Genomic DNA, 72,089 nt, shown 5'->3' with positions numbered 1-72,089 from the left:
CAAACTCAGTCAGTCAGTCAGTCTAACACAGGTTACTGATTACTAATTGTCCTTATGCTGTCCTGTTTGTCCGAATACAATAAGGACACAGTAGAAATAATCAGGGCATCGGGACAATCTGTTATAATTAAACGGACAATATATCCACGTCAACGTAGCGTCAGTGACCGCCATCTTTGTTGGTGGTCAGCTCTATGACAAGTGAAATTTATAAAAGAATCAGTTTCTTTTACCAATTGGTTTTGTCCTTATATGATACAAAGTGTCCGAAAAGATCGAACATGATGTACTAGTGAGATTAGTGCTAACACCTGATATAACAAGAATAAGCACAACCATATATTCAGACCAAGCGACTAGGAAAACATTTTGGCAGACGTCAAGACCATTGACAACTTGGGGCCAACGCAGCGTAAATATGCCCTGTTTCCTGGTACTGTCCTGTGTGTCCTTAAATAATTGACCGCATCTGAAGTGTTGTGGTAAGAGCGTCCGCCCGGAGAGCGGAAGGTCGCGGGTTCGATCCCCGACCGCGTCATACCAAAAGACGTTAAAATATGGTACTTGTTGGTCCCTGCCTGGCGCTCGGCATTAATGGATACAACAAGGACTGGTCGGCTCGGAGTCAGTAAAATGTGTCTGAGTTGGGTATTTATGCTTCACTGCGGCATGGTATCTCAGTGGGCTAGCACTATAAAACCAGCCTCAGTCTGGGCTAGTACAAGCAGCTGCACATACACATACACACGCATGCACGTCGTCATATGAGCGAAATATTCTCAAGCACGACGTTAAACCCAAATTCACCTCACCAATCAGCCAACCGGATGCCGGTTTAGAGAGCGTTAATTACTGTACAAACAGTCAACTGGGCGGTTCTTTGTTGTGCCGAAATACGGAATATACTGACGCCGGATTAGAGGGCGGGTAAATGATCATAGATTACTAGTAACTAGCTTCTACCGGGACCAAATTCTAGTGCCGATATTGAGAGCATGCCGGATCAGAGGGCTGCTTAGTGTTAAAATTATGGGTGGGCATTTGCAGACAGATCGTGATATAACGAAAATAGGTGACACTTAGGATTGACAAAGTTTACATGATGTTTTGAATACTTTTACTACATTTATGGAGATTCTATGACAATATTCAGAAACTTTTTTTTCCGAAATCTGGAAATTCCTCCACCATTATATATCTCCCATTTTTCTATTACAGTAACTCAAGCTTTAGTAATGTGTTGAGCGTCTTCGTCGTCCTCGGAGTCATTCATCCAAATCTCTCGGGTGTTTCCAGCTGATATGCAAGTATTTTAAGGCCAGCATATCCTGCAGCTAATAAATTCTTCTTGAGGTGTGACATTTGTCAGGTGGCTGGTTTGACATGGGCAAGAAGGTGAGCAGTTACGTGAAGGGACACATCTTCGTGTCCTGACACCGCCTCAAGGTGTGCACCGCTTCAACCCAGGAATGAATCTTGCAAATCTGTGTGTGAATCTCAGCCGTGAGGGCACGTCACAGATCAACCGGCTTACACAAGAGAATCCCGCCATTGTCATTTGTCGTCTGCTCCATTCAGTCAGCAAACTCTTATCTTGTCCAGAGTGAAGCGTACTCATTGGAGCGATATGGGACACCTCGGCAGAATGAAATCTGGTAAAATCTGTCATAATTTACAACACCATCGGTGTTGTTCATTGTCATGTTATAATAGACACAGGAATACACTGGCGCCTGCCCGCCGGCGGTGGAATGTTTGCAATTTTAATGTCTAAGGAACCCCATTATAAAGTTCTACAGTGCCATCTCAATCTTATACTCCCCGCTGAAACTCATTGAAACGGATTTGTGGTAGCCTCGGGCCAGTCTAAAGCACTCCCCAGGTCCTGTCCTCTCCAACAAGTGTCCATTCAGAATATTCCGTGACTGTCTCCATTGACAAGCGGTATAGCGAGGTGGTTGCAGCTACGCAACATGTACAGGTAGATATTGGAGAGCGCCGGTATTCGTATGTTACCTGTTGGCCAGGTGTTTGTCACCCACCTAGTCATTAAGAGGACAATAGCCCACCTGGCTGTCTCGCTCTCACGCTGGGAACAGTATCTCATAACCGATAGGGATGGCATCTATAAAGAGACCGTTCACGGTTGTCTCCCTTTGTCAAAAGTCCATCTTTGTTCTGGGCAAGGTTGTGAAACTATTTCTTAAATAAACATGAGATTTGAAAAGTATGGCACATCTATTTTCTTTGTATCTGAACTCAATTTGTGTGGAGGGCTAATATATACTGATATCGCGGTATATGATTACCGTGGACAATGTCCTATCCCCACACGTTTAGGGCAGCCAGTACACCGAGACAAACCTACCAAAGGCCTCTAGACGGTGAAGCCTGCAACGGGTATATGAAAGACTCCTGTTTGTTTGTTTACTGTTTGACGTGGCGCTCAGCAATATTCCAGCCAGCTTTAAGTCGACCGACGGTAAATTATCAAGTTTGGACCATACAAACCAGTGATTGATATTATCAACAACAGCCCTTGGGGTACTGTGACATTATCAAACGTCACGTCGCCACACGATCCAGTACATTGCTTCATATGACAAGCATGTTGCTCGGTACCGCGGGGGTGCAAGGTGTGATGGTGTGATAGGGGAGGGGTGTGATAGGGGAGGGGTGGGAAGGGAAGGGTGAAAGCTAAGCATTATGTGCTTCTATGAAAGTTTTATTCGAGAGGTCCTGTGGTTGCAGTGTTCTCTTGTCATTCAGATGATCTGGGTTCTATTCGTTACCATTACCAGAAGATAGTAAGTACGTATACCCACTCTCGCGTGGAGACTATTCATAGTACCCTCGCTAAGGTGAAGATTATTCATAGTACCCTCACTCAGGTGAAGACTATTCATAGTACCCTCACTTAGGTGAAGATTATTCATAGTACCCTCACTCAGGTGAAGATTATTCATAGTACCCTCACTCAGGTGAAGACTATTCATAGTACTCCCACTCAGCTGAAGACTATTCATAATACCCTCACTCAGGTGAAGACTATTCATAGTACCCTCACTCAGGTGAAGACTATTCATAGTACCCTCACTCAGGTGAAGACTATTCATAGTACTCCCACTCAGCTGAAGATTATTCATAGTACCCTCACTCAGGTGAAGACTATTCATAGTACCCTCACTCAGGAGACGATTATTCATAGTACCCTCACTCAGGTGAAGACCTAGCATAGTACCCTCACTCAGGTGAAGACTATTCATAGTACCCACACTCAGGAGAAGATTATTCATAGTACCCTCACTCAGGTGAAGACTATGCATAGTACTCCCACTCAGCTGAAGATTATTCATAGTACCCTCACTCAGGTGAAGACTATTCATAGTACCCTCACTCAGGTGAAGACTATTCATAGTACCCTCACTCAGGAGACGATTATTCATAGTACCCTCACTCAGGTGAAGACTATTCATAGTACCCTCACTCAGGAGACGATTATTCATAGTACCCTCACTCAGGTGAAGACCAAGCATAGTACCCTCACTCGGGTGAAGACTATTCATAGTACCCTCACTCGGGTGAATACTATACATACTACCCTCATTCAAGTGAAGACTATCCGCAATACCCTCACTCAGGTGAAGACTATTCATAGTACCCTCACTCGGGTGAAGACTATTCATAGTACCCTCACTCAGGTGAAGACTATTCATAGTACCCTCACTCATATGAAGACTATTCATAGTATCCCCTCTCGTGTGAAGACTATACATAGTACCCTCACTCATATGAACACTGTTCACAGTATCCCCTCTCCCCTCCCTCACCCCACCCTCCGCACCTCATGTTTGCTGTGTCTGCAATAGCATTCGTGCCCACTCGTGTCATCTCGGGACAAGCGGAATCTTGCAGATTACGGAAAGCCACGAGGTCTGACGAATGCAATAATGTGTAAGCCCTTAAACCCCAGACACCTCACGCACACACCTTCGACGCACTTGAATTGAAAGCCTGTTTCATACAGTCCTGGGTGAGATATGAAGCGATAACTTATTCACGCCTCAGACATAAAACTAACAAGCTGGCTTCTCTGCACACCTTTATCACCGGGATTTACTGGGATCTCTTCTTCAATTGTCACCAGGTCGGATCTGTTTGTTTAATTGCACCGACACTTACCGTGCACCCCGGTAGCCGTTATTGAAAGGTGAATGACGTTCTCGCCTGAAGAGTCCGGAGCAATAGCGTTGGAGGACCTCATGACGATAGCACTGTATCGCCTAACAAAACCAACAGAAGGGAGTGGGTGTCAGGGTGGAACGGGTGGACATGGGAGAGGCTAGTGGGGAATGGTGGAGTAGGAGTTCAGACATAGCATGCATAGAAGGGCTGGCGTGAGTCTTTTGCAGTGAGTTCGGAAAAAAAATGTTCCCGAAATAGTTGTTTCTGCAAGTATGAATAAATTAGTAGTTTTTGTAATATGGTTACAGTGGACAATGTAATCATATAATAAATCGATAGTTTTTATGAGGTTTAGATTTTCTTATTTTCAGGGACATGAATAGATTGGGAAAGAGAATGGGGTGCTTAACAAATAGTAATGTAAGTGAGCATAGAGATGAGGGGCAGGGTTGGGTGTACGGTGCTTGAACCGTCTGGGTTATATTTTTACCACGAGAGAGAGAGAGAGAGAGAGAGAGAGAGAGAGAGAGAGAGAGAGAGAGAGAGAGAGAGAGAGAGAGAGAGAGAGAGAGAGAGAGAGAGAGAGAGAGAGAGAGAGAGAGAGAGAGAGAGAGAAAATGGACGGACATACACAGAGAGAGAGAGAGAGAGAGAGAGAGAGAGAGAGAGAGAGAGAGAGAGAGAGAGAGAGAGAGAGAGAGAGAGAGAGAGAGAGAGAGAGAGCGAGCATGGACGGACATACAGACAGAGAGGTGAAGATAAATGGACAACAGGTAGTGACAGACACAGGGAGATACAGTACATGAGAGAAGGGTATAACAAGTGACAGACAAAGACAGACAGAATTATTTAATAACAGACAGATACAGAAATATCACAGTGACAGGGAGAGACGCGACAGTCATGATCAGATTATGACAGACAGGTCTAAAGGAAGCGACAGAGTCTGAAGGATACAGTATGTGACAAGAAATTACAGAAATACAGTACGTGACAACTGCAGCAAGAAGCAAGGGGTGCAGTACGTGACAGAGTGAGTGAGTGAGTTGAATTTGCATGTGACAGGGAGGGATACATTCAGTCAGAGTGGGTGAGTTAAAATAGTGTGACAGACATACCTTGAGGCATACCTTCAGACAGAGTAAGACGCACAGAGAAAATATTGTTGTGGGGAACCAAAGGCTTGAGAAACCTGAAGGATTGGAACCCTATCATCATCACCTTAAGGATCTCAGGACCAGTTGGGGGGGTACATGATCTGAGGACATGGACAGGGTTGACAGCTGAAGCCTTGATGTCGGATGGACCAGCAGGACACTGTAAGCGATGGGTGGTTTCAGAGAACTGGAGACGAAAAGAAACGATCAGTTGCGTCGTGGGGGTCTGACCAAACATTTAGCTGACAATGCTATGACAAGGAACAACCTCGTGCCTGCAGGGCAGCAGGGAGTGATTGGGTGTTAACTAGCCCTCGCCCCCTCCTACTTGTCGTGGACATCTGTACGCGAGCCACATTCATTTTACATGGCATACTTCCCGTCTCACACCAGGGCAGTGTCCATATGTACCTGACATAGCTCAGCTGTTACCTGTGACTAGACTTGCACAAGTCTGTAAGGTAATAAATAAGAGTTTTAATGATAATTTCTAAAACATATAAATATCCCTCTAACAGACTGGCGTCCTTAGTACTGCATTGTCCATCTATATAGACTTGCCTCTTTAAAGGATAGAATTAATATACATCCATGGGTTTATCATTCAGTACAGCCTTGGAGCAAGGCTAACCTATGGTTTGCTGGAATAATTGTTGAGTTCATATGTACTTGACATAGCTCAGCACTGGTGCCCGTGGAGCAAGCATGTTGATTATGAGGAAGGTAATAATCCATCCCCTATTGACCATTTACCGTGACGAACTTACACTGAGAAATGTGCTGATCAGGTACAGGGACAACCGAGTCGTCTAACACGTTGCACAGTTGCGTCCCTTGGGTCCACCAGAACCCTATGAGCCCCGGTTCGCCTCGATCTTTTGGGGTTTGTCAGCACCGTATCCGTGGCTTCTTACTAGTATATTTAGAGTGAGTGAGTGAGTTTGGTTTTACGCCGCTTTTAGCAATATTCCAGCAACATCACGGCGGGGGACACCAGAAATGGGCTTCACACATTGTATCCATGTGGGGATTCGAACCCGGGTCTTTGGCGTGACGAGCCAACGCTTTAACCACTAGGCTACCCCCACCGCCCCTAGTATATTTAGAAGCTCAATTTACGAAACAATAAGATTTTAGACATTTCAGAGACTGAATGCTAGTCCACATGTTGCATTCTCCAGTTGTCGGAATGAGCTCAGATCTATACATGGATTATGATGTTAAAGGGGTGGTGAACTTACTTGAGTACATTCAAAGCAGTCTGTCTGCTAGTCCTTACGCTGGCCATATTATTCGGTGACATTTCAGGATAAACCACCCTCATATCAAAATTCTAAACATTTCAATACCCGTGAGGATCCGGGTTAAAATTGGTCTTCAGTAACCCATGCTTGTCGTAAGAGGCGGCTAACGGGATCGGATGGTCAGGCTCGCTGACATGGTTGACACATGTCATCGTATCCAAATGCATAGATCAATGCTCATCCTATTGATCACTGGGTTGTCAGGTCCAGACTCGATTATGTACAGACCGCCACCATATAGCTGGAATATTGTTGAGTGCGGCGTAAAACTAAACTCACTCGCTAAAGATTTCAAATTGCATCTGAGCTAAGTAATTTTAGGACCATTTAACACTAAATAATTTTTGTTTTAAAATTTAATTCGTTTTATATATATTTTTCACAATGTATGAACTATGTTTGTAAAACATTATCCCATGTGATAGCATGTAGCTCTTTTGTTCAACAGTGAGCAGAGGATCTGACCGATTTTTTATTACACACCTCACCAGCTGGAGCAAGCAACGAATGCCACGTGTGACCTGGGAGGGCAGAGGGTGGTCAATGAGGCTACTGTGGGGGGTCAGGGTGATTGATCTTATCAGTACGACAATAGATATCATATTACACAACTAGTGTTGAACCAACTATTTACTAATTGTTGAACATCTAATACTAATATTACCATTACTACAACAAATACATCATCAAAGGCAGCTATAGCTATTCCAACTCGAAGACGATATCTGAAATCGGTATCGTTCTATTACCATCGATTATCCAGACTGCCATTTCTTCTTTTGGGAGATATATTCTTTAACGTAGATACGATATGTTGGATAATCGAGGCCGCGTTTCTTCTTTAGCAAGACGGCTGAAACAATCAGTCACAGGATGTCAGACCAGAAAGCCTTGGCTAAAACAACTCCTGCGTTAATGCATTCCATGGCCATTAGATGCCAAAAGAAACGAAGCATAAAGGGAGAAAAATTGTGAAATCCTGGTCGTGAAATCTAGATTGGATCCAGCAATATACACTGCTCCCATCTCATACATCACGCCCTGGCTGCATTATATGGTACTGGGCGAACTCCGTGCTGGGAAGTCGGCAGGTTTTAACGATTCGTCTTGGTTATCAGCTTAGGGGTTCGCTATTGGCCATGTGGGCCATCTTTTACTGACATTACACGTTAGGAGCTGAGTGGGTTGAGGTGCTCAAGAGAAGGTTTAGTGCTGGTTTAACACAAGGCAGGTTGTAAGGCTGATGCAAAATCAATACTGGTGTCCCCCAGCGATCAACACGTGCAATGAACGCCAGCAGACGCCAAGCTATGTGCATCATCAATCAAGCGGCGCTTTTTAGCAGCATCTCGCGTTGAGATGAAGCCACATTGATCCTGCGCCCAAGTTTTGACACAAATGTCGATACCCGCTTTTTGCTTCCATTGATTTCTGGGCGTGCTTTTCAAAGGACATTTGTATGAAAAACCAGTTGGATAGAACGCAAAGTGAGCAAATTACTAAAATTTTAACCTCAAATGGGCTAACTCCAGATTGATAATACGACGGGCAAACAGCAGTGGTTAATCCTGCTTGTTTGATGCCATTCAGACCTAACGTGCTTGAATCTACTGTGCCGTGAAACATTATCAAAATGTTATTTTCTGATTAATTCAAAACTATTAAGGAAGGGTGATTTTAATGGAGGGTTAAAATACAAATTATGTTTAGAGGATTTGGTTTATGACTAAACATTGTATCTGGAAAGAGCCCTTAGAATAAAAAAACTCCCACGATTAGCTAATTGTGTGAGAGGAATAAGGATTATGTGTTGTAAATATGTTGTCTTAACTATTGTAGCTGGCAGAATTTGTACTTTCTCAGCTAGTGATCTCTCCCCTTATTGTTATAGTAAATATATATTATTGTGCCATGATAATTAATGGATATAAATAATATATAAGTGGAAACCTGTGATTATACTGAATGACCGGAAGTTACGTCGTATGCACCGCCATGTTTTGTTCACCACAATCCAATGGTTTCGAATTGTGTAGAAAGTAAAATTAAAAAATCATAGATTTATATTCTGCATTTATGATACTTTTATGCTCGCCCAAGGAAGCTCCTAGATTTATGCTGCACGGCTCAAGCAAAGATAAAACAAAGATACGTAGAAAATGGCCAAAATCGATAAGCGACTCTGTATTTATTCGCATGCACATCATCCTCCAATCTGACAAAACCGGCACGGGTATTTATTTGGTATGTTGAAAGTCTATCTTTGGACGACAACCTTGTTCCGTCGCACGACTGGAAGAAATAATATTAATTCAAGAGCGTACTGCGAGGTGCCTATCTTCCCCCACCACGTGGAATTTCGACGATACGACACAAATGAGTCGGAACCCTTCCACACTGTAACGTGTTTATATATAGGTTACATCATCAATTATACTGTCACTCCAGTTATCGCTCATCTCCAGGGTTGCACTGGCTGCCCCAGTCTCCCGATACGCGCCCCCAAGTGGCGATAGAATAACACCAGGCGTTCACTCCACCCCTTGCATCTGGAGAAACACACGGGAATAACATTCCAGCTCAATTTCACGTCAACAAATTTCTTTCTAACTTTATCCGTTTTTGCCGCCGTTTTATCAAATATCTCCCTGCAGTGAGCTAAGACTGGAGCAGTGTTCTCCGCAATCTTACTCCATGCAGTAAATTCCTTAACGTCCCGGATGCCGTTTTTATGACGTATGATAGTGTAAAACAGATGGCTGCGATTGGTTCGAATTAGCGAAAAAGTAAAGTCAATGTGATATAGAAGGCAGTGTGGCAGAGGCCGCCAGGGGTCGTTGGTGTCTTGTCGAAGGGCGCGGGAACAAGGTGGTGGCACAGCGGCCCAGGTCAGAGGTCATAGTGCCAGATGGAACATAATGGCTGCAACTCAGTAGAATTCCGGAGGGCGATGTAAGCTAAGAATTAATGTAACCGAAGTGTGCAGATACCGCAAATGCTGGGTGTTCTCGTGAGATCTTGGCTGACAAATGTGCAAGGTCTCGCCATTGTCGGGGATTGTCGGAGATAAGTGCGTGCGTGTCACGTGACGTCGACGTCGGGAGACACATGTGCAGGGTATTGTCCCGGTTTGTTTTACTCCATTAGCATCAGATAAACTGTTTATATTGTTCCCCACACTGCAATGGCATTTAATATATAATTACATGCCACGCCTGTGAAACCTAGTCTTTATAGAGGTGTAAAAGTCATAAACAGGTTAATATATATCCCCCACCTGCTGATGTGACACATCGGAGTCTCCCACCTTCAGGGTGGCATCTCGGGGAGGGGGAGGGGTGCCGGATATCGAATAGTTGAGCAAAGGTAAACTGAAGTATAAAAGAAAGTATCCAATTCTTGGGGGGAATTTCATGCCTAACAATTTTTAAATACTTTAACAAGAGTTTTAATTTGGGGTATTTTATGCCCCAAACACAATATAAATATTTTGAAAAGAGTTTTAATTGTGACTTATAAGTTACAAACATTGTGTACGTGTTTCCGAAACACAGATATCATACCCAACTGCTGTGTTGCCTGGATTACAACGAGACCGCCTCCGTGGTGTAGTGGTTAGAGCGTCCGCCCGGAGAGCGGAAGGTCGCGGGTTCGATCCCCGACCGCGTCATACCAAAAGACGTTAAAATATGGTACTTGTTGGTCCCTGCCTGGCGCTCGGCATTAATGGATACAACAAGGACTGGTCGGCTCGGAGTCAGTATAATGTGTCTGAGTGGGGTATTCATGCTTCACTGCGGCATGGTATCACAGTGGGCAAGCACTATAAAACCAGCTTCAGTCTGGGCTAGTACAAGCATCCGCACATACACATACACACACGCATGCACGTCGTCATATGAGCGAAATATTCTCAAGCACGACGTTAAACCGAATTTCACCTCACCTGGATTACAACGGAGTAGTAAACGTCAGTAAACAGCATCATTTCAGGCTTTGATCTTGCATTAAGCTTACACCTGTAACAGCGGAGGTGAGCCCAACTCACTCAAATTATACCATCAGTAACTTTAGTAATCTGGGATGTCGGATTATGATTGAAAGAGGTTCTTGATGTTAGTTCCATCACCTGGATAATCCTTCCATTGTGGCATGTCATTATAGGCTATTACCTAAAACATTCTACTTGTAGAACCACCGAGGACAACACGCAGACATTCCTTTTTTTAATGCAAAAATGCCTAAGTACAAAACACGCCTTCTGCGTGCAAAAAAGGTTTAAAATGGTGTATCACATTTGTACGTCGTCATTCTTTATCCTGCATATCTATTCAGCTTGTGGGAACTTATTTCTGTTTAAAATAATCTGATCTAATCTAAGACAGTTTGGCTGTTTATTTGACATTATTTTTATTTTTGGATTGTAATTGACAACATTATTTGAAGACTGAAATATATTTGCTTCAAGTGCAGCTGACTTATTATTCGTGATCATTTCAAGGTTATCTGAGGATTCACACATAAACTATTACTATTTAAAACGGAAATAACTGTAAAGCAAGGGCATTGTCGGTAACAGTTTCTTCAAGCAGTACAAAGAATTCCTTGGTAAAGTGAGCATTAAATCTGTTTATAAGACAATCCCATGTTATTCATGCGGGAAAAATCCATACATCATGAATCATAAGACTCGAAAGTAGAAACAGTTTATACAGTTTACTTATATTCTTTTAACATTTAACATTATCGACATGATGATGATGATAGAAATTGATGACCTGCGTAGCTGTTGATGAATGAATTCAGGTCGAACCCCATACTATAAAATCAAAATGCAACGGTTGACCTGTCCCACCACCCACTGCCTGTTACCCCCGGTTTAAAATGGATTAGTCCTGATCATACCCTTCATGTCACACACTTTATGATTCTAGTAAAGAGTGAGTGAGTAAGTTAGGTTTTTCGCCGATTTTAGCAATATTCCAGCAATATCATGGCGGGGGACACCAGAAATGGGCTTCACACACTGTACCCATGTTGGGAATGGAACCCGGGCCTTCGGCGTGACGAGAAAACGCTTTCACCACTGGGCTACCCCGCCGCTCCAGTGAAGAGTAATATATATATATATATAGCTTATATACAGCTTATGACAAATAAATGAAAATACATCCATTGTGTCTCATAGTTTACACCAAATACATCAACAAGGTGAGATGTATTACTTCGTCAAGGCACATAACACGCATGCGTCGTTTAACACATTTGCAACAAATAGAGTTAACATAATTTCTCTGCTCACATCGTCTATACACTTTTTCGGGGGCTTGCCACTCTGCGTTAGACTTACATTCAGTCTGCGAAAATACATAGTTCTGGTATGGATGATCTTGCTGATTCTGCTGACGGCCAGTGAAAATCCATCCATGTAGATAACTGATACTGTCTGTAGATCTCCTAACTATGCACCAGTCGCCAAGACCACCCTCCCGCGACCCGTGAAGGTCCGGGTTAGAATGAGACTTCAGTAACCCATGCTTGTCGTAAGAGGCGACTAACGGGATCTGGTGCTCAGGCTCGTTGACTTGGTTGACACATGTCATCGGTTCCCAGTTGCGCAGATCGATGCTCATTCTGTTGATCAGTGGATTGTCTGTTCCAGACTCGATTATTTACAGACCGCTGCCATATAGTTGGAATATTGCTGAATGCGGCGTAAAACTAAACTCACTCACTCACCACCCTCCCGTCTTCATCCCCGCGTCTCACAGACCCGGAACCACATTATTTCATCTTCTGCCCATCCCTTTCTGCAAAGGTCAATCAATAATTGAAGCAAGTCTAGATTTCCTCAGGTTCAAGGTCGCCCGTCTCACTGGGACTCCTGATCCTTTTCGATTTAAAAGGAAATTATTATTTTTTCACCAAATTATATGCACTAAGCGTTAGCCTATCCCTATCGTCCTAGCAGAGGTCCGGCATGAGTAGGGTCGGGTTAGACTGACATCTAGTCCCAGAAAAAAATCTTCTCAAATTTACATATATACTGAGTCAAAAAAGAAACTTCACATTCTTTTTTCAGGGCACTAGAAAAGAACAAGGGATGGTAAGATGGTTAAATTGTTATTATTTCATTGCTGAGATCTGTGTGATGTACTCGATACACTGACAGTGCCATAATCAGTTCCATTAGGCTACACCGCCGTTCCAAAACATGGGTATACAGAATGTCAAGTCACAAGAATAAAAATGCGAAATTTCTCAGTTCAATATTGTGTATGGCCGCCCTGCGCATTCACCACTGCCAAACACCGTCTCCTCATCGACTGCCTGATGCTTGTGAACACGTGGTTGGGGATTCTGCGCCATTGCTCTTGCAAGGCAGCGCCAAGTTCCTGCAAATTCTGAGGTTGGTTCCTAAGACCACGAATCCTTCTCCCAAGTACATCCCAAACGTGCTCTATTGGATTAAGGTCAGGGGACCTCGATGGCCAGTCCATGACGTTGATTCCAGCGTTTTGAAAGAAAGTTCGTGTCAACATCGCGGTATGCGGCCGAGCATTATCATGCTGGAACTGTAGACCTGGGCTATGAGCCGCCATGAAAGGAACGAGTTCAGGGGTGAGCACCTGGTCGCGGTAAGCAGCAGCTGTGAGGTTTCCACGGATGACCAGAAGTCGGGTACGGTTGTTCCCACAGAAAGCACCCCACACCATGCAACTTCCGCCCCCGAATCTGTCGACTTCCTGTACACAACATTGGGCATACCGTTCACGACGTCGTCTCCAGACTCAATGCCTGCCGTCCGCGAATCTGAGGGTAAACCTGGATTCATCGCTAAAGACGACTCGATTCCAGTCTCTCTGGGTCCATCGGAGGTGACGTTGGGCCCACAGCAGACGTTGACGTTGATGAAACGGCGTCAATATTGGCCCACGATATGGACGTCGAGAATGGAGATTGGCAGCCCGCAACCGATTTCGAATGGTCTGTGAGGACAGTCGACCTCTAAACATCTCAGCCCTGGTTCGTGTAGCCGGCAGAAATCTGTCACGTAGGTGACGTAGGACGATTTGACGGTCTTCTGCTCGTGACGTCACACGTGGACGACCCGACCTTGGGCGATCAGAAGTGGTGCCAGTTTGTTGTAGACGACCTCGCAAGTCATACACAGTACGACGGCTGCATCCCATTGCTCTTGCGACGTCGATAACTGATCTTCCCGCTTGCAACATGCCAACGGCACGTTCACGTTGCACATTTGACAATCGTGGCATTTCAAGTACCGTTAGAACTGTGGTTTAAAAGTGTTTTTTCAATTCTTGAGGCCAATGCAAACACGTGCATATGAAGAAAACTTCAATGCGAAGATCACGTGCTCGACTGCACGTGCAAAACCTGATTTGGCACTAACGTCATTTGCACGACGAATGGATGGGTTTGAGTGGGTTTTGCTAACGTTTTCTAGAGTCGAAAGATAGGGATCCCATTTCGGATACATAGATGCATCATCAGAGAAAAAATATTCATTAATTTTCAAATTACATTTTGTGAAGTTTCTTTTTTGACTCAATATGATCAGAAATTATTGTGAATTTTAGGAATATGTTTAATTGGATTTCTAGTATAAACAACCTTGACCAGCTATCAAGTGCTTGGTTTCATTCAAGAGAGACAACTCCGTTAATCCTTTTTCATTAGTTTGTGAAGAGCTATCCCCCTTTGTTTACTTGCTAGCAGACGACATTTTCAGTGATCCTCAGTATGGATGATTTAGAGAAGAGGAAGTTGCTTTTAGAGTATTATAACAAGGACATCAGATCAGCTTAAGTGATTTCAAGTAGAACAGGCATCCCTTTGTCCACTGTTTATCGTGTTTTGAAAAATATTGCAAATGGATATGGCATTGAGCACCAGGGAGGCGCAGGTAGGCCCAGAAAATTGACTGTCGGTGACAGGAGGCGGCTTGGTATTCTTGTTTCTAACAACAAACGAAGGAGTTTAGAAAACTTAAGGCTGGATGTGATTGATAGAGGAAATGTGGCTGTCTGTAGGGAGACAATTAGAACTGAGCTGCATGCAATGGGTTGGCAGAAAAGTCGCGGAATTCCATCACCGATCATGAAACCTGAACAAAGGGAGCGAAGGTTGAACTGGTGCTTACAGCATAGAAATTTTAACTGGGACAATGTCATTTTCTCAGATGAAGGTTCTGTGTGGCTGTTTCCTAATACACTGAAATTCTGTACCAAACAAACTGAAAAACCTTTGTATCAGCGCCCAAAGTACAGTCCAAAATTTAACGTGTGGAGCGGCATATCTGTGTTAGGGGCAACGCCCCTCTGTGTATTTGAAAGGAATATGAACAGTGAGCGGTACACAGATATTCTCGAGGGACATTTACTTCCATCTGCTCACGTGTTCTATGGAAATTTTGGTTTTTCCAGCAGGACAACGACCCAAAACATCGTTCAAAGCATTCACAGGCCTGATTTCGGACCCAAAATATGACATTATTAGATTGGCCAAGCTATATCCCTGACCTAAATCCAATAGAAAATGTTTGGGGACTTATGAAAGAAAGTGTCAACAAGAAAAATCTGACAAATATTGCTGAAATGAAAGAAGAGGTGGTCCGATATTTGGAGAGCATGGACCACGACTTTCTAACTTCTTTGATCAGTAGTATGCCCCGCCGCATTGAAGCCTGCATTGCTGCCCATGGTGACTTGACAAAATACTAACTGTTCACCTGTCTTTGAATCTGGAGTTATGTTCTGCTAATATTCACATTAAATACGTGAGTAATGAGTGAAAAAAACAAATTTACAATCTTTAAATTGTTAATAATTTCTGGTTGTACTGTATATATCTACCAGAAACGAACAATTAAGTCCAAAAGGACCCAATGGTGCCGTTGTTGAAAGCGATCTTAGTCTTAAGGTGATCGTAAACCCCATACTTCAACACAGACCTACGACAGTCGTAACGCTTTGTGCACGGCAGCCAGAACAATGCCAAATTTCCTGAGATAAGGCTGAGATGATCTACACTTGACCACACATTCTACTCTTGACACACTACGCCTGTGTGGGTAGGGTCGGATTTTTGCGGGCTCATGTCCTCAGCCTGGTGATCAACTTTGCATGGGATGGGCAGCTGCCGGATAGTTGTGATCACTGTGGTTGCTCACTGAGTCACCGACTGTTGTTTGTTTTCCTGTACGTCTCTGCGACAATCTCCAGCAGACACATAATCTCAGAATCTTGTCCTTCCTGTGGACATGATGTTACTGAGCACCTGGAGCGTATGTAACTAAGTCACCATTCTACCAGCCTGGGATGTTTATGACAAAGTCTTGTATCTCTGAAACTACATACGCAATTAAGTAAAAACGCGTAAACTAAAAAACTCCCTATTCTCGTAAGAGTGAGTGAGTGGGTATAGTTTTACGCCGCTTATCCAGCAATATCACGGCGGCGGACACCAGAAATTCACATATTGTACGGTTATCTCCCATTTGACAGACATCCATTTGACAGACAGTCAATTGACAGACACTGAACTAGAGGGTTAATTAGGGTAACACCTACGGGTATAATGGAACAGTCCACTGTCTAGCGAGTAGAGCAGGATGAGCCTGAAACAGGTTCGTTTCTGAGAAGTTTGATTGTGTGTAAATAGAACTTTGTTGTGATTAAATGATAATCTGTCTTCTCTTCTCAAAATTGCTTTTACGATCAATTATTATCGAATATAAAAACAGGTTTGTCACTGAGAGGTGATTGTGTTTATTGATTGAAACATATTTTATTCATTCAAAAAAGGATTGGGCACAAATTATCCAACTTAGAAAAACCCTCTCCCAATATTAAGATATGCACAACAGAAGATAACTGAGAAAAAGTTTTGTTTGAGAGATATAGATATGGACATATTTGAAGACATTCTGATTTTCAGTAATTGAGACACCTGCAATGCCATGTAAGATAAGATTAATACCAATCAGGGTTCTAATTTTAACAATACTTTCTAAAGATTGTAAAGATTTCATCATACAGTGAAAATACCAGATTGGTGGGTGATTTTAATGCAAAAACTAAACGTTTAACTGATCTTTGTCCTTTTGATACACATATTGTTGATGGGTTCCATATGAATAATATTTATTTGCAAATTTTTCTTTCACGTGGATATAAGATTTAAATGATGCAACAGTCGCAATTTCTAATAGCTAAGGGAATATTATTCCATATTTTAACTTCTGATGGTATAAAAGATGATGTTGAGTACTTCATCCTTGTATATGGTTGGCTGAAATTATTGGAGATAGCTTGTCCGGTCGCCTACTGCGGTTGGGTGAAAATCCTTAATAAACAACTGGTGTTGTTCTATTTAGTAGGAACTTTAGTTTCTGAAATGATCAAATCATTTAAGATGTCTTTTAGACAATGTTTTTGATATGATGCCGCCAACTGCCGTTAGATGAGAAGGTTAAACCCAAATGTTTATGAAAATCAACTGTTTTTATATTGCAGCAATCAAAGTTCTTTTCGGCCATCTTTCAAAGTAAATACATAGTTCCAGTTCTTTTCTTGTTTTTATTTGGACTATTCCATTGTAATGCGTGGGTAACAGGTAGCTAGCTAATCTGTTCATTGAACCGCAAATGTTGTCTGCGAACTGCCTTGTCTGCGTAATGGGAGGACTCCTATTGTACCCATGTGGGCAATCGAACTCGGGTCTTCAGCGTGACGCTTTAACCATTAGGCTATCCCACCGCCCCCATTCTCGTAAGAAGCTGACTTACAATTGTTTACATGATCGATTAATTTGTAAGTCAAACATATACGGTAGAAAATAAAACAATATATAATCCTGTTGTATCCGTATAATTTTGCCCATTACTGCCAATGGTTTGTATCTATTTTTATACAATTTATTTCAGTTTATCAAATATTATTTTTTATAAAATAATTATATACACACCATTAAATCTAGGAATGAAGTGTTCTAACAAGCCATCTCTACAGCACGTACAACTGGGGTATTTGGCAAATGGGGTGTAACCATTAGCTTATAAGAATGTCGGTTCTTTATGCATGTGTACAAAATGAAAATATATTTAACCTATAAGTTCGAATCCACTAGGATTTGCCACTTGTCTACAAATGATGTGCAAATTGGAATGAAGGAGGTTTTAGATTTAACTTTTAGAATGAGATTCGTCTTGAAGATGGTAAAACTGAATAACAAATGTTTAAAAAGTGAGAGGGATTGTGAACTTCATTCGCAACATTCTTTTCGTATCAAACGTCAAGGTTCTCACAAACACATCCGGTAATCTTTCCTCCTAATCTCACAGTTTTCTTCAGGCTTTTCTGATTTTGAACTGAATGGCCACTGTATCAACAACGCACAAAGAAATTTACAGCAAACTTAATCCAACTTTAAAAAATAACATCAACACTGTTTTTCCCCCTGCATAAGATGTTATTATTCACAGGCCGAGATATAGTTGAAATATTACAGACTGCGACATTCACCACAACGTTCACTCACCTAATGTCGAGTTATTAGCAGTGTTTGAAATACAAAAAAGAATTTGCAAGGCTGCAAATAGGACCAACAGCTTGAGAGTGAGTGAATTTAGTTTTACGCCGCTTTTAGCAATATTCCACCAATACCACGGCGGGGGACATCAGCAATGGGCTTCACAGATTGATGTGGGGAATCGAACCCGGGCCTTCGGCGTGACGAGCGAACGCTTTAACCACTAGGCTCCCACACCGCCCTAACAGCTAAAAATAAATTAAAATTTGAAGAAAAAAATTAGAAAAGATAAGCAGCATTTTGTGAGAAATATGTCGACACGTAACTTTACTGCAGGCTATAAGGACCCATACAAAATCTGAAACTACGAGCCCGACACAAGATCTACGTGCCACGGGCCCACGGACAGGCGTTTATTTCCAGCACTGGTTATCAGTGAAAATCGATTCCAACCTGGCCGTGTATACGCTCGTCTGAAGCAAACTCTGCAAATGACGACAATACAGGTTCATGTTTACGCAACAGACAGAGCCCCGGGCTGTGATAGTATCTCGTCCCCAATCATTGAAGCGGTCAGTGTAATCGATGCTCACCGATGCCATCAGATTGACCTTCATCCACAACCACAGACTCGATGGGATGACCGTCGTCTGCTGCCAAATGCAATCACTGAAAGGGGAGATAATCGCGTTTACGCAATGTCGTAATCAGTGCACACGAATAAAATGTACACTTACTGGTCCCCATCACATTTGATGGAATTTGTTTTAATTCATGAGACGACTGTCTCGGGGGACCGATCATTGCAATCTGTTGAACATCAGTTTCATTAGCGGCATGCCAGGCGGTTAGCTCTTGTTTGGGGTTGAGCAAGCAAGCGTGATGCTGGGCGCCTACTGGGAACTGGGATTTAAAGGTTGCAAATTTCAATTCACTTTTTGGTACAATGTGATCACATCGCTCCATCGAAATGTGAAAACTGTTCAAACGGGTAAAGAAATGTAGAAACTGTAATAATGGTAACAGGCATGTGAAATATGTGAAAAGGGATGGCTAGAAATGTGGAAACTGTGGAAGGTTAGAGATATGTGAAAAAAGCACAAAACTGTTGAGATATATGGAAACTGTGAAAGGTTAGAGATATGTGAAAAAAGCACAAAGCTATTGAGATATATGGAAACTGTGAAAGGTTAGAGATATGCGAAAAAAGCACAAAACTATTGAGATATGTGGAAACTGTGAAAGGTTAGAGATATGTGAAAAAAGCACAAAGCTATTGAGATATATGGAAACTGTGAAAGGTTAGAGATATGCGAAAAAAGCACAAAACTATTGAGATATGTGGAAACTGTGGAAAGTTAGAGATATGTGAAAAAAAGCACAAAGCTATTGAGATATATGGAAACTGTGAAAGGTTAGAGATATGCGAAAAAAGCACAAAACTATTGAGATATGTGGAAACTGAAAGACAGATATGTGAAAAAGCACAAAACTACTGAGATATATGGAAACTGTGAAAAGAGTTGCAGATATGTGAAACAGGTACAAAGCTGTTGAGATATGTGGAAACTGTGAAACGTTCCAGATATATGAAATGAGCACAGGGCGGATGAGATATGTGAAACTGTAAACGAACATTAAGAAATAATGCAATGGGTACGGAAAACATGCATTCTGTACAGAGTTGTACATAAATGTGACATCTGTACCAAGATGTACATAAAATGGGATTTCGTTATTATCGGCCCAAATATGAAAACAAAAATATGAAAAATGCATGCCCAAAGGGGTATATCTATGTAATTCAGAAATGGTTACGTTGCATTTTCAGAAGAAAAATTGAAAAAAACATCCTGTAAAATGAAAAGGTATAGAACTGTCGAAAAGTGTTATATAAATGTGGAACGTGAACACACAGTAAACACGAGTAAACATGAAATATCCGAAATTTTATCGGAGAACGTCTTTGACGCTAATATGAAAGTAACGCGTACCACAATGCCGTCAGATTTCGTGATGAACATGTATTACCTCTCCTTGAGTACTATGTAGAACTGTGTTCGGTAGAACGGAAATTATCCGCTCCAGCGGCCTAGTGGATACAGCGTCTGCTCTGTGAGATGTAGGCTGGAAGTTCGATCCCCTAGCCGCATCATGCCATAATATAGTAAAAGATGGTACTTTTACTGCCCTGCCTGAGGCTTGAGGATCAAACAAGGACTGGTCGGTCGGGGTGAATATATTGTGTCTGAGGTTATCTGTGTTAAACTGTCATGGTATCCCAGTGTGCTGGTTTAATAAAACCGGCATCAATCCAGACCAGTCCCAGAAGACACATACATGCACGAATGGCCAACGTACACTGCACCTCACTTCATCTAGTAAAATCCGGAATTAACCGCCTATGACTTAAAAACTATTTGCAAATGTATTTGATCAACTTCAGCGTATCAGGGTCATTGTAAGTAAGCTGCACCATGTTCAGCTCAGCCGTGCACCATATATCGCAGACGTGTATCGAGACCAGTCATGAATAACTGAAGACTTTACTATTTGAAAAACTCTTAGAATCGTCTGCTGAAGGGCTGAGTCAACAAGTACTGTTAGCATGTTCCCGGGATTCTGTTCCGCTATGTTAAACAATCTCGTTATAGATAAATCCCCTGCAGGACTGTCGATGCACAAGTCTCGTGATAACAGCGAGATGGCGTATTATACAATTATTTTACGTTCGCTTCGGTAGTAACGGATAAAGCTCCTTCGGGACGTGGGAATAATGGTTTTGTGTAGAAGGCGACAAGAGTTACTTCCCTTACCTAAACATCACGATCTCGCTCCCAGAACAGAACGTTCAATATTTAAGTGCATATCATTATATGTAAGACCTAGGAATTAAAAAAACCCAATCATTGGTTTTCCCACCTTTATGGGCCGAATATTAATGTAAATTATCCCTAGGCTTAAAGTCGCAAATAATGCCAACGCATCTATAGACCCAATTCCATTAAATTTAATGAATGAACAGTCTGACAAATATTTTAAAGTAACTATGGCATATCGGAACATTCCATCTATTTCGAAACATTGACTACGGGGAAATCGGTCGACATTCATTTAAAAAAAATTTTTTATTTATTTATTTCTTTTGTCTGTGGGTTGAAATACGAGAAACGTCACGCATAAAGACGGACCATGTGCTAAAAACACGGGGAGTCTTAAATACGTGTATTCCAGGTACCGACGCAGGAAAATTATAATTAACGTAATTGAACCCACGATCGTGCATGTAGGTGTCTTAAGACCCAAGGAACAAGCCCCTGCAGGCCCAGGCTCTTCAGGCGACTGGTAGAATTGACAATCACGAGGCGACGGTTTTGGGATTTTACTGACGCTTTGGTGACTTATCATCAAATCAATATATTTTCCAATGGCAACGTTAAACATTGAATCAGTATATATTTCTAAGTATTATACAGAACGTGTCTGACATCCGTTGTTTGCCTGGCTATCACCTTTACTTTCTGCTGCTTCATGTCTAATGACCAACAAGGTGCCGAATGACCAAAGATGAAAATACATTACTAATATCAGAGCTTTCTGAAAGGAGCGTTAGTCCTGCAAGCTTTGACCTTATCAATATTGATTGAGGTGGCTGTCTAGAAATCAGCTGCAAAACTTAAAATTTTAAACTTATTCAACTCTACGGGTTCTCCTAAGGAGATACAGAATGATTCATCTTGAAATTACCCTCTGCATATTGTACTATGCTGGTACACCAGGCTTCATCTTGAAATTACCCTCTACAGATTGTACTATGTTGGTACACTAGGCTCCATCTTGAAATTACCCTCTACAGATTGTACTATGCTGGTACACCAGGCTTCATCTTGAAATTACCCTCTACAGATTGTACTATGCTGGTACACTAGGCTTCATCTTGAAATTACCCTCTACAGATTGTACTATGCTGGTACACCAGGCTTCATCTTGAAATTACCCTCTACAGATTGTACTATGCTGGTACACCAGGCTCCATCTTGAAATTACCCTCTACAGATTGTACTATGCTGGTACACCAGGCTTCATCTTGAAATTACCCTCTACAGATTGTACTATGCTGGTACACCAGGCTCCATCTTGAAATTACCCTCTACAGATTGTACTATGCTGGTACACCCTCTACAGATTGTACTATGTTACCCTCTACAGATTGTACTATGCTGGTACACTAGGCTCCATCTTGAAATTACCCTCTACAGATTGTACTATGCTTGGTACACTAGGCTCTTGAAATTACCCATCTTGAAATTACCCTTGGTACCACTCTACAGATTGTACAGATTGTACTATGCTGGTACACTAGGCTTCATCTTGAAATTATTGTACCTCTACTTGATTGTACTATGCTGGTACACTAGGCTTCATCTTGAAATTACCCTCTACAGATTGTACTATGCTGGTACACCAGGCTTCATCTTGAAATTACCCTCTACAGATTGTACTATGCTGGTACACCAGGCTCCATCTTGAAATTACCCTCTACAGATTGTACTATGCTGGTACACCAGGCTCCATCTTGAAATTACCCTCTACAGATTGTACTATGCTGGTACACCAGGCTCCATCTTGAAATTATTGTACCTCTACAGATTGTACTATGCTGGTACACACAGGCTCCATCTTGAAATTACCCTCTACAGATTGTACTATGCTGGTACACTAGGCTCCATCTTGAAATTACCCTCTACAGATTGTACTATGCTGGTACACTAGGCTTCATCTTGAAATTACCCTCTACAGATTGTACTATGTTGGTACACTAGGCTCCATCTTGAAATTACCCTCTACAGATTGTACTATGCTGGTACACTAGGCTTCATCTTGAAATTACCCTCTACAGATTGTACTATGCTGGTACACTAGGCTTCATCTTGAAATTACCCTCTACAGATTGTACTATGCTGGTACACCAGGCTTCATCTTGAAATTACCCTCTACAGATTGTACTATGCTGGTACACTAGGCTTCATCTTGAAATTACCCTCAACACATTGAACTGTTTTACTATAAGAGGCTTCATGTAAATCCCATCAAAAATTTACTTCAAAAGATATCACAAAGACATTAGTAAGAAGAGTGAGAAATATTTATTGTGTAAATTTCTAGATCCCTGCAAAGCAGGCACCAGCAGAGAGTTCAGTTTAACTAATCTGTAACTCACTAAACACATTCCTGTCACAAAGATATTCATAGGTACAAATCCCACTTTTGGTACATTGTAGTCCTGAAGCATTGTACTAAATGAAAATATCTGGCAAAACTCTTCAAGAACATTCAGGAGACCCAACAGCTTCCTCCACTATACAATACACATCAGCACAAGATTAGTGGTTGTACAAAAATATATTTTAAAAATAAAAGTACCATTTTCTTTGGCTATAACAGAGTTTGGTTCTATGGTTTTGATTCAGGAATGTTGTACCTACACAAAACAGCTGGTGAATATTGATGTAAAATCCATACACTAAAATCAAATGCTGAGATAATCAACTCAAATACAAATGCTGTGAAATATAAGTATTAAAGCTTGAAACACTTTTGACTTCATAAGTGGTGTTATAATGCTGATATTAGAACTCATAGACGTACTGCTGGCTGAGTATGGTTTTACGCCGCTTTTAGCAATATTCCAGCAATATCACGGCGGGGACACCAGAAATGGACTTCACAAGTTGTACCCATGTGGGGGAATCGAACCCGGGCCTTCGGCGTGACGAGCGAACGCTTTAACCACTAGGCTACCCCACCGCCCCCATTGACATACTGGAATGTAGTATCACAATATTGAGAGTGCCAGTCCCCGTCTTTTGGCATCCAGCACACCACATAATCTATATGTTATGCAGTCAAAAAACTATTTCGTCCTACCAGTCTACACATTTGCATGACTTAAGGGGCTAAAATGCATAATCAAATTGTTGCTCTTTGTAAGATAATAGAGAAAATATGTTCCAAGAATGAAATACTGACTTCAATATACTAGATAATATATAATGACATCAAGCGTACTGTACTGCACTGCAGTATTTAGAAACCCACACAAGTTGGCTCGAAATCCAGGATACGAAAATGGGTTTGGCACCCTCACTATTTTGAAAGCTATGTTTAAACAAAACAAAGGTCACACCTGAAAAGACACAGTGAGGCTCCAATTCCATCCCATCCCTTTATTGATTTCATATTGCAGATCTTATGAGAGATAACTCATTTGTTTATTCATCCTTTTATAAAAATCATTTGAATTAAAGGTCTGTGTTGACAAGAAGCGAAAAATGAGCTGAGAGTTACCCACCCTTGTTTTCAAACTTCCAGGAGAAACTGTCAAAAGAAACAAAAACACAACATAGAGTTCCTGGATCTAACGGATTTTGATTTCATGGTTATAGATTCCACAAAAATGGCCATAAAATGTAGAGTGTCAAGCAAAAAGGGTCACGACATTGGAACCACAGGACATTGGTCTTTTCACCCTCATCTTTGATGATCATCTGATGCTAATTGAAATAACAGAAATGCAGTTCAGAGTTCATCTAAAAATATGCATGTATATATGTCACTATGACAGCGAGTGCAATACACCAGGCTAGAGCCTCTTCCATAAACATGGAGGCAGTGCTTCCCACTGTGGGCAAGGTGAACAAATGACAAGAATATTTGCAAAAGCAGTTTACTCAAACTCAGTATGGACCAGAATCTCAGACTTCAATGCAACTCTTGTTTACATATTCTTCGTGTTGGTTCATTTGGGGTTAATGTCCTTTAAAAATACTAATTCTTATTTTTCTTCTTGACAAAATTAGCAAAAGGTCAGTCAATATATTTGTAATTATTTGAAATAATTAATTATTTGATTAATTTCAAACACTGGCTGACCGCTTTTCTCCTCTCCCTCCTCCATACCCCGCCATATCCGTTCTGAAATTGAAGTCATTAGTAAATATTTCGACAGTTCTATCAAGTTCAAGCACATACAAAACACATCATGCATGAAGCAGATAAACAAGATACACATTAGTATCACAGTCTCTGGTTGCATAGTGGCCAGTCCCTATCACACGTCTTTTTGTCTATGTACAAAACAAAAATGATACACACAAACAAACAAACTCTAATGTGACAAGAAAACACAAAAGAGAAAACAGATTCATTGACGATTCTAGCATAATTGCTCTTGATCTTCGTCACAGGAGAGGACAAGCTCACACCATGATGGCCTATCAGGGTCACTTTGACCTTTAGCTGCAAATATTAATCTTCTCCATTTTTAACAGACCAGAATAAATATCATCTGCATGTTGTGGAATGACAATAATCAACAAATGACTTCATCTGATCAAATTTAAGTGACTTAAAATATCTGGTTATAAGATTAAGAACAAAAGCTCAACAAATAATGTATAAAATAGAGACTGGCGTAACAAAACGATCTCTGACCAAAAGATTATCACAGAAACATTTGTACATGTCTTTTCTTTTGGCACAGGTCACCCAACACGAACTCTCTGGGTTTTAAAAAATTCAAAACCAGATTTATTCAAGAAGACGAAACAGAAACAGAAAGAAACAAATAGCAATGAAAACAAGTATAATACTGCTTGGAAGATTAAACTCAAGAAACACTATGTCATAGCTGAATATAAACAGATTGCACATATCATAGCAACAATAGAATAAGATGACAGAACAAAACATGAAACAGATAAATACTAATGATTATGATACATTTCATTGCATAAGAGTTGAATACTGTTTGAAAGCACACGCAGTTGTATCAATTTCATGATCACACTTCACTACAACTAATTGACACTCAGTTTGTATATTGCATGTTCATACATGTACATTTCATGTGAGTCTGCCTCGATTACGAGTATGTCCTTTATTGCAGTAGATATTCTACAACTGGTATATACACCGACCAAGAATTCAAGGAGCCATCAAAAACCAAAAAGACTAATATCTTAAACAAACATCTTTAAAAAAACTATTCCCAATAATCTCATCAAACTTACTCAAAATTAGAGCCAATTCAATCTCTTAAAGATACTTCATCCTTCATGAAAACCATTAAAAAACTTCATGATCAAATAAGATAAGATATTTTCCTTTTACGATATCAAAAGTCCAAAAATCGAAATATTTTTCCACATAAAAACAAAAATATTGCAATAGGCTCTTAGTCTTAGTCTATCAGAAGAAGCTACCATTGATCAAATGCATCATGCGAAATGATAACAAATTAATAGCAAACCAGGTGATGATTCTATAATTTACATATTATATTTCCTATCTACTCACTAACAGCACAAGGTACATCCCGCATATTTAACCCTCTGTCTGTTCTTCCGTTATATCAGGTGTGGGAACATCAACCCTGATAGCTTCAGACTCCACAGTTATCTGCCCTTGATCTACTGGGACGCCATCTTGTTGTGGCATAGGTTCCTCTTGGTAGGGTGTAGTCCTGGAGGACTCCAGACCTGACTGTCTAGCTGACATTGGGCGGGTAGACTGTGGCCTTGATGAAATTCGACCTGAGGCAGGTCGGGGAGATACTGACCCTCGGGCTGACATTGGTCGGCCTCGTGTGCCAACAGGAGGGGTTGGGGACCCTCTCATGGGGTCATTGTCCATCCCCGGCATCTTACGTTGTGTTCTTGGGGTTGCTGGTGATATCGCGCCTACCTACAGTCACAAATACATCAAATGTGAATCAAAACAGTAAAAGAATGAACTTTTCCAAAATTTCTTACATTAACAGCAGACAAAAAATATAAGAGCTGGAGTAGCGAATCCTAGTTGACCAACATAAATGATCTGACAAACATTCAACATCAATTTGTACTATTCCATCATATTTAATATAATTCAAGCACTGACGCTAACACAAATGCACGTAAAGCATTTTGCAAAGGATTGTTACTGAAGGATGTCTTTTCATACTGCCTAGAATTCAATTGATAATACAATCTGTTTTGTAAAGCATTTAAGACAGAAACAGCATGGCACAAATGATTATACAACTGGTTCATATTGCATTAAACAAAACTTGAATATTATAACATTATTTGAAGTTCAAGACCTTACCTGATTGATTGACTGTGGCGACATCTTGGACGGCATCTTCGCCTCAATCTGCATCCTCTCTATTCGGCCACGGTATATGTGACCATCTACTCCCTGTACATCCACCTCCTCCCTGGAAACACACAGTTTGATGTAACAGCACACACATACTGAGCCATCCTACTCAGCATGTCTAGGATGTAAGTACACAAACAAATCCATTCCCTACAATCCATTATGTAGTTGGTATATTGCTGGGTGGAGAGTTAGACAAAATATACAAACATTCCAACAATTTTTAGAAGAGTAATTCTAAACTGACGCTAAAGTAACACACACAGACCCCTGCTACATCCTTGTGAATATTTGTTACTACCACCAAGATCTGCATCATAGGTGGCTCAATTCAGGCTCGTACCCCGAGCATCCATGCTCACGCTTGGCGACCCTCCTACTCATTACGGCGTGACTCTTTATTGTTGCAATGGTCCAGTATAGCACTCTAGTGCCATCCATTTTCAGGGCCGACTGATTCAGCAATAAGACCATACAATATGCTGGAATATTGCTGAGTGCAGCATTAAACAACAAATCAAGCAACACCTGGCTACACTTACTTGTAGATGGGGTACACTGGTACAGGTGCCACTTCTGTTTCCTCCTTGAAGAGATTACTGAAAACACAGGTTTCAGCAATCATACAGATGGACCAAAACCAACATGATGATATTTTTTAACCAGGTTAGTGTCTTCAAGACTGACAAGGAGCCAAACAACTGAGTGTACCCACAACTCATTATTCTTTCATATAATCCAACATTGCCAGGAAATGTTTTGCTGTTTCTTTTATCAACCTGAGGACAAATTTCTGTCTTTCAAGAATTTTTAGGTAAAGACAATTTCAAATAAAACAAACAAGACCCACATTTCCAATATTCTCTGAAAAACTATCTTCCTCAAATTGGCCTTATGCAGTTAGTTTCTGACAAAAAATGATTTCTTAAATGTGCATACAACTGACAGCCTACAAAGAAATTGGAAAGTTTTCTACAACATATAGATCCACAGTCCCTCTGGGACTCCCAAGTGCTATAAACAGACCACAATGTTAAGCCAATGTTACCATTTTCAGTTGAAAAGCCTTGTAATGAAATAACCAATGTGTTACTGCATAAAATCTACCAAATGAAACACAAATAGTTCCCTCTCTATATTATAATCTGTCTACCACAACTCTTAACTGCTAGGGTGGGTGGGGTAGCCTAATGGTTAAAGCGTTCGCTTGTCACACCGAAGATCTGGGTTTGATTCCCCACATGGGTACAATGTGTGAAGCCCATTTCTTGTGTCCGCTGCCATGATATTGCTGGAACATTGCTAAAAGCAGCGCTAAACTCACTCACTCACTCTTTACTGGAATCATAAGGTGTGTGACATAAAGGGCATGATGAGGACTAATCCATTTTAAACCGGGGGTAACAGGCAGTGGGTGGTGGGACAGGTCAACTGTTGCATTTGTGATTTAGTAGTATGGGGTTCGACCTGAATTCATTCATCAACAGCTACACAGGTCATCAATTTCTATAATTATCATCATGTCGATATCATTACTCACTCACTCATAACTGCTAATAATGCTCATTATTATTCCTGCCAGTTACTGATATTTGTCCATTTCAAATTTGAATGCTAAAAATACTCACTTCATCTGCGTCATACGAGACACCTTCTTGTGGGGATAGGTTAAGGTGTGGTTCCCCCCACACTGTCGTGTTGTGGCATAGTAGTCGGTGATGTCCTGCTGGTTGAAGCTGAGGAGGCAACAATTAGCTGTTATCTAATCCTTGTGTCACTCATAAAGAATGCAGGGTATTGTGGTTGCATGTAATTAAAACAGCCCAGTCAGTATCCAGCAACAAGGAGTGGTTTTGTATAAGAACATTGTTTAAAACAAAGTGTATCTCTTAAAACAACATCATCAGATGATCAGTGCATTTTGGTAGAACTGTAGACCTATACAATTCAAAAACATAAGTCAGTACTCCTGATTTGTTAAAGAGACATTATGTCGACAGTTCTTGCTGTTTTATGTTATCACACCTTTGGTTCACCTTTCTGTTTGAAGCAAATTGGAGAGAATGCCTGTGCATTTTTACGAATTACTGATCAACACAACACAGTAGTAGTGAGTTTACATGGACCAGAAGCCTGTGTTTATCAAAGCCTACATAACGATATATATACCTCAGTTATATGAATCATATCACATGACAAAACTCTGTCCTACTCTGAATTCCCTACAAAAAGCCGTTTACACAAAACAATATGTAAAGCGCACACTGAAAGGCTTGCATTCCTCCTGTCTGTTCTTATTTCAGAATATGTGTTTAGTTACAAACAAAAGAAGTCTGGATATCTGATATAATCCTACAACTGCACCATGGTCAATAGTGCAGAAACTTCTCTTGTGGAATAAGGCAAGCAGAGCTGAGTAAGCCAGGGCCTAGATTTTCGAAGCTCTCTTAGTGCTAAGATAGTCGTAAGTTAACGTTAATGTATGGCACTTACGACTATCTTAGCTCTAAGAAAGCTTTGAAAATCTAGCCCCTGATTTTTTATCAGCTATTGTTTACAAACAAATGCTTCAGAATGGTCAACAAACTGGCTCGCAGTAAACTTGTAAATCCTTATTAATGTTAACAAAGGTAAGATACTTTAAGGATGACAAAACTATATTATATCATGATGCGATGTTTCGGTATAGTTCTTATACCATTGTCAAGCAAGAGCCCATACCGAAACATTGCATCATAATATAATAAACAAGTTGTCATTCATAATGAGTCTTACCTATTTCATTATTCATCATCTTCTAAAATGCCAATCAAACAGATCATATCAATGTTGCTGCACTGTATATTTTCACAGACCAACATCAGACATGACCTAAATTCTCAAGCAGGTCATAAATATTGTTCATCAGCATCAACAAACCAACAAAAACATCAGGTTAGTATCAAGGCAAACAAATGTGTTAGCAAATAAACAATGTTCTAAAATGCAACAACATAAAGAGGAGAAAGAACGGAATGTGTAGGGAAATCCAATTGGCGATGTTCCCATGCTGACTTACATGGCGCGTTCTCTCTTCTGACAGCGAGCCAGTGCTTCTATGTCCTGGCCAAAATGAACAAGGAACGCCTTCAAGTCGGCACGCCTCATCTTGGCCAGCTTTTTGTCAGCAAGAGCACGCTCAAAATTCACCATATTGGTGCCAAGATACCCACTACAGATAGAACCAAGAGAGACAGAAAGACAGAAAGGTGAGTGAAGACAACGACATGGAACATTACAGGGGAGTGGTCAATTTTCAAAGGGTAGACTGTATAGTGAAACACTGATGTCTATGGAGCTTTCGTGCATATGGTTGGCTCATAATTCAGAATTATGGCACCAATTGTCATTAATTTATGTACTTTCCAATAGACCCATAATGATTAATGAAAACACAATATCACGATTATTGTATCCGAGTCAGGACTTATGAAGTCCGTGACTTTAGCTATTAGTCTGAAGCCCAGGGATTAATCTATAATTTCAAACAAATGTATACTGGGAAAAATCATCTATGGTGTATTGATAAACAGGGGTGTAGCTACCATTATAAAAAAAAGCCCGGCTTACACATGATTGTTGCTAAAATGGTTGGGCAAGCCCTCAATACTATCTAAATATAAAGCTTTGCAACCCAGCAGGCTTACACGAAAAACATGGCTTGCTACGTGCCTGATAAACATTTGGAATTTTTCAGTTTATGTTTTTTTATAATAAATTCAGCATTTTAACACTGCTTGAAAACCTGCAATATAAAACTATCCATTAAGGCTTTCACAACTCTGTTGATCCAGTAATCAGTTAAGTAAATGTCACTCCCACAAAATATATATATTTGTATATCCAATACAATACTGGTAGTTTATTTACATTAACCTGAAGTGAGAAATAGTTTGTTCCAATTTGTAAGTTTTTACTCAAGTTAGTTGCATACTTTTGTAATAGTGGCCTAGCTGAGCAGGCATAGTTAATCTGTGGAAAACCAAGTCAAGGACAAATATAATTTGGTCCAGTAAACTATGTTCACATGCTAACACTAAAATCTACTAAAAGTGTTGAAATAGACCACATTAAGGTTGCAATACTAGCCCCTTTCCCACCTTAGAAAATTCCTTATATTTTCTTATGGAAAAGGAATTTATACCTTGGTGAAAGAATTTATAATACCAGTTCAGTAGCCAGTTTCAAAGACCACACTGAAATATTTTCAGAAAACTAATAAGAAGCATCCTGTGGAGTAAGACTTGATTCAGATTTGGTACTTAAATTTCAGTTTGAGAGGTGACTAAATTATGGTATCGGACATTTTGGAAAATTTAAATGACACTGAGGACCCCTGCTATTACATTTATCATTGCATTATCAGCATCTTTCTATTTATTGCAACACGTCATTAAGTTCATTGCTAACTACATACCTTAAATAGTAAGTAGGATAAATATCACTCACAAAGATTTTTCCTTTGATATCTCAACACAGTTTTCTTCAAATAGTGTATAAGAGTCATCACTGAGGAATATGTATATTGTCATCAAACAACCCTTTGAAAATTTCAAACCATGCACTTCAAGGATTGAATACAGTTGGGACAACTATTAGTAACATAGTGCGTGAAATAAGAGGACAATGGTGCTGGACATGTAATGGGGATTAGGAGTGACGTCTGCCATGCTCAATGAGGTGCAATCGCAAACTGAACCAAAATGGGGGAGAAGTTACCGAAACTGATGTGAAGAATGCTGTTTGTCAACTACCCCTTGAGTTCTAATCAAGAAAAAACATTTGATGAAGGTGAGCTACAGCCATTACACAAAAACACAACTGCCATGCAAAGGCAAGCAATACAAATGGTGTATCTGCACAAACAACCAATGATAAGAGACAGATTACAAAATGTCATGAATTTGTTTTTCCCTCATCAGCAATGATCGCACTGTTGCATGACTGTAAGGAGATACCAATGGAAGACACAGCACCAGGAAAAGCGGCGAGGTGGATGATGAGAGCATAAATCCAGGTTGCCATGGTTATCAGGGTACAGAGACACACTAAATCGTTCAAGGTAACATGTCTTCTCAAGAAACAGCTCAACATGAGTTTTGGATCGAACCTTTCAGCAATAAACTGAATGAATGCATCATGAATGATTTGAATATACGCCATTTTATCTGAAAGCACAACACTTTTCTGCAGTGAAGCCTGAATTTTCTAGCAATCTACAGATGTTTGAATACAGTGAGAAGAAGCTATGTACAAGGTGCTATCTACATGGAAATGACAACCTCATCTGTCACTCACCTCTTGGCATTCTGACGAATCTGATCCAGCTCGAAGGTGGTGTAGGGTCGGGGTGACCTAGTGCCCGGGAGACCATTCTGACTTGGCAGTGATGGGACAGCACTGTTTGAATGAGAATACAAGAAATCACATTAACAACCAAGTCCTAAGTGTCAAACTTGTGATCTAAAGCATTACTTTGAAGCAGAAAATGTTCACTATTCATAAAGTCATACTGCCAAACTTTCATCCATTGTATATACAACATGTGTTTGTATTGTCTTTAATTGTATCTGGCTGTGTATTCTTATCAAAAATAAGTCATTGAGTGAGTTTAGTTGACACTGCACTTAGCAATATTCCAGCTATATGGTGGTGGTCTGTAAATAATCAAGTCTGGACCAGACAATCAAGTGATGAACAGCATGAGCATCGATCTATGCAGTTGGGATACGCTGACATATGTCAACCAAGTCAGTGAGCCTGACCACCCGATCACATTAGCCGCCTCTTACGACAAGCATGGGTTACTGAAGATCGATTCGAGCCTGTATCTTCACGGGTCTATCATAAATAAAACTACTTTTTCAGCATATATCCTGAAAAATTCCCCAAAAGCGGAATATTACTCGCAACATACCGATACAATAGTGCGCAAGTAACTTAGTGTCCACTCATAAACAAATAGACCCAGGGAAATCTGTGAAAGAAAATCCTTTAACTGTAAAATGGAGAAATTTGCAAAAGTGCTGAAAATAACATACATCACAGAATTCAGAAGCAAAAATTGTGGATGTTTACATCACTGTAGCTTCTTGAAATGGCATTTGCGAAAATAGTTCAGCTGTCTTACCCGGTTGGCATAAGATCTACAGGGCGGTCACATGACAGGCAGTTGAATCTCTGCAGCAGTTGCCTAGAAAAAAACATGCATGTTAGAGTCTTTTTTGAGAGGCATTTTAGAAGTTGTATAGATGAAGGAAAACCAAGTTCTATGGATAGTCAACTTCTTTATTGCAATGAGTGACACGTTTCGGTGTAGGTACTAACACCGTTATCAAAAGTCATCACTTGCTTGATAACGGTGTTAGTACCTACACCGAAACATCGCATCATTGCCATAAAGAAGTTGACTATCCATAGAACTTGGTTTTCCTTCATGTTAGAGTCATCGAACATACAGAGCAAAACAATTCAAAGAGAAACAACAACAGCTACTGACAGTCATGAAAACAAGGAAATGATATTGAAAAAGTAAAAGATAGACCATAAAGCAAACAGTTTACTGGGGATGTCCAAGCAGACACTATATGCTGAACATTTGAACATTGCCAGGTGTTCTAGAACACCACACCCAGCAATATTTCAGCTATATGGCAGCAATCTGTAAATAATCGAGTCTTAACCGGACAATCCAGTGATCAACATCATGAGCATCAATCTATGCAATTATGATACGATGCATGTGTCAACCAAGTCAGGAAGCCTGACCAACCAATCCTGTACGTTGCCTTTTTTTGACAAGCATGGGTTGACGAAGACCAGTTCCAACCCAGATTTTTCACAGGTAATCTAATTCAGTACTAAACTATTGAAGTTCCTGCATCATAAGCAAACATCACACATTATTGGTTTAACCCTAGTCGTTCACTCTTGATCAAATAACAAGAGGACACTTACTTCCTAAGTCCAGCAGCATCGTCTTCCGACCACTCGTTGCCAGCGTTGGCCATGATCTTCTTGTTGAGAGCCTTGAGGCGTGACTCCAGCCAGTCCTTGAGTGGGTCAATCTCCAGTCGGTCAAGCTTGCCCTCCACATCATTAGCCAACTGGGCATAGGCATCTTTCCAGGAATTCTCCTGGAGACAGACACAATAATGTAATTCCTTCAGCATGAACAACAAACAGACAAGTCACAGGTGGGAGTCACAGGTAAGTCAGCATGTAACAAGACATGGACCTGTCTAAACTGAACTCTTGTGATACTGCAGCATGCTCTTTGTTCATATTCAGTTATTTTCATTAAGATATTACTGATCCCTTGCAACAAAACTATGACTGATACTTCATGTAAACAAGCACATTCAGCAATCTTTACAATTGTATACAGAGCCTAGTAATATTGTTACTACTATTAACCAGAGCTCCAGATAAGATTTAGCTCATTGGGTACTGTACCCACTGTATTTTTTGGAGTGGGTATTATGAATGTTGAGTGGCTATTTCATTTTCCGTTACCCACTGCTTTCAAACATGTGCGTATTTCAGTCATTTTACTCACCTAAGTATTATGTGACTGAGTAAGTTTACTAAGCAGGTATGTTCTGCCTTATGACTATGTCATACCTAATCAAAACCAACTTAAATATAATGGAAATGAGTTCATAAAAAATCCCTCATCCTAAATGGACAGTACAGCACTTGTCCTATACTAACAGTTCAACTTGATAGCAATCGATGTCTTTTTCATTACGCAAGCGATTTTTATAAATATATTCCGTACGCATTTGTTTTAAACCTTTTGCGTATCTAACATTTTAAAGGCATAATTGGTATGCAACAATTATTTTTCAATGCCTAATTGGAAATTTTATATGCAAATTTTACCCGAATACGCAGCTTATCTGGGCCTCTGATTAACATAAGCAAATAAAAGCCATACAATAACTCTGAATTTACTGTAAATAGTGCTAAGAGACATTTTCAGGCTAGTGTACTAAGGTTTTGGTACAGACTGCAGGTTTGAGATTGCAATGATGAGGTACTAACATTTCCGTCCAACTTGTCCAGGATCTCCTTGATGATCTTGTTGATCTCGCCTGTGGTATTGTCAAACAGGCTGTGGTTCACCTTGTTGTCCAGCTGACGCTTGTCAGCTTTCTGTCGAGACACAAATAACAAACACATCAAATCAATACCCTCATCTGTAATAAACCTGTAGTGATAATACACAAATAGAGACAACAATTACCCACAGACTGTTGTAACTATAGCAAGTGCAATAACTTTGCATGACATCTTTTACTGGTTATCTAAAGTCTAATTAGACATGATTGGCTGGTATCAGGAACCATGTATTATCATCTATCTACAGGTACACGGCTGCTCTCCTGTCTCAGACCTAGATGAAGCTGATGTTGACACTCACCACATCGACCTCCATAGCAACATATTCCTTGTCTGCCTTCTTGTCCTGAAGAGTATCACAGTAGCCTAGCAGGTTCTGCAACACCATGGTTCAAACATGAGCCACCATCGATAATGTCATTTAAGCAATAATCACACTTTTAAAGTCAATGAGCACACTTTTATAGTCAACGATCACACTTTTACAAGCAATAATCACACTTCTAAAGGCAAAAATCACAATCATACAGATAATTATCATATTTTTCAAAGCTTGAAGTAAAATCCATTTGCAATGTCAAACAGGTTCACAGAACATATTTTACTGCCACAATGGCACCATATGTGCATCCGCCAAATGCATAAAACAGTCCAAACACAAGTCAAAATGACAGACATATCTACTGTTACACGATGTATAAACACTTAACTAGAGAAAAGATTGTTATTTACTGAGTCATAGGTAACTATGGCTGCCAAATTCAAGACAAATACAAGTTTGAATTATATTAAAGTCAGTTTAAAATTTTAGACTTCTTCATGGCCACATTGACTTGCAAACATTACAGCATTAGAAGTCTATAAAAACTGCTTGTGAAAGATTACAAAATAACTAATAATCCCAACGTATAAGTAACTCATAACATTGTTTGTACTGTAAGAATAAACAGGCAACATTTCAGACAGTTTTGCACCTTCAATGTGTACATCTTTCTCCTTCCAGTCTGGGTAATGACTGACTGACTGACTGAGTTTAGTTTTACGCCGCTTTTAGCAATATTCCAGCAACATCACGGCGGGGGACACCAGAAATGGGCTTCACCTATTGTACCCATGTGGGGATTCGAACCCGGTCTTAGGGACAATCCAACACTTTAACCACTAGGCTACCCCACCGCCCCTGGGTAATGATGATCTATGAATCATGGCAATATTTATTTGTGAGCAAAGTATGGCTTTAACAAGCATCATATGCTTTTCATGGCAATATTTTCACACCATGAACAACCTAAGTCAGACTACAGTCGATGTAGCCAGATTCAGTTTTCCTGCTTTCTGGTGTGCATTCTACAGGGACAGAAAGTCACTTCTATTTTCAGTAGACACAGAGTTCCAGTACTAATGTTAATACTGGTTGTCCACACGGAAACACAACCAATCCTTTCTCAATCTCACTAGTCTCAGGTTAGTGCACTGACATTAATTTCAAGCACTGGATATATGAACGGAAACTTTCAAGACAGTGTGCTGTTTCCCACCTCAATCTGTTTGGAACGGTGCTTGTTTTCCTCAACGATGTTCTGCGTGATGTTGTGGAGTCGTTCAAGTTCAGCCTGCAGCTGCAGAATCGCCTGCTGAGCTCTGTTCAGAGCATCAGAGTCCTTAAAACATAATATAAGCTGTATAAGACCACACTCAAACAGGGTGAAGTGAAATTACTTTTATAAATTTCAAATTTGAAAAGATGTTATCAAATTATGAAAATATTAAATTAAGAAATATCTCAAATGTTAACATTATTTATGCCAACTAAGATTTAGCAAACATCATGTTTGAATTTAATTATGATACTGTTACAATGTATAGAACACTTCAATGTCATGCTTCGCAAACAACATGAAATAATACCAAAAATAGTGAATGGCAATAAAATCTGCATTACAAATGAATAAAAGGTGATAACATAGCATAAACAAAAGCATAAAATACAAGGGACCAGTTTCACAAAGCAACTGCAGTACAATGGCAGTAATAAGCCTATGTTCAGGAATTTAAATAGTTATAGTGCAAAAATTGCTTTGTGGAATTGGTCAATTCTGAAAAGTAAGTCATATGTTAAAAACAAATGCATTTTATACAATAAAAATAAGAAATCAGGAGCACTTCAACTGTGAATATTGAAATAAAATCTTCAAAGCAATCTGATGCAAAATGATGTTGTCTTGCTGGAGTAAAACAGCAGAAAGCAGTGATATTTTAACGAAAAGAACAGGATGAAGAGAATCAGATATAGGAGTACAAGTAGTGGTGGTCCTGGGGCGCTGATGTTGGCGCTGTCACGGTTGTTGTCATCAGGATGCACAGATTCAACATTTTTTATAATTTCTTCATTGCTGTGTCGCATCGTCGAAAAGCTCTATTTAGAAAAAGGTTGCTACAGTTACAAATCTACTAAAGACAGACATGCAAAACTTTACAACAATCACGGATATACACAGAGATTATTAAGCAAGAATGTGTATCATACTACAACAGTGTCAAACTTTCCCCTGGCAAGATGGTTCTTGTAAATTGTCATTACCCATTATATTCCTTATCCTTTTGAACTCCCCTTTAGAAAAGTGGACTGATCACGAGTGTCATAGTAGACCACGATTGATGTCAACAGTGTTCAGATAAGACACATAGTGTGACATCATGAGGCCTTAACATCACAGTAACATTAAAAAACACAACGTAAAAAGTGCCATCTGGATTATTAACACAATATAGTGGTGTGCGTGAAGTGATATCTGCACAAGTGTACATACAATTTGTATTAAACAGTTATCTTGGATGCTATGGGCAATAATTATGATAACATTCATTCTCAGACAGTAAACAGTTTCAGAATGAGATTAAGACACATTCATGACAATTTTACTTCTATGTGTAGACAAAAACTAAATATGAATTTAATACTTTCATATCTGACAATCATGCCAAAAAGTTTTTACACTGAGAATAAAATCTTCAGAATTTATCATGTTCATACAGTACGCTATTATTTGTGTTTTCTTCCATTATAAAACTCTTTAATTTGATTTAAATGTCAATCTTTCAAAACAGCTGAAATGGCTTCTCTGACTGTGAGGAACACTCACACTACATACCTCTCCTGTTTCCTACATATTTAATTATTACAATGTCACTTTTTTAGTTTATTTTTGGGGTTCTGTATGTTGTTTAAAACTACACTCAGTAATTTTTCAGCTACATGATGGTGCTCTGTATACAATCAAGTCTGGACCAGACAATCCAGTGATTGATATCATGAGCATTGACCTATGCAAGAACTGAGATGCAATGACAGGCATCAACCCAGTCAGTAAGCCTGACCAACCAATCCCATTAGTCGCCTCTTACGACATGCATGGGATGCTGAAGACCAATTCTAACCCGGATCTTCACATGTCTGCTATGACCTCCAAGCTAGCACAGTCAGATGCCACCATTTTGAAGTCAGGCATATAGGAGAGATACCAATATGAGAGAAAAATCTCTTCCCTGTTTCCACCAATTTGTGTATCAATTTGTAGAAAAATTTCTGTGCAGATTTTAGGTAAAACAATACAAAGGAAACTTGTTTCATATATATTTTACCAACAATACTGAAACCTAGAATAGATTATTATATTTTGAAACTTGTATTGTAGTAAGCCAGTAATACCATGCTAATTAAGCAATTAGTTATATGCTTAATACAAAAATATGCATATAACAAGAACAAAAAGACCTCTATTTCATTGTTGTACACTTTTGTTGCCTGTAAAAAAACAGGTAGCTCATTAATTTAATTAAATAATGAGAATATCAGGAGATAGAAGCCTAATCAAAGCACACCTCATTATTTAAATCTCATTTATTGAACACTACCAAACATACATGTCTCTGCTTCCACACATACTTGTCTATGCTCATGGCCAGAGGCTGGGAAACATGTACTTTAATCAGGGATCCTCCACATCACACCAGATACACCTCGTATGACCTGACACAAAGCAGTGTTGCAAGTCGTGCACATTAGATGGATGAATGTATAGCCAGAGGCATGACAACGCTCAAAGTGCAGTTGTAGCAGTCAATACAGTGCCTAGGGATATGGAACTGCTCTGACAATTCACTCACCAGAACACAGAAGTCATTCAATACAGAATGTTTGCTGTAGTTATGCAACTTCAGTGTCACGAGGCATGACAAATATAAGGCACTGAGCAGTGCTGAGTTCAGGGATACGATGACATATGTCAACCAAGTCAGCGAGCCTGACTACCCGATCCCGTTAGTCGCCTCTTACGACAAGCATGGGTTACTGAAGATCAATTCTAACCTGGATCTTCATGAGTATTATGGAGATAGAAAACAATTGAATTAAATTTGATGGTATAGGTACTGTGACACTTCTATTGCTTGGGATCTCTTTTCAGGTCAAAGCTATCACAAAACGTTAAACAATTTTATTTGCTTAAGCTCAAGCTTTAATTTGAAATTCAGGTAGGTATTTCATATTTGTTGCTTTAATAACTGAATACTTGAACAGACAATTCTTTCATAATGTTTCAAAACTAAGTGTATTGGACCATTCGGGTACTATAGATAGAAGAGTCATAACATTTTTTAGAATGACTGTTTGGGACAGGTTGGTTAAATATTCCATTTCCTTGCTTAAGATCACAGTGCAAACTGTCCACTAAATATTATGAAGTTTCCTGAAACCTTTAAAGAAATACATTTAGAGAATAAGACTCGCACCCAAAGAAAGTGAAATTTTTGTTAGTAAGACAAGAGCATGCACAAAAAAAGGCAACCAAGTTCAAACGTTAGTAAATCCACAACTGTAGATACTAATGCCAAACTCCTGTCAATCTCTGATGAAGTGTCGGAATTATACCAATCCATTTGAACTATATGGAAAAACAAGCTAAAAGCCCCAACTGGGAACTGGCATTCCTGGTAATACTGACCATGTCAGACAGTCCTGATACCCGCGATTTCATGAGGGCAAACTCCACACCTTTTGCCATCCGTTTCAGATCGTGATCCAGAGCACGTACTTTATTCATCACCTCCCCAATTTGTTCATCCAAGGCACATCTGAGCTGTTTCAGTTTTTCGTTTGTGCTACGCAACTCAACAGACGCCATGTTCAGATGATCAGTGCCAGATTCATCGTCTGTTGAATCATATAATGAACTGAACTGTCTGTCAACTGTTCCTTCCTCTGGTATATCTCTAATATCATGCCCTGTCTTCAAGTGGCCCTTTTCCTGTCCTTTGCTCTCACCTTCACTCGCAGGGTCAGTGACGTGGGTAACATTACTGGGTTCACGTGACAACACAGATATCTTCTCCTCCATGTCAGACAGGAATGACCGTAGGTCAGACACAGGTTCACTGGAGAAACCGCTGTCCTCAATTGGGTTCAGTATAGCCTGCTGCAGGTTCTTAAAATTGTCCTCCAGGTTTCCAAGACGAGAAATCAGTTCCTCAAAGGCTTCAGAGTCTGACACACGTGATCGTAAGATGGCCAGAAGTTCTTGACTGGACTGGTTATGTGATAAAGAAGCTGCTTCAGATCCAGAGGCTGTACCAGTGTCTGATGACTCTCCATCACTAGGAGGCTGGTAGGTGTGAATCTGCCCTGTTCTATCCTTAGACATACCTTTATTCACAACAGACCCAGTGGTTGGTAAAGTCGTGGAAAACTGCCACGAGTGTCAGGTGGAGAGCATTGGAGTGATGACAGTAAGAGTGTCATGTAGTGGAGGTATAGAAGTGTCAGAGTCAAGTGCAAAGCCAGGGTGAGATGTGATCAGATGGTTTGAAAGAAAGGAGAGAAGGACAGGCATTAGAGTGAGTGAGTAAGCATGACTTTAAGCCACTTTAGCAATACTCCTTACCACAATGATGAATTAGCAATATCACTACAATACTATAAGAGCAATACCACAGGGAGACGCCAGACATGGGCTTCACACATTCTACTCGTGTTGGCTAGGTAGTCCAAATACAGTTATAATACAAGCAGGACTCTATCTAACCAATTCACTGAGGCCTAAACAACTGCTGTGGTTACAAGTTTATTGTTTCCCATTGTAAATTTATAAAGCAGCTTAAACTGTAGAAAAAAAAAAACTTCACAAAACAACACAAGACAACAACCCTATATTTCATAGACTTAAACCACAACAGTTGTTTAGATCGTAGCAGAAGAGCTAATCATATCAGTGTATGAAATAAGGCCTGTTCAACCACCCGTGACGGGCTAGATTTCTGACGGACGGTCTAAATTTACAGGTAGCCAGCCCGATGGTCTGGTAAAAACTTTAGATGTTCCATACATCTGAGTAAATTCAGCATATTTTGGTGTCTGGTCTGGTTAAATCCATTTTGGGATGGTAACATTTTGAAGTTAACAGCCCTGATACATGGCTGTGTTTTTGACTAATTTCATACACTGATCATATACTATTTGTTTCACTTTGTGGAGAACCTAAACATGCTGATACAATTCTATGACACAGCTTATGTGTTTATGTCAAAAGGAATAAATGACTGACATGCCTGACTAGCAGTCTCCTCTCTACCTAAAACTACAACCTCCCTGTAGCTCACCTTATCTCTCATGGACTGCAGGGCATCAAGCTCCTCTTTCAACTTGTTCAGTTGCTCCATCAGGTCCCCTGAGATGTCTAGGAAGAACAACATCACATATGAACAGCATCCACCGTAAATAACGCCAGTGATGAACATCAACCATGAACAATATCAATTATGAACAATATCAGATATGAACAACACAGTGATGAACATGAGCCATGAACAATATCAATCATGAACACATCCATTGAACATCAGCCATGAGTAACATCTGTCCTGAACAACATCAGATATGAACAATACCAGTCATGAACCTTAGTCATGAAGATCATCAATCTTGAGCAATACGATCAAAAACAACATCAGTCTTGAACAATATGGTCATAAACAACCACTACTGATTATATTGCATGATATATAACTGTGTGGATGAATTTGTTTCTTTTACTTTGACATGGTTATTCCAATCAAACTGAACTTATAAAATGGCAGAATTTCTGACACAAAATTGTCCAATAACACTACTGACAGTTTTTTCATCGGGACAGAATATATGGAGTACATGTTATCAACAAAACTTTAGTCTATAAATAATAAGATAATTACAAAAATATAAGTCGTGTTAATATCTTTCATAAATGCCAAACCATTTTCATGAAAATGAAAATATGAGTGTACTTATATTCTAAGTTGCTATGTCATTGTTGCTACTCAGCTTCTACAAATTCTAAGATTGTAGAAAATATAAGGAATAAGTTACCCGATTTCAATTAACCATGGTAACAAGTGAGGTTAGTAGCACGAACATTTGAAACAGTTTGTTAGATTTTTGTTATGTAAATGTCATCTACAGTACCTAATGTAAGAACAAATGCAACTTCTCAATCTAGGAGCTAGCAAATGCCATACAAAACACTTTTTCTTTCCATCAGACTCAGAACCTAGTCATGAGACTGCCTGGTAACTATTAATTTCAACACATTAGAGGTGTGTTATTCTATTTACTGCCCTATGACACAACAAACTGAACTTCAGAGAGTTCTATTTGAAAGCCTATAACTACTGTCTCCTAAGCTATACAAATAGACATATACCAGGTCCAGGCATGTGTATGATAACTGGTTCAGGTTGTGCTGGAGGTGGTGAAACTGGTTTGACGGAAGTGACCTCAACTGGTTTTGGTTCAGGCTTAACTGGTTCCGGTTCTTGGACAGTTTCAACTTGAACAGGGATGACTGTCACAGGTTTGGGTTCAGGTTCAGGTTCGGGTTCTGATGAGGAGATAACTATTTCTACCTCAGATTCTATTGCTGGAGGAGGGGAAGGAGATTTAACAGGTTCTGGAGTTTCAACAATTGTTACACGTTTGGGGGAATCAGGTTTGGGCTCAGGGGAGGTCTGAGAGAATGTTGAGATCACTTCCACCCTCTCAATCTGAGGAGGCAAGGTCACCACCAGTGGTTCTCGGTTTCCGTGATTCTCAGAAAGATATGCAAGTTGTTGCACTGTGGGAACAAAATGATGTAAAGTTCTGAAATATTGTCTTTCAAGTATGATGCAAGATTTATTCCAGTTTGGATGGAATAGTTGCAAAAACAATACACAAAACATTGGCAGAACCAGGGAACAGGAGGTGCCCACCCCAATATTTTTTCAGACATTACACATAAGCAACAACATGAGGAGATTTTGTGTACTCCCATTTTTCAAAATTTATGTGTCTGCCTCAGCAAAATTTCTTTGCTAAAGTTGAACAAGGAAACAATACACAGAGTTAAGCATGATATTCTGAGTACAATAATTTGAGCTGTTTGGACCCTAGCCCTGTTTAACACAAAAAGCATAATGTCATGATCTTGATGATAACTTGGAGGTTTAATCCACAGAATACATATTGTTCATATATTTGTATGTATAGACATGTTGTGTTAATTGGCAATACAAAAGGTCTGCTTGAGTGATTAAACATTTGTGTCCCATCAGATAGTTTTCTGCATCTTCTATACAGATACTATTGGACATGAAATAATACTCAAACATAGGACATGTTGCTCACAGGAACAAAGGAGGATTTGTATAGACCTGCCAACACTGACAATGTGCCATAATATATCTGTCATAAATCAGATCTAATTCATCAATTTTTCATACTATCAACATGCCGTAATATGTTGTCATAACTCGGATCTAATTTATCAATTATTCAAACCCTGAAGTTAACTCCGGGTAGCAATAGGGCTCTAGCTGGAGGCAGGTAGTGTTATAATTCACAGAGGGGACAGTTTTCAATCAAATTCAATACAGTTGAACAACAGGGGGCACAGGGGCACTGTGGTTTCACATGTCACACTTCACAATACAGTATTGACTTCATATGCAGGAATCTGCAGGCGGTGCAGGTTTTGAATATCAACATAAATGTGCTTGTTCAAGGTTACAAAAATTCAGGCAAAACTTGTAACATTTTTTGGTAGATTACCATTTTAACCAATATGTAGAGTGAGTAAGTGGGTTTAGTTGTACGCCTCACACTCAGCAATATTCCAGCTATGTGGCAGTGGTCTGTAAATAATCGAGTCTGGAACAGACAATCCACTGATCAACAACATGAGTATTGATCTACGCAATGGGGAACCGATGACATGTTTCAACCAAGTCAGCGAGCCTGACCACCCTATCCCGTTAGTTGCCTCTTATGACAAGTATGGGTTACTGAAGATCAACTCTACCCCGGATCTTCACAGGTCCCAATATGTAGAAGAACAAAAACATTTTTCCAACACTTGAAACAAAGCTAAATTTCTAGCCCTGTCATAAGTTCAAATCCCAGTTATGGTTAGACATTATATATGGTTTGTCTGTACCATGTCCAAATACCCTGCCTGCGGGTTTTCAAGATGTGGACATAGTGACCTGCATCACCTGGACTTCCCTCCCATAATTCAGATAACTCGCTATATGTAACTGAACTCAGTAACTGTTCAAAGAAGCATCAAACCAAAGTCACTCCTTCACTAACTGGTGCGGTGGGGTAGCCCAGTGGTTAAAGCATTCGCTCATCACGCCGAAGACCCAGGTTCGATTCCCCACATGGTTACAATGCGTGAAGCCCATTTCTGGTGTACCCTTCCATGATATTGCTGGAATATTGCAAAACCGGCATAAAACCATACTCACTCACTCACCTTCACTCACTACAGCAGACAGTCTGGTTACTTACTCAGTCCTTCAAGAGCATCTTTGTCCAGTTTATTCTTCATCTGTTCCTGTAATAGAGATCAGATTCATTGTTACATGTATAGACATATTTGGCCACACTTTGGGAAATTTGAGAATTGTATTTTAGTAACTGAAAGGGTATTACAATATAGAAACAAATCCGTCAGGGATATTATGGTATGTCCAATGTTGCCAGTGTGGAAGTAGGTCTGTGGCACAATACTGGACATATGTCAGAGAACACATTACCAGGGCCCTGTTCCACAAAGGAATCGCAGCGATAAGGCCATTGTAACTCCCAAACTTTAACGCAAACTTCTGATAGTAATAAGAGCACTTTGTGGAAAGGGGTCAAGTTAAGCTGAGTCTCTGATCAAACCTGTATGCCACTTGTCAGTGTCAAGTAAGATTCAGTTTGGTCAAGTAGACTGATAACAGTCCATATTACAACCATTCTTCTGAAAATGATGCTAGGTCTAAGAGCAAAGTTGTGGCACGCATATTCAAACAGGTAAAGAAAAAACTGTAATAATAGTGATAATAATAAATGGAACCATCAAATATTAAGACTGTTCTGGTGTCTTCAGTGTTTCATGACAGAGAATGAAAGTAAAAGGCAAAAAGGATTTGAAAAGAAAATGTTTTGACCTATTTTTGAAACAGTCAGTGTTTGTGATAACTTGATTTCCAATGTGAAATTATTCCGTCTAATAGTTGCACCATATTAAACACATCTCTTTCTGAAATTAAAAGATTTATATTCAGGTGTCTGGATCTTACCTGTAAATACTAAAGTCTGGACTAGACGATCCAGTGATTTGATATTATGAGTGCCAAATCAGGCATAATGTCACATTGTTAACCAAGTCCCAAATGTTCAAAGTTAAACATTCATGAGGTCCATTGATCCAAAAACTACAGCAGCAAACTTCAGGAACCCCCATTTATTTCAAACAATGCATGTTTAAATTTTAATGGTCGTAAGTACACCATGATAGACCTACTGATTTACAAGAACTTTGGTCTCCATCCCCCATCTCGGAGTTCCATTTCTATAAATATTACATCACGGTCTATCAAGACAAGCCTGATTTCACAACATCTGTACTTTAACAGGCAGATAACTGCACCAAATGCACTATGCATAAAATAGCGCTTTCTCTTGTCACTGACAGCCCTGTTAATGAGACTTGGCTTCCTCTTCGTGTCCTGCAGGTGTTGAAGCATGCGAATCTATGTCTTAATCAATAGTCAATCAATACCAAACAAAGCTTGTTTATAGTCCGATTCCAACGTGATTACTGCCACTCAGCTGGATGTCTGTGCACTCAATTACTCTGTAAGAGGTACATGGCTATGATTTGCTACTGAATGAGCTGTTATTCATATATGCAATGTACTTAATGTCCTAGAGAGGCAGAAAACGGCAAAGTGATAAAGACATGTATTTTGACAGACTGATAATTACGCCAATCAATAGACGTTTATTGCAACCTTTTATTCAGAAATCCATAATTTGCAAAAATAGCTATATTTTCTGTCCAAGTCACAACTGGTGAGTGAAAATAATAGAACAGCTAGAAGCAAGATGATAATCTTGTCATTCAGATTTTTCTTGACCATAGAAAACTAAGTAGCTTTTGCAGACATAAAAGGACATTTTCTTGTCGGAACTGCCAATTTAGCAAGATTAATATGATTAAAACACGCATGAATTGTTCCCATCCTTTTTATTGACAAAACTCTAGCCAGTCTAAAAAAAGTTTAAAATACACATTTCTTATCACAACTAACAAAGGTAGCTATGTTCAGTTAAGACTCAGTTCAATTAAAGATCTAACAGATATATCATACATGCAAGCAAACCTTCAATAACCTGATAAAGCTGTGATCAATTATAAGGTCATTTGTTGCTCTGGGTATAACATGAGTTTTTCAATAAAGAAAACCTCAATATCTTCAACAGTCTAACATCTGTGAGTGGCCAAGACCATGAGTCATTTGTCAGTGTGTGATCAGGGCAAGAGTGATGAAAAAATCTATGTGCTTTAGACATTATTCAGTAGTAGTTGTGAGACATTACAAGCAAAATTCTGCAATGTGAAGGCTTTCTTACCTAATTCGCATCAAGCAGGTTGAGATACATTAATCAGTACAACAAATACCCGAATAAGCTCAAGTGGCAATATTCCATATTACTCATTGATAATGAGTAAAAGATGTTCAACCCCTAAATCCATGTAATGTCTAAACTATATCACAGTATTCAAGGTGGACAAGGCATTGACAGCACCAGCTGTAAATTGGCAAGGAGAACAAAATAGGTACAGGCCTGATGTTTTAATAAAACATTCATGATGTGCATTTAGATTCTTCATCTATCTGTAAATGAAGCTGAAATGTGATGATTTTGATTAGTTACATTTAAGGGAATCATGACAGTACAAAGAAGTGTTTTCTCACAACTAACTGTAACAGTTATCGCCATTTCAGAATCTTAAAAGAATTATAGGATTCATAACTTTATCTTTAATTTTTCCCTTATGTTACGTACCGTGAAGAATTTTCCTTTGCTGTCCTTTATTGTTGTCAAATACCGTAGGAAAGTATACCGGAATTGTAATTGACCGTAACTGCACACATTTGATACTGATGTATTGGGGGTAACTGTTACCCGGCGATAACTGTTCGGCAGCCAGTGTAGATATATACATATAAGTGATAATAAAAACACAAAACATAATCCTACCTCCAGCTCCTCTACACGTTTAGTGAGGGCATCGTGGGAAGATGACAACTTCCCAATTTTCTCAAGGACTTCGAGCAGGTCATTTGAGGGACCTGAACTGCATGTGCTCAGACTTGACATTGGGCGTGATGGTGTGCGGTGTGATGAGGTAGGGCGTGATGGCTGCAACACAACATCAACATCAGACTACTTTCTAATCTATGTCATGCATCTCTGTAGACTGTGAGAAGAACATAATTTAGGGGTCACATGGGCGGATCCAGGAATTTTGAAAAGAGGGGTGGGGGGTGTGTTTCAGGTGGTTTGTACCCCCTGAACCCCCCACTGGCTTCGCCAATGGGTCAGGTATCAAATAAATATTCACATATACATGATTAGCAATAAAAGGAACCAAAAGTAAGGGACCGTTCATAATTTATGGCTAGGGTGTGTGTGTGTGTGTGGGTGATGATGATTTTTATGGAGAAGCATGTACAATGTGAATGACCCCACCCTAAAATTTATGTACAAAATAAGTGACCCCCTGCATGCCACATACAAAATCAATGACCCCCTCCCCTTCCCATAATTTCTAAGCATAATTTCAAACATCATACAAAATTGATGACCCCCTACAAAATAGGTGACCCCAGAACAAATCATCATCATTTCTCTCTCTCTTTCTCCCATAAAAATATGAGCGGTCCCTTGAGCATTTCCCATAATGCTAATGTCCAAAATCACCATTATTGGGTTATAGATTGACCACGAATATTTCAAATGCTAATGTCCAAAGTGATGAACATTTCAAGGTCAATTTTGATAATGCTACGCTAATGTTCAAAGTTTACCATTATAGGGCCTCTAGATTTATACACTATATCAGTAAACCTCAACAAGTAAAGAGAAAACCTCCCACTAAAGAGATAGTGAACTTCCCACAGATTTTCAGATCTGCAGATATGGAGAAAAACTTCCACCACAGTCATCTGCTGACTTGAAATATTATGGATAGGAAAGTCAAGTAGGTCTGTGTTCATGCAAACAAAATAATTGATCTCATTACATTAGGACTGAAGAAACATTAATCACTTTAAGACAGCCCAGTGTCAAGTTGCACAAAGCAATCTTAGTGCTAAGATCATTGAATCTCCAATACTCCATCACTGACTTAGGAAAGTTGCGGCAATAATCTGTAAAAATTCTTATAGCATTTATAGCTTATGTGGTGTTTGTAACCATGGTAACGGGTTGTATGTGCTTTCATCATTCTATCTATGTCATGCAAACACTACATAAAACTTAACAATGTGGGAAAATGCAACAAGACGATAAAGATGGAATACAATCCATGTATTAAAAAATCATGCACATTCTTCTTGGTAAAATCCTGCTGAAATTCCAGTATAAAATCCCATTTCAGTTCGTGATGAAACTTCCATAAGATGAGATTATATTCAGGTCATGATTAGATATTTCAAGTTTTATAAAATCTAGGTTCATAAAGCCATTTCTGATTCTAAATAAGAAATACAGAAAAATCATACCAGGGTGCCTTTGTACAAAGAGATCTTAGTGCTAAGGTAATCATAACTCATTCATAAACATAGACCTATGACAGGCATAGCACAGAGGCTGCTTCAAACAATGGAACCGAGTACATGAACTGAAAGAATTGGTCACTGCCACCAGAAATATGTTTGTTAACACAAAAATATCTTTGGTCATTTTGTCATAAATCATTCTTCTAATTGATGATGATAGTGCTGACACAACAGTACATGGTTAAAATGAACACAGACATACAATCTAATAACAGTTAAAGTAAACAATCTTCAGTCCCGATTGATGTTCTATTTGTTCTCAGATATTATGCATGTAAGCAACTGTGAACAGGGTGCCATTTTGCTATTTACAACCTGCACTGGTGCTAACAATGGCTGGTGCAGGTTACCTTCAGTAACAGGTTGCACCCGGTGCAGGTTACCTTCAGTGACAGGTTGCACCCGGTGCAGGTAACAATAAATCCTCCAACATCTTATAACTGTCATTGTGTGTTTTAATTGGAAGTGATATTTTTCTCTCTGCATGACTTGTTACAGTATGAACATTTGAGTACTCATAAATTAGTTACTTAAAGTACGAGGACGCTTGTGTCCGAGAGGCTAAACGTTATAATAGTTCAGGGCGAAAGTGTGTTTTATTACACTTTACATGGTGGTAGAGCGAACTGTATTTCTTTTCTAAGATGCCAAATTTAATACTTTCTAAGGATAATTACGATTAATTTAAGGCAGAAAACAAACGACGGTGTCGGTGACCTAAATTAAGAATCCTCGCACAGGGCTAACTGGCGCGCTGTTCTATTGATGTGTCTGTCCCCCTACGTTAAGACGAACGTTACCAGCAAAAAACAAATGATAACAGTTTGATGACGGTTTACGTTCGGATTAAATATCTTCTCTGAATAATTTTAATTACATCTGTCATTAACGTAAACCATATGGGGCAATATGAACGTCGTGTTTCTACTACCAACGTAAGTTTAGATCAGTACATCCAGATGAAGCTGAGTAGTCAAGCGACATTCCACTATTGCATTGTGGGAATGTAAACATTGAGAACGTTACTGTGTCGCTGAAAACTTGTGAGTCGAATTGACACATTTTAACCGTCGTAAAACATAAACGTAATGTTTCCACCAGTGATGTTAGCTGCGTGAAGCAAATGAAAACCAAGAAACGGGATGCAACAGAGTAGTTTACTGTAGGAGGCCGTACGGAGCGATGACAACTGACATGCATCGTGACGTCACTTACATTGTGACGTAATGTAAAATAGTTCGACTACGAGGGGGCACACTAGAATGGCGCAGTGACTGGATAACGTCATTCAATTGTTACGTCATCAAAGAACTACACCTTTATTGTCTGATAATGTATTTTATTTCTGATTGTTCTAACCGCTAGGCATCTTAGAAGTAGCAGTAATAATATAATTGAGATTTATAAATAAAGGAGATGCAAAATAGAATCATTTACCATTTATCATCATGGGGTCAGATTCTGATGAATGTATCTGATACTGAGTACTTGTTATGAAAATTGCTGATGATACTTTTTAGAACTAGTGACATTATTTTATGGTGCAACCAAAATTTTGATGGTGCAGCCAAACCTTTAAGCCAGGTTGCACTCGGTGCAGGTACTAAAAAAAACCTCCGAAATCACACCCTGATGAATAACCACTATTGTGAATTTACTTTTTCTGACAGAGACATATAAATTGTACAAATTTATGATTTTTCCTGGAGTGATGAACTGGTCCATCTCAATCAGTGTCAATGACCAGCCGAGTTGACTCAAACAACGGATGCATGATCCCATTATCACTGTGCTATGCTTACAAGATTAGTGAACTTAGCTACAATTACAATCAACAGTCAATCAATATCCACACCAATCAGCAGCATATAAGCACAGTCACAGCTTATTGTTGCATGCCTTGTGGTACAGCTCATAATATGTCAGTGTTGCCAATTCCAACCGTGTTAACCACCTGATCCTATCACTGAAACTATTATCACATATCTAAATGTCACTGAAACTATTATCACATATCTAAATATCAATGAAACTATTATCACATATCTAAATATCAATGAAACTATTATCACATATCAAAATATCACTGAAACTATTATCACATATCTAAATATCACTGAAACTGTTATCACATCTCATCTGCTGACGTCTATCACAAGCAATAACGAATGTCTGAAGACTGACTTAGCAAGGCAACTATCATACTTTAAAACAATTTTCGCAGCAAAAGTCAAATGGTGAGGGCAGCACTTCCCTCGTATTCCACATGAGACTATAAAAATATCTCTACGGAATATTTGCACTGTAGATCTATATTCTCACATTTTCTATGTAACCCAGAAACTATTTTCATAGTTTGATATTTTCAAATTGATATGAGTTCCACACACTTCGACTATGTCCAACACAATTTAATATGATCGTTTACTTAAAAAATTATTATGATAATATTTTACACATTTCAACACTAAAACTTAACAAGTACTTTTCAAATTAGCCATAATATTTGTCCATAAATATGACATGCTACAAAGAGTCGAGAATTCTAACCCTCAAACAACCTGCACCCTGTCTCTAAACTGCCATTACGGAACTGGTGGTGGCAAGCACTAACAAGTCATAGCAAGTCATTTGAGATGTTAAACTGCTCTGTATTTATAATGACCTCTTGCATAACAATAGGTTCACACTTCTAAAATTTTCACTCAAGCCTGTTTCAAACACAGTGACTGCAACAATTACTGTAAAACGAGACTATTGATACCGTAGGAATGTGGCCAATCACATATTGCTTCCTCACGACAGCACGGCGCAAATAGCCATGTCGATTACACGCTTGTGACATACCATCTATTCTGGTCACATGAGGCTAATGTGACAATTACACGGGTCTTAGGTTACAGCAGAGAGGGTGGGAGGCTGAGAGGCTGGGTTGAAGGGGATCACAAAGAATCAGTTGGGCAAATAGTCATTATAAGTTGCTGTACAAAATCTTTGCTTTAAATTCATGCAACATAATCTGAATTCCTATGTGTTGCATTAAGGACACCTTTGCATACCAAGTATACACTCAGAAACAACATTTTGTGTTTCAACTGACCACTCACACAGGTTAAGTAAAATAACTCTGGAGTGAAAATTGTACTCATGATGTTGGACTGATATTTGTATTGAATGCTGGAATAAATTCCATGGATGTTTGTATGTTCTAAATATGTGTGATGAACTGCTAGCTACTGAGAAATCTTCAGCATATGTAATCATATGATGCTTGTTTGTTGTTTAACGCTGCACTCAGCAATATTCCAGCAAAAAGGCGGCAGTTTTTAAATAATGTCTGGACCAGACAATGCAGTGATCAACAGCATGAGCATTGATTACGTAATTGGGATACGGTGACATGTGTCAAACAAGTCAGCTAGCCTGACCACCCGATCCTTTTAGTCATCTCTTACAACAAACATGGGTTGTTGAAGACGAATTTCATGGGTCGTAATCATATGCAAAGTTAAAACAGACTCTCAGCTAATACTATTGCAGATTTCAAAAGATATTTTCAGATTGGACCGATATTTCACAAAATTAGCCTCCCTTTTACAATAAAATCAACATTAATGCAGTTTATAATATAATCAGTCCTTAGTACTTAATCTTGACTACAGATACTTACCTAGGGTCATAACAATCAGGTTTATGTCTATACTATTAGTCTAAGCTATGAGCAGATTTCACCAGCTTATCAGAAATAATTCTCGTCAGCTACCATATCATATTGTTCTCAAAACTAGCCCTATAGCTGGGATCCAACTACCAGATTTCACCTAAAATTATGAACAGTTCTCATACCAAATTGTCCAAAATGTTTTAAAAACTCATTACATGAAAAGAAATCATACTCTACAATATCATAATAAAGACCACTCTGAAAAACATATTCCTTGCCCTACACCTAATGTTAAAAAAAATTGATGGTTGCCTCGAAAATGTGTAATACTACAGTAAAAAGCAACAACCCAGGATCAGTTAACATTCTAACACTAAATATCAGTATGACTTGGTTCATATCTTATCAATAACCAAACAATTTCCAGGTAAAACACAAATCATTTTCAAGAGGAACTACAGCATTTCCTGGAAACCAACATCTTTGCCCCAAGGGACACGTTGAAATGTGTGCACAGATCTTGTTTCAAGGTTTACTAATTGGCTGAACAAAATGATGGGAAAATGGCCATGCCTAGACTAAGGCTTAGTCTCTGAATATATATAATTTTGATAGTAACAAACAAGCCCATTTAAATTGAAAAGGAGCCCTAGGTACACCAGAGATCCTGAACCTGGGGAAATCTAGACTTGCTTTATTTAGGGCTTAAGCACTGCAGAGAGGGCTTGGCAATGGGGAAAATAATGTGGTTCAGGGACTGTGAGACAGACTAGGCCATGCCATGAGACCATAGCACTCAGGAGACTGTAATCACTGTACTAGCATTGTAGACATCAGGGAGAGTACTAATACCTGCTACATAAACGGGGTGTACTGACTGCATGAAATCCTAACACCCTCCATACAACAGGGATTGTAATAAGGTAACAATGTATGATTAAATGGGACTAGTGTAATCTTCCCAGGCATGACCAGGTTGTAAATTGGCTTCTAAGCTTAGCATGTGGAATATGGAATTAAGGGTCAATCAGTCTATGAAATCCTATTTAGTTTAAGATAATTGTATTAGACATCAGGTGGCGCCATACAAATCTCATTGTATCAGTATTTCCGGTGTAACATTCAAGTGTTTTGGTTTATCTTGCTTGTCACAGAATGAACTAATTGGAAATGAATTCATTTCATATTATTTGCTAATGCATACACAGCAATATATATATGATTATATATAAAATACATAGATATATATATACTGAAAGGCAAAAGAAACGTCGCAATATTGGAAATGACATAAACCAACAGATGTAATTGTTTTTCTTTATCCAACCATTGGGTTGAGAGGAGTAGTGGTACAACAGTCTATGTTATTTTAGAACTGAGATTTCTTCCATTTCAATGTACAGTTTTAAATACATGGATCAGCATGCATTTTGTATTTTCCTAATATAAGGTGATTTCTGTACAACACACATACCACCAACAAATTATTCCCTGGTAATTGTTTGCAGGGGTTCAAGGTCTGGCAGGAAAACTATAAGCTGATATTCTAAGCAATGGAAGAAGGCTACCATCGCTTAATATATTTTCTTTAGAGAAACTAGAAAGAAACTCTAGCAAAATATATGTTACAATGTAAAGACTTGAGTTTTCTAAGACAGGCACATGAATAAAACACCTAATAATGGCTAATGTCAATGTAAGATCTTTAATTTGCACTATGACTAAATTCTAATGCATAACAAATACTAAGAATATATTCCTTCTTCAGCTCCCATGATCAATTCTACAAAAAGACACAAAACCTGTTGATAATGTTTGATTGCTTACCGCTCTTTGTTCTGTCTGGCTGCCCATCTCAATGACAACTCTCTCTTGGGGAGGTACCTGAAGTTCCTCGAAGTCCTTCCTCACCCCCTTCAAGGCATCCTCTAGGAGGCCAGGTCACAAACTGGGCATAGTCATCAGCGGTCGGCAGTGTGCTGAACTTGTCATTCAAATCATTCTGTAAAGACATAGTCTTTGACGTAACCACTAGCCTGAATCCTGAGCCAAGTACATCTTTCCCTCTAGTCAGAACAGTTAATGCATATGTTGTCCATACAAACACTACTGTAAGTGAAAGAAATGATGACAAAAAGAAAAACTTGTTCGGATCGTCAGTGAAGTCTCTGGCACAGAAACACTCTTGCTTTTTCTAGACAATTATCAAACAGTTGATGTTAACTGATTATGAGGCAAGACGCACATAACAATGCCAGAATATGAGTTGTCATACAATATTTGCACATTTACCAAATACAATCTTTCAATTGTCACCAGGCTGACATAGCTAACATTTGGTCTTGTGGACAAGGCATTCGACCTTGAATCAGAAGGCAAGTTGTTCAAATCTCATCATAGGATTCAGAATTATTTTCAAAATACAAATACTCACCGTAACCTTTTCCAAATCCGCTAATTTCTTGTTTAGTTCATCAATATTCAACTATAAAGAAAGTAAAAAGTCTCAACACACATACTTTTGACAATATCATGAATCATTTCATGATACATAATGCATTTCATTATTATAACATAAACATATAACTGTGATCCAATCTTCATATCAGTTACTTGAAATACAACCTTATTCATTCAGAAATTCAGAAATGATATTTCTTGCAACATGCAACATTTTTACAAATTCAATGTGCTTGAAAATTGCTTGTATCAAATAGCTTACCATTTAACAGGTCAGTGTGTTCAGTTCTTCATTTTATGTATAAACATTCCTGGGCTACTTCATGCCACTTCAAAGGGTGAATAATTCCAACTAGTGTATAATAATTTCTAAAGACTCCAAACTTGATGCTTAAAGAAAATGTATGTTTTGCACAATGATCCCTAGCAAGACCCAAACTCAGTTGACAGTTAAACCCGGTATTGATGATTTCCAGAAACATATTTAGCTGTAACGTGCATGTAAGGTATCCCTATACTTATTTACACTTACACTGTTGATCCGGTCCAGCAGATTGGAGTTTGTGTCTCGCAACGTCTGCATCTCTTTCATCAGGTCCTCCACTAGGGACATCAACTGAAACATTCAGGCCTGCCTTTGGGAAGGGTGAACAGCTATATGGTACTGTTAATGATCAAACAGTAACATAGAAAATGCATACACTACTTGTTTATGGTCTACAGATAGTCAATAAGTATGTTTATTGTCACAGATTTCACAGTCACTGCAGGCATCTGTATTCTCCTCTTCTCAGTATCAACTTCTTATGTCAGGGACACCATTAGTGAGCATGCTAAACACAACATGCTGTTGCTTGTTTGGGTTTCTTTGTTGTTTAATGTCACACTCAGCAATATTTGAGCTATATGGTGGAAATATGTAAATAATCAAGCTTGGACTAGACAACCCAGTGATCGACAGCATGAGCATCAGTCTACGCAATTTGGATACAATGACAGGTCAACGAAGTCAACGACCCTGTCCACCCAACCCCCTTTTGTAACATGCACATGCGATGATGCAGATTTGGGCATTAGCTGCGTGATGTTACATGCAACCAATTCCCTCCACTTTTATTCAAAATCCAAGAGCTGCCTTTGTCAAGGATAGTCATTGACAAACCACTCAGTCCCTCACTGATCAATATAAGTCAGTGTCAACATGGAAACAGCATAAAGGTTGTACCTAGATTAAAATTCAATAGCTACTACCTCCAGAACCCTTTGAAGTTAACCCCACTTATTTGCTATCACTACCAGATGGAGGAAGGGGTTATTGCAGGCGTTGCACTCAACACCTATACACATGGTAATTGTGCCCTCGGCTAAGTCACTTGACTTGGGTATTATGTGCACCACCACCCTTTTTTCAATATCCTGATCTATATTTCTCGAGGATAGAAAATGACAAAGCGTAAAATCCAATTTATCTACAGTAATAATAACAGTGTGGCTGCAATATTTCAGACTTGTGAGCATACAGCTGTGTGCCAATGGTTTCCATGTACACCATATCAATACATGAGTCAATACATGCAGCATAAAAATATTAATACTTGTTTGAATAAACCACATGCAGCACCTAGCCAAACAAGCTGTCATACACGATTGATTATGAAATGATAATCACGATAAAATTGATCGATCAGTTTGATGTATTACCACCAAGCGTTTGTATCAAATTTACAATCTGTGTGTGAACAGGACAATATAAGTATAACTAGATAGTCAGCCAAATGTTTCTGTACATACATAAACCACTGAGGCCCCTATTCAACAAGACGATCTTAGAGATATGACTGATTTAAATCCATACCTTAAACTGACTGTAAAAATAACACTGTTTGTTATGAAATCAGCAATTTTTAAAAGTTTTGACAATGTATTTCATATTAGGAGTCCTACTCAAATAGGCACTACAATATCTTGAAATAATAATTCAAATGAAGTTCATTGAGATCAGAAGCATACACTTTGTTTCTGTCAGTAGTTTTGTGGTTGTTTTTTCTTAACTGAATCAAAATGGAATAAGAAGAATCTTTAGCATCTCAGGTTAGTTTAAAAACTAAGTCGAACAGGCAGTTTCTATATAAGCTCTCACTCTTGACAGCACTATTTGTCTGGTGCTGAATATTTTGACATCAGTACCTGTGCTGGTTTGCGTTTCTGACTCAGTGTTTCACTTCCAGCTGATTTCAGTTTACACTTTTTATTTTACACTTTAAAACAATGAGGTTTAAGATTGGCCACAATCAAGTTCAGCAAACAGCCATATTTGTGCACCGTTATTCGTGTAAACATTTTACACAGGGGATATTAGCTTTTCTTCTTAAAAACCCCACATTTTTATGTCACAGTGTGATCTAACTCAACTGCTCATATCATACATACTTCTTTTTTTATAACAAAGAGAAAAAAAAAAACTCTTTCAAAGCTTTTGGGGGGGGGTCTTTTGTGTAAACACAAATAGGAAGTGAACAATAATATGTGGTAAAAAATACAGGCAAAGAACTTACATGTTTATTTTTGTCTTTCACATAAACATGTGGTCATTGGTATTATTGTTTTGCCAATATCAATGTCCTGAAAGATCCTGATTAATAATTGACACAAGCTGTCATGGTAAGCTTGATATCTCGTGTCAGGGCATGCATGAAGATATTTCGTGATATACTTCATTGCTGAATAGGGTAGTCCCACTCTTTGTTTTCTTGAATTGAAAAATATCACCTCAGTAGCACAGTACTAGTCACATGTGTTAATGTCCCGTTTTCAGGTCACAAGATGTGACATGATGGTGTCAATCAGACAGACTGAATATACATAGTTCATGAGAGTGAGTGAGTTTGGTTTTACGCCGCTTTTAGTAATATTCCAGCAATATCACGGCTGGGGACACCAGAAATGGGCTTTACACATTGTACCCATATGGGGAATTGAACCCGGGTCTTTCGTGTGACAAGCAAACGCTTTAACCACTAGGCTACCCCACCGCCCCTCATGAGAGTGAAATAGTGATTACCGTATATATATTCTAGACAACTTTCAAGCCACTGATCATACTATCTTTCTCTAACAGCTGTATCAAGTGGTACATTATTTGCTTGACTTGTGACAGAGATGTTTGAGTGCTTGCTGAGTACTTCAAGCATTGCCTGTGTGCGTCTGGTATCAAATAAAACCTATCATAAGTCATTTTCTGCCATACAAATCACCACACCCGTCCTGTGACCTAACACAATGTGTCAATATTCAGATATCCCTTCTCATTGCCTGATCTATGTGACATACATGATCTACAATTGTATAAAGTGTTTCCTCCAATACAAAGTCACTAGAGCAGGCAGTGTCTTTGCTAGGGAAGTACAAACTGTGATCGTTCTACAGATAACAAGTACTTGCCAGTTAATCAATCTGGGGTTCTCAGGAGATAAAACCAGTGTGATTTTAAACATGAGTCTGAAACTGGAGACTAGTCCAGTTTCTTCTTAATAGTCATACAAAAACTTAAATCAGCTGATGCCTAAATACAAAATTTGAAAATTTGAAAAATCTGTGAAAATGTTATTGTTGTCTGAATTAATTATAACAATTGACTTCAATAAATTTCTGTCTTTATTATAACTTAAATATATGTAGCTCCCAAGGATTAGTTTAGTAATTGCACCCACATCAGTATAGACTGGTGAAGATTAAATGTTTTTAAATCTGTACATATCTACATCCATAACACTAAACGAATTAAATAACTCTGTCTGTACATATCTATACCCTTTGTCTGCCTCTTGTTGAACTTTTTTGTATTATACACTTGTAACTATGTGGAGAGGGCTTATTTAAGTTGGATAACTTGTGCCCAATCCGTTTCTTAATTGAATAAAATATGTTTCAATCAATCAAGATTAACCATTAAAGTTAGCTATTACCCATCCAACGTATTTTCAGCTGATCAGTAATATTGGGGTTCACAATCTATATTCACATTTAAAGGGTCAAGCCCAAGAATTATGTCAAAATATCAGGTGTGAAGCCCATTTCTGGTGTCCCCTGCCGTGATATAGCTGGAATATGGCTAAAAGTGGCGTAAAACTGAACTCACTCACTCACAAATATCAGCATGAAAATTTATTATTGTTAAAGAATACATTCTATTTCTAGTTAAATTTCCTTTTGAGTCGTGAAAGTTGTTATCCATAATTGATTAGTAGCTTAACATTTTCACTCCTATCAATTTATAATCTTTGTAAACATATTAGCATTGAAAGTGGGAATGGTCATTACACTATTTGACTTAACTTGTATGAATGTATTGACAACTAAGTTGCAGTGATGGGTTGCTCTTATTTTCATCCATGTTACATATGTATTTGATAATTAATTTTAAAGACATAATGCCAGTATGTAAAATGTCACTTTACCTACAGCTGTCTACACAACTTCCTTCCTGAGAAACTCTCACACCATCTATGTACTACGTAGCAGTTTCATGATATCACAAGTAGTGCTATATATTGGCTGTTATGGAAGTTATTGGTTATTATTTAACGCCGTTCTCAGCAATATTCCAGCTATATGGCGGCAGTCTGAAAATAATCGAGTCTGGAACAGACAATCCACTGATCAACAGCATGAGCATCAATCGATGCAATTGGGATACGATGACATGAGTCAACCAAGTCAGCGAGCCTGACCACCCGATGCCGTTAGTCGCCTCTTACGGCAAGTATGGCTTACTGAAGACCAATTCTAAGCCGGACCTTCATGGCTTCGGTTATGTTAGTAACAGTATCACAATAAAAAGAACTTAGAAGTATTAGTTTTGGGCTGTAATACTTAATTTGATCAGTCATCATGCTCATCTGAATAGTGTTATTTATTGAACTAACTGATTTTGATTAAGTAAGACATGTTAAGACACAAGTTATAACAAATTAATGTATTTCATGATTGTTTTGTAATTTACAGTAACACTTATGACAAACTCAGCAGCTATGACCTTCTTCAACTCTGAAAGCAAACTAAATTGATAAACGAGAACTTTATCACAATACTTTGCACCTATAGGAAAGTTTTTCACACATGGGTGGACCCCACAATGGAAGGAATGCATAACAAAGAGCCATGTCAGAACATACTATATCCTTCAAGATCTCTAAAGACCCCCATGAAAGAAATCCACTTCAACAAAACATGCCCCGAGCACTGGCGCTGTTCATGAATATACCAGTGTGAGTTTAGTTACACTGTTCACAGGAATGTATAGGCCAGAATGACTGTATAACGGTATTGGCCGATGTCAGGTGGCACAACACAAGCGAGTAAAATGTCTGAACCTATGCAGTGAAGCATTACTGATCAGTGAAAAGGACGGGAACTCTACAGAATGCAAATTACAGCTAGGTGTTAGAATGTGTGGGCTGTGAGCGCCCTCTGTCATATATCTGTGGTCAATCAGTCTTATCTATATACTTGGTTCATGTGGGCTTGTTACTGAAATGATACAATGTCTTAAACTGACTGTGAGTTAGCAGTGAGGTGACCTGTGAAAACAAGTAATATATGTACAAAACAACAACAATGTGATCTATAAGGTTTGTTTGTTTGGCATCGCAACAGTCAGCAATATTCTTGGTCTACAAGGTCCTGTATATAACCAGTGTTTGAAATTACACATGAAATGACAAGTCATAAAGCGGGTCCTTGTCATAACCCTAATTTTAACAGTTGATGATATATAGGGGGAGGGACCCAGATTCAAGGATTCCAGTATTAACATAAATTCTTCAACACTGATTGATGATTAATATTAGGTCAAGGACCTACATGAAGCTCTCTTAGATGATCATAAGTGCCATACATTAACATTAACTTGCGACTATCTTAGTGCTAAGAAAGCTTTGAAAATCTTGGTTCTGTTAAGTTAATTTAGGATCCCTTATACCACTGTATACACCCAAGTTTCAACATAGATATCAATACGCTAGTCAAGACAAGTGAACAGTAATAAAGACAAATTGTATTCTCCTTAAATAATTTCCCACAAAACTACGTCATAAATAATATACTTTGTTGGTTTGGTTTTTTAACTCATTGTTGTCTACCCTTGTCCTAATATGTAAGGGGGCGTTGGGGAAGCCTAATGGTTAAAGGGTCCGCTTGTCACACTGAAGACCTGGATTCGATTCCCCACATAGGTACAATGTGTGAGGCACATTTCTGTGTCTCCGCCGTGATGTTGCTGGAATATTGCTAAAAGCAGCGTAAAACCATATTCACTCCCCTAATATGTAAGCATGTAAACAGTACTAATTGAAACTCTCCCTTACAAACACACATACACACTGTAAATGTCTGACATATATCCTCATGCCTGTTAATATAACATAATATAGTCACCCATTTAGCCTTTACTAAGATGCATACATTTTGGGGTGGAAATATTCATGAGTATACAAATGAAATATCAAAATATAGGTGAATTTATTTAATTGTTCTCATACACAGCTCATGTCTGATGCTGATTATGATTATCATGAATTTAAATACTCAAGACATACACTGTCACAGTAATGTTTACATAGGCGTAGATAATCTTCCAAGAGATTATGTTAACTCTGTTGAGACAACACAGTGTTTACTGAGTCTGATGTAATCTACAGATAACGACTGGTGTACATCAGTATTTACTATCACTGTCTCACTGGTTCATAAGTGACCATAAGATGTGTGTACAGACTGACATTACATTACCTTGGTCAACACAAATCTGACCATGAACTGAACCTTGAACTCTTGCTCTTATAAATAGCATGAGACCAGTGTTTCTCTCTAGACATGTGAAAGTTAAATGCCACTCAAAGAAGTTTAAAGCTGTTTTGTACGCAAATTAAAGTTATTATAGGTTAAACTTAAGGGTCCTGCATAGCTAAGGGATACTACCCGGTACTCTGCCAAAGAAATTGTGGACTTTATCACTGGCACTCCTGTGTACCTAAATATCCCTATGGCAAATATAACTCTATACAACAGCTATTTCAGTTTTAGCACCAGCCTTGATGACGTGCTGTCACCATAACCAACACATGACATCCTGGATTATCTTCATGACATCATAAATAAAGGCTATTATACACGTGCATTATTAATGGTGTAATTATATTTAGTAGTTCTCACAGAGCATCATGCTTCGTGTTTAGTGGTTAGTTTGTTCAAACATAACATTTGGTTAGGTTATCCTACTATTAAGTAGAATATTATGCACTTTATATGGTATTGCCTTATGGTATTACTATTTCAGTAGTATATTTTGGGAGTTGATATCTATTCCCGTTCCCATGGGACATATAATCAATAGCTTATAGCACACAGGTTATGCTCTGAGCACACAGTATATGGATAATGAAGAACTTTCCATTTATTTAGATTTTTATCTACCATTAGACTATACAGAAGATGTTAGAATAATCCTGAAAGGTAATTATTTTTGGATGTTGTATCAAAAAGTGGCATCAAGCATAATATTATCACAAGTATCAAGAAATAAACATATTCTAAAATATATCATCAATTTAATAAATGTTTCGGACAATTTTTAATATGCATTTGAGAATTATAATCAGGAAATCCTCAAAAACACACACTCTTCTGAGTCTTATATTACAGGTAATAATTCTGTAAATGTTTAATGTAATGGGATCATATTTACCTTTCCAACTCCTTCCTCATTGGCATCCACTCGTTTCTTCAGTTGCATGTACTGCCACATATCAGCTATAGGTCTTTCTCCATCACCCTTGGCTTTGGCTCTCTCAAACAGATCCGAGTTTGTAGGCAAAGCATTTAAATTTTCTAACTGTTCAGCAAGTTTTTCTACCCGTAGTTCAAGATGATGGTACGGGACTGATCTTTTCAACTTGTGTTTGGCAGAGGAGGCAGGGGTGTCTGGATCACTCAAATCTCTAATTTCACTTAATGCATCTTCCGAATCTTCCCCTTTGCCACTGTCAATATCACTCAGGGCTGTCATCACTCTTTGGGGTTTGTTCGATGAAAGGAAATCACGATCACTTTCATTTATGTCGGCTTTGACATCTGTTATATTTAGTTTAGAGATCATCGCATGGAGTAAAGTGTGTAAAACATTGAAATTGACAGCCCCCACCTCAGGTGTCCCGAGGGCCAGGTCCACCAATTTCGACAAAGGCAAAGTTGTCGGCATCTTGAGAGATACTCGACACTTACCTGATGTCTACCGGTTATGAATTCAGCTTCGATTTCTGTGAACACGCCTAAAACAATCTTTTACAGTAACCTGTGATTACCTCAACATGACAGTAACATGCTTCTATCGCTAGCAGACAGTTGAATGTCGATATTCTTCCGCGGTGTGATTTATGGTCAAGTTTTCTACTGCAACAGCCAATTAATAAATAGTTCAGTACATCCAATGTATGTGTTTTTGACGAAAATAAACACTAAACACACTCTAAATGTTTTCTTCCAGGTGTTAAAAATGTCATCCCACGGACTAGTTACTTACAGCGAATGGATCAAGTACGCCTGTGTGAACTGCGATGTCGCCAATAGCAACATGAAGCGATCCGAAGCCACGTGACAGCAGAACGTAAACACCGCTTCGCGAGAACATAACTGTACCGCCAGGCGTGGTGAAGGTTTGACCCATTAATGAGACCGTAACCGAAACAATCAATCAGGATACATTTGTAAACTGATAATAGTGGTATTACCGGTATTTGTATGATTCAAACAACCGAGTATAAAAACAAATCCGATTATCAAGATTATGTGACTAATTATGTCAATGTACCCAACTCGTATTCTTGATCTGGCTCAAATGAACAAAATGTTAGAAACGTATTTCTGGAGATCTAAAGGGGCCCAAATGCTTAAGAGTGACAAAATTCAAGAGATATCTGTTGGCCTGTATATTATGAATTTCAATGAATGAAAATTTGTGATGCTAACCTGATGATTGGTAAAAAATTAAGCTGATGTTGTTGATTAAATCATGTAATTGCTGATTCACAGTTAAATTATAGTTTAAAAAATTATAATTGCTATGAAATATTCGAAAGACCAAAGACATGCTATTCATTTTTTTCATAATTTATTTTTAATAATTTATCTGTATGTCTCCTTCAAATCTCAAAGTACGTGGTTTTTCCTGTGCCGTGTGTTAATGCAACAGTTTCAAATATTTCAAGTACAGTAATATACACGAGAGTTAGAGTATCGCATGACACATTTAGCGACAGCCATTCGTGTCAGGAGGGTTGGTGTCGCCATTAGCAAACAGTTTTGTTCACTTGAAGTACAACAGCTTTAGTTTACATGAAGTTTATGAAACGAGATTCATCACGGAATTCCCATTGAGCCAGAAATGACCTGCTAGTTCATCATGCTTTCTTTCGTTATATTTTGAAAACGCTGTAAATAAATCGAACCATGATACAATAACGAGAATGAAACGGCATGAATGATCTAAGAGTCAAGTGGCTGTTTAAAGTACCCATTTCTTGTTTCATGTTTATTGTTTTGCTATTAATGGTCAGTCCTGTATGGGGGCGGTTGGGTAGCCTAGTGGTTAAAGCGTTCGCTCGTCACGCGGAAGACCCGGGTTCAATTCCCCACATGGGTACGATGTGTCGAATCTGGTGTCCCTTGCCCTGATATTGCTGGAATATTGCTAAAAGTGGCGTAAAACTACACTCACTCATTTAGTCCCGTTTAATCACACCATCAATATCCCACAAACAAGTAATAACTATATATGATGTGCGTGGATATATCATAATTACTGTAAGTTTATTTCAGGAAACAGGTAAGAGGCGACTGGATCGGGTGGTCCGTCTCGGTGACATGGCTAATTGCCTTGGCGTATCACACTTGCTTTGACTGATACTTATGAGATTGATCACTGGATTGTCTGGTTCAGGTTCGATTATTTAGAGACCGCCGCCATATAGCTGGAATATAGCTGAGTGCGGTGTTAAACAACAAACAAACAAACAGTCTCGGTGACTTGGCTGATTACCTGTCGCCGTATCACACTTGCTTGGATTGACGCTTATGATATTGATCACGGCATGCATTGTCTCGATCACACTCGATTATTTAGAGAACACCAATTCAACTGGTTTACGAGATATTTGTTTAGTACATGTTTACATAATTACATTTCCAACGCCTCCGTTGGCAACGTGTTGTTTGATTACACCTAAAAAAACAACAAATACACATCAAAACATGGAATATCTTCTCGCGTGCTTAGGCATATTTGAACCATCGCTCTCTGTAAGTAAAAAGTGAGTGAGTTTTACACCGCACTCAGCAATATTCAAGCTATATGGTCTGAATAATAGAGTCTGGACCAGACAACCCAGTGATCAACAGCATGAGCACCGATCTACGCAACTGGGAACCGATGACACGTATCAACCAAGACAGTGAACCTGACCACCCTCGATCCCGTTAGTCGCCTTTTAGGAAAAACATTGGTTACTGAAGATTAATTCTCGCCCGGATCTTCACGGGTCGTATTCAATATAAAAAAATTCGATTGATGAGAGCGATATGAATAGAGTAATGCTAGCGCATTAAAAACACAACTCACCCACACACTCTCTATGTCTATACTTTTTTACAGTGAGTGATAAAGATCGAACAATCAGGATCGATTAAAGCTCGAAATTACACGTTTCCATTCTTGTGTTCCTGAGTGGATGTATATAACATAGTGATGTCAACCGGAATACAGGTATTTGCTCTTGCTCACACAATCTATTAGCCAGCGTCTCGAAGCGTGCCCTCGTGTCTATAGACCAGGGATTAAGGTGTATCTACTACAGCTGAAAACTCGTGACTAACCATCCGATCTCCTCGATATATCAATAAACTGGATAGAGGGGGCGTGTTGAAGTGATACGTGCTCGGGAAAGGCGTCTCAAGATAGAATCAGCCTTTGTTTCACATAATGAATCGTATCAAAGAGGTGGTGGGTTAGCCTAAAGGGTAAAGCGTTCGTTCGTCACGTCGAAGGCCCGGGTTCGATTCCCCACATGGGTACAATGTGTGAAGCCCATTTCTGGTGTCCCCCACCGTGATATTGCTGGAGTATTGCTAAAAGCGGCGTAAAACCATAATCACTCACATACATATTATATCTGACGTATTATAACCAACGTCAAGACTTCATATGTTTTGTAGAGACATTACGTGATGGAGGATGCACAGGCACAAGAAACTATAGCATTACAGGTTTTTGTGATCGATTATTGCTTTTATAATACATGCTTGCATGTACGTATATGTGCGTCTGCTCGTGCCAGTCTTATAGTGTCAGCCAAATGAAATACCCTGACGAAGTTTAAAGTGGTACCTTACTCAGAAAAAGAATTAATATCCATTAGCTTCCGTAGTTGGCCGGGGATCAAACCACCCACCTTTCACTCTACGGACAAACGCGCTATCGACTAAACACCAATGTGGATTGTAACAAAATACAAACCAATAATAGCGATTTGAATCTATGATTGTTTGTTTTATCCTAAGATGAATAAAATTCTGAGATGTAACTGTTCAATTGGCAAGGTAAAATTAAGAAGATTCGCAATCTTAATTTCACTTTATTTGATTTACTTTTTTGTTTAAAGTGAAATTCATCGGTACGTTTTCACTGCAAACAGACTATAGTTTGACAGATTGCGAAGATCACTGATGAGTAGGCCATTCAAAGCTCAAATCTTAATGTATTGGCATTTATATGGATTTTTGGATTACGGTGTGGTCGAAAACCTAACAGCATTATTAATCAAACCCTCCAAGCTGTGCAAAAGCTGTGCCAGTCTGCCAACGTTGAATGACAGTTAAAGCAGTGAACGCGCACCTGCCATATATCCAGCAGATCGGTATAGTCACTCTTCGATTTTTATGAGTGTTAAACTCTCCTCAGAATACCACAATCTACCGAACAGAACTGAAGTTTTTACATGTGTAGTGTAAATAACGAATGAATGTTGTTTTATGCTACATTCCAGCGAAGATTGAGTCTATATGGATCGTACAATTCATACATTTCTTTAGACCCATACCGTCCATTGGCGATTCACACAGTACGATGGTACACATTCGGCCTTATCACACGTTGCGACCACCAAATAACCATTTTAGTCCTAAGCATAATGTTAAAGCAAGGGAGTTACGATCATCTTAGATATATGGCATAGGGTCAAGGAATCCCCACACCGGAATCCCAAGTGGGGACAATCACAGATTTTAAGTGCATGGTTTTACGCCGATCTGAAAGTTGTATAAGCATTGTGTGCTGTAACGAAACTCAGTCGACATCTTACGTTAACGGGGCGGTGGGGTAGCCTAGTGGTTAAAGCGTTGGCTCGTCACGCCGAAGACCCGGGGTCGATTCCCCACATGGGCACAATGTGTGAAGCCCATTTCTGGTGTCCCCCCGCCGTGATATTGCTGGAATATTGCTAAAAGCGGCGTAAAACTAAACTCAGTCAGTCAGTCTTACGTTAACGGGCAGTGGGGTAAGCTAGTGGTTAAAGCGTTGGCTCGTCACGGCGAAGGCCCGGGTTCGATTCCCCATATGGGTACAACGTGTTGCCCCGTCCTTAGCTTGTAGCTCTGAACTTCAACCTCTACAACATTTTTTTTCATGAATATATAATTGTGCACGGGTCTCCCGGAAGATAAAGTTAAAACATGGACAAGGGAAATTCGTGTTGTGACATTATTTTGTGGATATCTTATGTGTGATATCGAATTCCTGCTGGGGATGGCTAAAATGATCGATAATCGGAAATATCGTCGGTACGAAAAATGTTTAATGATTATCGATAGGAAAACAGTTACCGACAATATCGTACATTATTTTTGTGATACAAAAAAGTTTTAATTTTGTCAAACAATATACAAATGTAGGACTTTATTCATGGCCTGCTTCTAAATTATGTTAGGATGCTGTTTTGTTGAAAACTCATGCAAAAACATGTGACCACTCACCAATGATGTCAAATATATTAATTTCTTTCAGATATTTTTTACATTTTTGCTCAAAGTTACACCTCCGATATTTATCGATTTAGTTAACGATTATCGATGTCTATCATCTATATCGATAACCAGCCCTAATGTGGCTGCCTACATCATGATGGTGGGCAGAGGATGACGGAATGTATTCCTGATTGTATTTTTTGAGTTAGTGAGTGAGTCTGGTTAAAATTATGCAACATTTAGCAATATTGAAGCAATATCACGGTGGGGACACCACACGAGGTCAGAATTGGTCTTCTGCAATCCATGCTTGACGTTAGAGGCGACTAACGGGATCGGGTGGTCAGGCTGGCCTACTTGGTTGACACTGACACATGTCATTGTACCCCAGTTGCGTAGATCGGTGCTCATGCCGTTGATCACTGGATTGTCTGGTCCAAACTCGATTATTTACCGCCATATAGCTGTAATACTGCTGAGCTAGTGCAACGTTAAACAACCAACCAACCAAATGTACTCCTTCTCATCACAATGTTATTCGTGAAATAATAATACACACATTTTTTTATTTCTTTTTTTGTTTTTTTTTGTTGATCACTCCTCTCGTATTACGAACATATTGCATCGGTCGAGTATTCCTGCGTTCAAACAACGTAACATTAATTTATCGAGTCCTTGCGGAAGACGACGAGGTAAAACGATTCACAAATATTTGCCGTCGTTGTGTACATACTTGGACTTACAAAACATGGCCACCACAAGATAATACATATGAATGGTCACTCACAATGGTCAACTACGCTCCACAATGGTCAACTATGCTGCTACGTCAGATACTACTTTCCGTTCCAGTATCACAAGCATGGCTAGATGACGCTGTTCAATGGCATTATTTCCGGAAGGCAACATGCCTTTCAGACCAAGATCGACCGTAAAAATCGCTTGTGTGATAGTGTAAAATATTTATCGCAAGCATTTGAAAGACGAGGTTGTTTGTCGATACTGTAAACGTGAGTACTCATTCAGGGAGCACAACTCCCGTATAACATGACTTGGAGGGAGAGGCAGACAAGACGTACACCGGTCGCTAGAGACTTCGTGGGAGATACGTGATCTTCACTTCCGGTATTGATACTTGCAACATGCATATGCAGTCAAACACCGATTTGTCTAACCTCTATGTGTCGAACTTACGTCAGTCTCGAAGTCGAAGGTCCTCGTGGAACTTATTTAGTTACTCACTGGGGCATTGTGCGGTTGTATCGAATCTCGAACAACTCGAGGTATATATTTTCGTAAATCCCCTCAACATCGTTAGATAATTAGCAGTGGAGAAACTAGCGCCATGCTGGGTTCTGACTTCTGACACCAGTCAGAAAATGTGACACAATACTTGGAGACGAGGTTTAGTGAAAATGTGTGACAAGGATCTGCAAAGTTTCGAATGTCGAAACATGCGAAATGCATAAGGTTCACACAACATTTACATAAAGTTAAAAAAAATGTACCCGGACTGTTAAAACAATGAAACTGTTCGATAAATTTTGAAACTTAGAATTGTACGAATTTCTGTTCAATCAAAACATGTTCAGCATAATGTAAAAACGCATGCTATAAAAACTGCATTGAATTGTAAATGAATTTGTCATAAATCAAATGTCATGGCTGCCGATGTGGCGTCAAGAGTACTGAGACTAGGGATCGACATATCGGCCTTGGAAAGGGAGGTGTGGAGGGTGTGAGTGTTTGTCCGTGTGTAGATGTTGTGTTAGCTAAGATGTGTAAAGGGATGTTTGTTTCGGTAGAGTTTTATATATGTTACAGTCAATCTGTCAAACCATCATTTGGTCAAAAATGAATGAAACGACCAGTCATTTGGTCGAAAATGGTCAAAAGACTAACATTCTCAGTCATTTGACCGAATGACTAAAATTTTCGACCAGTCATTTGACCAAGTGACTTAATCGTCGTCTTCTTCAACGGGGTCAGTCTCACGGGTCTCAGACTGCTCTAGGTGGGAACTGGTAGCTGCAAGTAGGTCATCCTCTGCAGCTTGTACAGGATGTCATCAGGAAGTGATGTTGATCGCAATCCAACCTTGGCCTCCATTCCAAAGAGAGCTGAATACGGGGACTGTTGGATACTAGTTGAAAAACTAGGGTTCTTCCTGAACTGAGGGGCGGTGGGGTAGCCTAGTGGTTAAAGCGTTGGCTCGTCACGCTGAAGACCCGGGTTCGAATCCCCACATGGGTACAATGTGTGAAGCCCATTTCTGGTGTCCCCCACCGTGATGTTGCTGGACTATTGCTAAAAGCGGCATAAAACCAAACTCAGTCAGTCAGTCCTGAACTGAATAGATCTGATACCAACTCAATTTTCAATTTTCACTCATCCAAGCACAGATCATGTCCTTGATATCAGAAATCACTCGCTCAACCGATCCTTGACTTTGAGGGTGTCGTGGTTTACCGTGCACAATGATCAGATCCAAAGTTCTTTTAGTTCAGTGGTTACTTTAGCTGTGAATTTAGATCCGTTATCACTTTTGCAGTATCTTTCGGGCACCAAGCAGCAGGAATATGTCCATAAGCTGGTAGGCAACTTCAGCTGCTCTCTTTGATGTTAAGGGTCGTAGCACACAAAACTTGGTCAAATGGTCCTGGTACAACATTCAAAACAAATACCTTGCATTTGATGGATTGACTAAAACTGTTGAGGCAATCAGTCTAACTAGATCTCTATTTTCAGTCATGATCGTTGTAATTTGACTGTAACATTTTTGGTCAACCATTGTTTGACTGTAACATTTATACCAAAGATGCCCCAAAGATGCATTTTACACTGAATGACAGCTATTGCTAGTCGCAATTCATTTTAACTTCATTCTCCTAAAAGAATCTGAGTTAAGTGTTGTTATTATTATTATATATTTGGAGTCTCACCCCAATGTTGTTCATCAGATCGATGCTCATACTGTTGATCCCTGGATTGTCTGGTCCAGATTCAATTATTTACCGACGCCGCCATATAGCTGGAATATTGCTGAGTGCGGCGTAAAACTTAACTCTCACTTACTTAAACATTGAACCGTGTTTTATAAGTTGATAATCAATATGGCGTATATCATATATTTTACGAATG

General features: G+C 39.2%; 1 protein-coding gene across 1 annotated transcript; it reads right to left on the bottom strand.

Moving 5' to 3' along the window:
* Positions 1-24,507: 24,507 nt before the first annotated feature.
* On the bottom strand, positions 24,508-64,427 carry LOC124282257. The gene is given in 21 exon segments (XM_046718206.1): positions 24,508-26,944; positions 27,347-27,458; positions 27,943-27,999; positions 29,029-29,136; positions 30,459-30,611; positions 32,738-32,839; positions 33,570-33,632; positions 34,397-34,575; positions 35,486-35,596; positions 35,865-35,939; positions 37,102-37,224; positions 37,863-37,979; positions 40,567-41,307; positions 42,218-42,294; positions 45,423-45,468; positions 48,171-48,332; positions 55,245-55,350; positions 55,352-55,419; positions 55,852-55,902; positions 56,410-56,493; positions 63,622-64,427. Coding segments are annotated over 21 exon segments (3,408 nt in total). The 5' UTR covers positions 64,135-64,427; the 3' UTR covers positions 24,508-26,584.
* Positions 64,428-72,089: the final 7,662 nt, after the last annotated feature.

This window comes from Haliotis rubra, unplaced genomic scaffold (genome assembly GCF_003918875.1).
Source record: "Haliotis rubra isolate DU_JTF1 unplaced genomic scaffold, ASM391887v1 Scf297, whole genome shotgun sequence".
Lineage (NCBI taxonomy): Eukaryota > Metazoa > Mollusca > Gastropoda > Lepetellida > Haliotidae > Haliotis > Haliotis rubra.
Note: the sequence above shows the minus strand (reverse complement) of the source record. Positions and strands in the feature narration are given on the sequence as shown.